At 35.1% G+C, this 70,150-nt stretch overlaps 10 protein-coding genes across 15 annotated transcripts in view; 6 read left to right on the top strand and 4 right to left on the bottom strand.

The window, feature by feature from the left end:
- Positions 1-4,983, bottom strand: part of LOC128888349 (keratin-associated protein 19-2-like) — a 5,996-nt gene extending 1,013 nt beyond the window's left edge. Inside the window, exons 1-3 of the mRNA XM_054145099.1 lie at positions 4,897-4,983; positions 3,816-3,966; positions 397-592 (exon numbers count right to left, since the gene is read on the bottom strand). Coding sequence (XP_054001074.1) covers positions 397-592; positions 3,816-3,966; positions 4,897-4,938 — 389 coding nt within the window. The 5' untranslated portion in view covers positions 4,939-4,983. The remainder of the gene's footprint in view (positions 1-396; positions 593-3,815; positions 3,967-4,896) is intronic.
- A 5,048-nt stretch (positions 4,984-10,031) lies between these two features.
- LOC128889083 (RYamide receptor-like) lies at positions 10,032-27,893 on the top strand. Of its 3 annotated transcripts, XR_008460366.1 has the most exons (11): positions 10,032-11,189; positions 22,195-22,246; positions 22,594-22,796; positions 24,086-24,234; positions 24,457-24,575; positions 25,291-25,517; positions 25,740-25,840; positions 26,175-26,265; positions 26,347-26,465; positions 26,762-27,115; positions 27,299-27,893. XR_008460366.1 is itself a non-coding variant. In XM_054146404.1 (10 exons), exons 1-10 carry the CDS (start codon positions 11,163-11,165, stop codon positions 27,012-27,014), a joined length of 1,341 nt encoding a protein of 446 aa, XP_054002379.1. In that variant the 5' UTR covers positions 10,032-11,162; the 3' UTR covers positions 27,015-27,893. The 3 variants fall into 3 exon arrangements, 2 of the variants coding, with proteins under 2 accessions (XP_054002379.1, XP_054002380.1); XM_054146404.1 differs by having other exon boundaries at positions 26,762-27,893; XM_054146405.1 differs by lacking the exon at positions 22,195-22,246 and having other exon boundaries at positions 26,762-27,893.
- A 1,558-nt stretch (positions 27,894-29,451) lies between these two features.
- On the bottom strand, positions 29,452-30,539 carry LOC128889082 (protein aveugle). Its single transcript, XM_054146403.1, has 3 exons — positions 30,178-30,539; positions 29,904-30,017; positions 29,452-29,830 (listed from the first exon to the last, which is right to left on the bottom strand). Exons 1-3 carry the CDS (start codon positions 30,214-30,216, stop codon positions 29,654-29,656), a joined length of 330 nt encoding a protein of 109 aa, XP_054002378.1. The 5' UTR covers positions 30,217-30,539; the 3' UTR covers positions 29,452-29,653.
- Positions 30,540-31,186: 647 nt separating this feature from the next.
- LOC128889081 (40S ribosomal protein S26) lies at positions 31,187-32,378 on the top strand. The gene is made up of 3 exons (XM_054146402.1): positions 31,187-31,322; positions 31,860-32,168; positions 32,301-32,378. The coding sequence occupies exons 1-3, from the start codon at positions 31,320-31,322 to the stop codon at positions 32,331-32,333; spliced, it is 345 nt and encodes a 114-aa protein (XP_054002377.1). The 5' UTR covers positions 31,187-31,319; the 3' UTR covers positions 32,334-32,378.
- On the bottom strand, positions 32,375-34,020 carry LOC128889080 (PEST proteolytic signal-containing nuclear protein-like). The gene is made up of 3 exons (XM_054146401.1): positions 33,894-34,020; positions 33,119-33,318; positions 32,375-33,046 (listed from the first exon to the last, which is right to left on the bottom strand). The coding sequence occupies exons 1-3, from the start codon at positions 33,928-33,930 to the stop codon at positions 32,804-32,806; spliced, it is 480 nt and encodes a 159-aa protein (XP_054002376.1). The 5' UTR covers positions 33,931-34,020; the 3' UTR covers positions 32,375-32,803.
- Positions 34,021-34,646: 626 nt separating this feature from the next.
- Positions 34,647-38,781, top strand: LOC128889079 (protein spaetzle). The gene is made up of 6 exons (XM_054146400.1): positions 34,647-35,226; positions 35,954-36,035; positions 36,211-36,338; positions 36,807-36,866; positions 37,024-37,127; positions 37,643-38,781. The coding sequence occupies exons 1-6, from the start codon at positions 35,194-35,196 to the stop codon at positions 37,842-37,844; spliced, it is 609 nt and encodes a 202-aa protein (XP_054002375.1). The 5' UTR covers positions 34,647-35,193; the 3' UTR covers positions 37,845-38,781.
- Positions 38,782-39,871: 1,090 nt separating this feature from the next.
- Positions 39,872-53,015, top strand: LOC128888319 (uncharacterized). 2 transcript variants are annotated; one of them, XM_054145050.1, is made up of 6 exons: positions 39,872-40,231; positions 45,777-46,490; positions 48,591-48,858; positions 49,393-49,494; positions 51,191-52,024; positions 52,535-53,015. In XM_054145050.1, the coding sequence occupies exons 2-5, from the start codon at positions 45,999-46,001 to the stop codon at positions 52,003-52,005; spliced, it is 1,677 nt and encodes a 558-aa protein (XP_054001025.1). In that variant the 5' UTR covers positions 39,872-40,231; positions 45,777-45,998; the 3' UTR covers positions 52,006-52,024; positions 52,535-53,015. The 2 variants fall into 2 exon arrangements, with proteins under 2 accessions (XP_054001025.1, XP_054001027.1); XM_054145052.1 differs by having other exon boundaries at positions 39,876-40,231; positions 51,206-52,024.
- Positions 53,016-56,662: 3,647 nt separating this feature from the next.
- On the top strand, positions 56,663-63,304 carry LOC128888841 (putative uncharacterized protein DDB_G0271606). The gene is made up of 5 exons (XM_054146006.1): positions 56,663-56,668; positions 59,245-59,495; positions 59,881-60,224; positions 60,440-60,931; positions 61,214-63,304. The coding sequence occupies exons 1-5, from the start codon at positions 56,663-56,665 to the stop codon at positions 62,209-62,211; spliced, it is 2,091 nt and encodes a 696-aa protein (XP_054001981.1). The 3' UTR covers positions 62,212-63,304.
- LOC128889078 (methionine aminopeptidase 1) lies at positions 63,023-66,041 on the bottom strand. Of its 2 annotated transcripts, XM_054146397.1 has the most exons (6): positions 65,791-66,041; positions 65,171-65,222; positions 64,424-64,668; positions 64,039-64,261; positions 63,685-63,960; positions 63,023-63,619 (listed from the first exon to the last, which is right to left on the bottom strand). In XM_054146397.1, the coding sequence occupies exons 1-6, from the start codon at positions 65,899-65,901 to the stop codon at positions 63,387-63,389; spliced, it is 1,140 nt and encodes a 379-aa protein (XP_054002372.1). In that variant the 5' UTR covers positions 65,902-66,041; the 3' UTR covers positions 63,023-63,386. The 2 variants fall into 2 exon arrangements, with proteins under 2 accessions (XP_054002372.1, XP_054002373.1); XM_054146398.1 differs by lacking the exons at positions 65,171-65,222; positions 65,791-66,041 and adding an exon at positions 65,040-65,156.
- LOC128889076 (nucleolar pre-ribosomal-associated protein 1) overlaps positions 65,911-70,150 on the top strand; it is an 8,508-nt gene continuing 4,268 nt past the window's right edge. The window contains exons 1-9 of one of the 2 annotated variants that reach the window (XM_054146396.1): positions 65,911-66,031; positions 66,713-66,870; positions 67,115-67,339; positions 67,524-67,800; positions 67,904-68,495; positions 68,636-68,929; positions 69,103-69,393; positions 69,514-69,834; positions 69,918-70,150. The exon at positions 69,918-70,150 is cut by the window's right edge and continues 86 nt beyond it. In XM_054146396.1, the coding sequence (XP_054002371.1) occupies positions 66,780-66,870; positions 67,115-67,339; positions 67,524-67,800; positions 67,904-68,495; positions 68,636-68,929; positions 69,103-69,393; positions 69,514-69,834; positions 69,918-70,150 (2,324 nt within the window). In that variant the 5' untranslated portion in view covers positions 65,911-66,031; positions 66,713-66,779. Of the gene's footprint in view, positions 66,032-66,234; positions 66,621-66,712; positions 66,871-67,114; positions 67,340-67,523; positions 67,801-67,903; positions 68,496-68,635; positions 68,930-69,102; positions 69,394-69,513; positions 69,835-69,917 lie in introns of those variants that run through there. The other variant, XM_054146395.1, reaches the window with a different exon arrangement.

Raw genomic sequence — 70,150 nt, 5'->3', positions numbered from 1 at the left:
GACAACCACAACAACAGCCGACCGTCATTGTAAACTTTATGACGGTGACCCATACAGCCGCTTTCGTTGCGGGAGTCACCGTCATTAAGTCTACAATGTACGGTCGGCTATATTATCGTGGTTGTCCATTGTGTCTAATAGCAAACGGATCACCCAGTAATAAGGTTTACATTTGGCCCGAACAATACACCACTGGCCAAGCTCATGATAATCAGTTTTGGCCCGAATATCCGACCACGAGTGCCACACGTGGTCGTAGCTGATCCCTGTCGTTCTAGGGATCACTTACCCGTGCCAATAAAGCAATAACTGCTGTTTCGGTTTACGACCTCACAAGATCCTTACCAGCGACTATGTATATTTAAATATCAAAATTTCATTTTGCGTAATACTAACCCTATATGACCGCCACCGGTAATTCCACCAGGCCCAGTTATCGAGTAACCTCTATAGCCCGAAATAGGGTATCCTGAGCTTAAACCTGAACCTCGGTAGCCTGTATTAGGACCATAAAGCGAACCGTAGTAAGATCCGTACGGCACGCCTCCGCCGTAGCCTCCGAGCTGGCCATAGTCTTTGTTAAGATGAAACGCTGAAAGCAAAGCAACTTTTAAGAAAATAAAGGGTCTCGGAGGATTTTCAAATGTCAGCAACGTGTTTCTGTGAATGATATAAAAAAAATCGAGAATCATATTCTTTAATCCTGTTGCATTCTTGACGTTCAACCTGACACTTCAAGTTCAAGACTTACTATTACAATTGCGATACATATTTTTCTAATCTTATTGTATGATAGTTCCGTGTGTCTAAAAAATTATAGATGGCTTTTAGTCTTGTCCTGTGCTGTCTCCACTTCATGCCGATATATATCTAGATCGCATACGTATATCCGTTATTATACCAAGCATTGACAAAAAGCGTGTTGCATCACGTTCTACCTTCGTCCATGTTTTTTTTATTAAGTAACCCAAAAACAAAAGACACGTAAGCTACATTGTTGTATGACAACAATGTTCATATTCAATCAGAATACGTGATTATATGATAGCGAATAGCAAATTATCGGTCACAGCAGTATCACTGTGGATTGTGTATTTTTTTAATACAAATGATTGTTGGAAGAGATGGCGCCTATGACAAAATATCGTAAGGCGGCGTACAAGTATAATCAATAACGTTTGACGAAAGATGAAACACTCGACACCATTTTTCCATATATTCGCGAACTGTTTGCAGATACCATTGGTTAAAATTAATAATTCTTCCACGCATCTTAACACGAGTTTGCCAACGCAAGAGATGCTATGTTCAAGTAAATTTTCTGTCGCTGCTCACTGTGTACAGAAGAATAGGTAATCAGTTAAACCTTGGCAAGTGCTAGTGAGAATGGTAGTTCGCTTTTTCGCACATGCACGTCCTCCAACCACTCGTTTCATGGTGGCGGAAATGACGGCGTGTGTTGAAAGGTGCGTTCATGAATCATCGGTTAGTGTACCGCACTGTTCGCGGGAGAAAATCCGCAGAGTAAGGCGAATTTATCTTCAACGAACAGTAATTGTTGGAGATGCTAGTATTCGTGGATAGAACGACGTAGGGTGATTTATGAATGTAAACAATAACGATAGCATGGATTCAAATTGTGATTAACAGAATTGAAAGTGTTTGAAATGGCAAGATACGTTTATCATTTTTGGAGAATGTTCCTATAATGTGGTATGAAGAATTGTTTCAAGTATTATAACGATTCTTTCTTCCCGTTCAACTCAATAGTTTGTACGTCTCGTATCGACTGTTCTATTATATTTACACAATACACTATTAACAAGAATGTTTTCTTGAAAATGAATATCATAGAAAGGTCACGTGAAAGAAAGAGGTTTTAGTACCTATAATAATTAGGGAAGCCAATTATACCGTAGATATCCAATACAGATTGGATTTAATTATTCTCCTACTCGATCACAGCACAATTGGATAAAATACTTAAAATAGCGTTACGATGAAAAAGTTAGATAAACGGCGTTAATTGGTGCATTCAGAGGATATTCATAACTGATTGAATACGCGAATGCGTGATTTCATTGTACAAGCAGAATTGCGACTATTTTTAAGTATAATTGATTGTTATCTAACCTTTTCGCTGGCGAGTATATTAAATAAGTGTGTCACTACCGTTCCCACGATCAAACGCTTCAAACGTAAAAACGTGACATTCGATATAATAACATGCTAATGCAGCGAGACTCCTGAAGGTCCTTCGACTTCCGCCGGCGTCTTTCTAGTGCGACTTGTGATCACTGTTCTGCATTAGATCATTGGTATAATGATTCGCGTAACGGGAAAAATAGAATTTCCATACGTGATTCATCTGTTATCACATTGGTCGATAAATCTTTGCTGATTTAGCACTAAATAATTTATTACTTTGACCTACATTTTACTTATATCCATTGTATAATATATATATATATATATATATGTTATATATATTTATATATATATATATAATAATGTATTTTTAACAAGAAAATTGTTCGGTTTGTATACCTAGAGATGTATGGTAACGATGTTTATGTACAGTTGGCGAAAGGTAAAAACTTGGTAAAAACTGTTGAAAGAATTTGTAACGTGAAAGAAAAGATTGTGTAAATGATTTTGACACTGTATAAAATAGATCATTTAATAGTTGTTTAAAAACTTTGGCGTTCGAGATTTCAATCTAGATTAGTGTTTTTCAAATAATTTTTTGTCACGGAACACATTGTGTCTCACAGTATGTTTACGACATCCTTATATTCTTTTGTAACTAGATATCTAGTTTTAAGAATGAGAAACGTACAATTAATATTTAAATGATTCGTATTTTTGAGAACGAAACAGAAGTGAAACAACAAACTTATAAAATCCATATTGGCCTCATCCGTAAAACTCCTTTCTAATTCTAACAAGAATTTTTGGAAAAGTAGAACCATGCGTTTATCCACTAGAGAGAGAGTGAAAAGTTAGTTGATAAAAAGGTACCCAATATGTCTTTTTTTAATGCCAGAAAATATTATCCTCGATTACACGTAAACATCCGTAAAGACTTATTGATCTTAGATAAGATAAAGAAAATCCAATACTTGTTTTGAAATTCTAATACTGAAACATTATGGAGACAATTCTCAATTTTAATTACTTTGTATGTAATTAAAGCAGCGAATCAGTTTTTGACGAAAATATTATGAAAAGAGTTAATTAATATTTATTTCAACATCAACCTGGTAACCCAAACGGATATTGATCTCATGGTATACATTTATAATGTCAAATCAGTTTGTTACAAATATGTGCGTTGTTCTACTTAAAAATTATGGTGTACTTAATACTCTACCTTTATCAAAATATTTTACTTTAACTATTATCAGCAAGTATACTATTCTTAAATTAATTTTAATTTAATGTTTAATTTGCAACGACGAGAAACGAAATGCTTTGTATTTCCTATGGCATAGATTCGTTCGCGTGCAGACTAATGAGATATTTACCAAAAAATTTTTATTTAAAATTTAAACCGGCCGTAACGCCACTGCAAAATATTTCAGTAATTAAAACTTTACGCTTTGTTTCAATATTAACAAGCATCTTCCAGATTCAAGAAATGAGACGTCATTTTAATGAGTACGTACTATGGTGTACCTTTTACGTTTTACGCGGATAAAGGATTGTCAGACAAGATATATTTAATATATGTTCTTTGTGAATTCTAGAATGCTGGATTTCATGAAAATTAACAGTAACGTAACTGAAAGTTGGAAATGAAACGTTGAACTCACTTCGATCACTGGCGGATGCTGTTAAATCTTTGACGTTGTCCTTAACTGTTGCACTATTTGCCGGCCCAAGTTGAGCTGCTAACGTTGACTCAACTGATTCAATAGCGCTGCTGCCGGATGCAAATAAGCAAACGAAAATTAATATCTGAAACTGAGAATATAAAATACATTACAAATAAATTGGAAAATCCAAACAGATGCAAGGATTGACCGCACACGATAAAAATATTATATTATATTAAATTCATAATAAATACAAGTTTCAAATTTATTAAATCAATGCAGGAATATTTTAAAATTAATGGAAATAAATGACAATACTCCGAGAGCGTAATCGATAAAATTGTTAACGGGGAAGTATATTTGTTGGACATTCGTAACACTGTATGAATATAATTACATTGGTAACATTTTTCAAAGGTAAGTCCAAAAAATATAATTTTCATTTCCATCAAACGATTTTCTTGAATTATTTTGCTGTAGTACAAAACGAGTTTTATGTCCACTTTGTTTTAACTATTTGAAAAAGATATCACAAAAATCAAACAAAGAGTGCGAATTATATCGTGTCTCTAAGAGACGACAATTTTTACGTTTATATAAAACATCTTGGAACTCTAAAATTTGACAGTTTCATTCTGTGAGTAATGTAAAATATATGCATTTTGTGTTTTAAAAAATAGACGACTTAATTGCACTTAATTGCACTATATTGCACCCAAGAACAATGTTGTTTTTTTTTTTTTAATATTAGATATACCTATATTAGAAAGCAACTATATTAGAAAAGCACTTAGACTTCGCTAATCACAGAATAAAACCAAATCAAAAACTTGTTCATTCGTATCACGAGATCATCAAAAGCACAGTAAGATTATGCATCATAGTTTTCTCGATTATCTGGTCAATGTGTCCTTTAATTGTTCACTCAATAAGAAAATTGATAGTGATCACATGGCAGTATTTCACAGCAATAAGATTCACGGAAAAAGAGTTTAACTGAGGTTCTACCCTAACGCAATTCTGGAGACATGTCCGTTATCCGAGGAAGGAAACAGAAAACTGCGCGCAGTCTACTTACGAGGAGGAGCGGTTGCATTTTTCTCGGCTGGAGGGAAGACATATTGCTCGAAAACACCTTAACCGAACGAGACAGAGGTGTTCTACTCGAGTAACATGGTTCGAAACCCTCTATATAGGCGTTTCGCGTGCCCCTCCTCATCTTCCTGACCAGGCTAAGTTTGTTTAAGCTTAAGCCATACTCAGATGATGACGTTGACAAGGTTGTCGAAGAGAATCGGCCGACATTCTGCATGACACGCCTGTAACCAGTCGCGTTCATGCTCATGGGAAACCGCGTTTCCTCTCTTCCAAACACGCGTTCGCATACAGCGCGATTCTCATGCTAGTTGTCCTGAAAGGCGTGCTGTGTTCTCAATGATAATCGAATGTTTGTATTATGCATGATTTGTCGATAGGTCTCTACCGTGACATAAAAGACCACCAGGTCATTGGTGGCTTCTGCAACGGGACACGACTGTGAACTTAACCAAGAGATAAGAAGAGTAAATCTTAAAATATAAAGAAAAAACTATACCGCGCAGGTGACTACACTTCCGCAATTGAATACAAAATAGGAACACCCACATAAACTTCGACAAACATTATCTACATATAACTTGATGCTAGGTTTACGGAAGTTCGAAGTATCTTCGCTGCATTGTTTGTTTCTTTGCTTTCCCTTTTACTTTCCTTTTTACTTTACAAGAACTTTTTAATTACTTTCACACCACCGCGATACGTATTCTTGGAATTTTAATACAAAATTTAATAACGCTATCTAATGAGAACTATTAAATAGCACTGCTTATAAAGAGCTATATTGTCTTCAGACTTGGAAACTGCATAAATTGACATAAATGTAAACGCGAGTTAACTGGTGATCAATGGACGACGTTAGATCATGAAACGCGAATATGAAAAATCAGCAACGTGCAGAAAAACGCTAGATATCGGGGGAAAAAAGCACTTCGAACGTGTACTGTAGGAAGGACGTTAATGGATGCAAACTTTTGCATATAATTTTCCTGTTGAAAATCAAAAGGATGACGTGTTGACTCGCACGAGCGATTATACACAAAAAGGAATATGTTTAACGAGAATAAATTAATGTTAATTAATGTTTTAAATAGTCGCAGTCGAATCGTCTGTTTATCCTTTTCTTTTGAATAATAAAACGAACTCGTCACATTCGATCCTTAATCAGAACCAGTTCAAACAGCTCGTAACTAAAGTCTATGATACATTGTTTATGAAATCAACAAACATATAGTTGCTCTCACATATTACCGAGGAAGGAAGAGCCTTTGAGGGAAACTAGCAAACAGTAACACTGTCTGTATATGTTTTTTAGCGTGACATCCTTCGGTTAGGGCTACATCGTTCCACGAGGACGTGAAATTGACTTCAAGTAGTTCAAGATCGATGGATGTAGGCGAGCTTCGGAAGACTTCTTCCGCGAGGATCACGATGATCGGTGATTTGTTAATGATACCATTTTGCTTTTAATATCGGGTCGAGGTTGCAGCAATCTGTACGATCGCTCGGACAACGCGCGTGACAATAGAGAAACATTCTCACGCATCGTGCTAGTCAGGTAAAAATAAAGCGAAGCGTCGGTCTGCAGAGTAATCTGGAATTCTGAATCGACAGTTATTGGAAAACTCTCTTTTGTTACGGCGTAGGCCAGCGTTTCACGAACCCTTGTACAATTACCATTTTTTACAGCAGAACTGAAATCCTATCCGCGCACGGATTGATCGAGGCTGATGGGGTGCCAAATAAATCGCGGAACTTTTAAAAGGGTACACGCAGTTGCGATAGCCAAACTTTCATAATTTTTTTTTCAACATTTAAAATACAAATTTTTATTCCAAACGAAGCATAATTTCGCAGTAAAAGTATTAAACTTAACGTATGCCAACGTTTCTTTGTTAAGATATATTTAAAAATGGACAAGATACCGTAAGTTTTTGGGAACGATTCTTTTTCCTTTCGGTTTATAATACATGATAACTTGCGAACGTCTCATCTGAAACATGCCAAACGAATTATTCAGTGGTGGGGATCATTGTAGTTTATTCACGAAGAAGAACCTATTCTGGTTGCCCTACGAGGTCAGCAAAATTTACTATACAGTCTATTTAATATTTAATTTGAATCCTTAACGATAAATAAACGTCGTTAAAATAGCCATACAGCGCGAAGTATGTCAAATTTCGAAATCGGTCACGTTCTACGGTAAAAAGCATTTAGTCGATAGCGGATAACTGACGAAACACTTACAATTGTCACGAAACAAGGATACGATGACAGTGTCTACAGAAATGGTATTGCATCACGAGGTTTAACGTTTCAGACACACCCTTCACACATACAACTTTTACGATACCATTCATACTACTATTCACGTATACAATATTCTAATTCTAAGCGTTTCGAAACAAATTATTGGTAATTTCAACATTTCTGTTAATTTGTCTTGAAATGTTATTTCCAGCTGCAAGAAAGTTTCTGTTAATATTTTGAATTACAAAGGAGTCCCGAGAATCAATTGTGTTGTTCAATCGATATAACTCTATCGTTTGAATGCAATACAACCTTTTCGGAGGAGGCGCGAAATAAAAAATGTTTAATTCAGGCTCGAGTTAGTTTTTGGTGGTGGCGATAATATTGTATGTTGTTAATTTATACATGTATTCGTATACTGTTTCCATGGAAATTATGTTTACGTTGGTTTGATGTATTTGCTTTGTCGAAGGGTCGGGGAATACTTTACCGACCAGTTGCCGATTAATCGACTTTTTGTCTCCAAAGCTCACCGACCCGGTAATTGCTATCGTAACTAGCAAGTACTTGTTACTTTGAATCGAGATATAAGTTGCTTTGGTCTGTAAGCTCTCGTATTTTTATACAATTCCCGGTGCCACGGAAGATCTGCTACCGAGCGACCGGTGAGAAGGACATAGGATCTTGAATTGCTACCGGTCGGTAAAGTGTTAATGTATGTATATTGTACTATTTACACGGAAATGTGGAAACCCGAGTAGGTTTGGTTTGGTTGTAGTTTTAATGTTTCTCGAAATCGGTTATATTTTGTTCTTCTTCAAAAATTGATTTATTACTACTGAATTTACTACTACGATTTATTAATACTAAAGCGACCGTTTCGCAATTAGACATTACTGCTACGTATACGGTGTAATATAATTTCTTTTGAAATCTCGTTTACTTTTTCATGAGTTTACCAAAGCGAGGGTGTCAGCCTACTTCAATTACGAATGAATGTTTTCGGCGTCATTTACCGTTAGCAGTAATCACATTTATTTCACATTCAATTCTTCCGAAACAATATTAAGTGTTGGCATTCATATTTTTAATGCGTAATAATATTAGTTACAATCATAAGAAAATGACACTGAAAGTTTACTTCGTGACATCGAAGAAAGTATATCCCTAAATTCTGCAACCAGCGTAGCAGGTTGGCTGGCGTCCGATCATCGTTCTCTATATCAAAGGGGCAAATGTACGATTGCCTCAGGGAACTTCTAGGCCGAAATTCGAAAAATTTACAGAACCATGGCTTATGATCGATTTGATCAAATTTAAGAAATTTATATCTTAAGAGTATTCATGACAAAAAAAGATGAAGTATGTCGTGTAACGACACCAGCAACGCTATTTTATTTATAAAATCTAAATGAAAATTATATATCTTTTTACTATTTCATATACATATAACGAATCCCAGCAAACAGATCTCTTATTGAGTCGATTGTTTCAAAAGAAAGAATTGTCGAATACAGGTGTAATATTGACGTGTCTAAGGTAAGTAACACCCAATGTATCAATCTTATATTTATTCGTTCCTTACATTCATTTTATTTTTGTTCTACATGACTTTGACTATGAATTCGCTTAGATACTTTCCTTCGTCGTTCTGGAAGTCCCATTAGGAATGCCGGTAGCCTGGTATCCACGTATAGCTCAGGTACCCCCATCCCTTAGCTGTAATTTAATATATTATTCAAAAACTTGACTTTTGAATTTTTGATAACCCAGCTCTGAGACAGAGTGGTCACCGCGGAATACATACTCGCCTAAACAATGACAACGTCGCAACTTCTGTAATTTAAGATATTTTAAAATACAAACATTGCGACACACGCAGGAAGGAACGTTCTTTCGTATACCTTTAAACTTATTATCGCAAGATTTTCCGTTTATCCAAAAAAAAAAAAATCTCAAATATTCCCCCTTAACAGAGGAAACGAATTTAGGACTACGGTTCTTTAGTGATTTGCGTGAATTTTTTTTAGCAAGAAAGGAACGTATATAAGTTAATGAAACTTTGAGAACATTTTATGGACGAAGATATTAGCTGTCACCATAAAATGTAGCTGTTTTGTGTGCATTCTAAATGCCACAGTTCTCATCTGAAATCAATAGCGATTTAAATTCATTTTAACGACACGTCGTTCTACTATATAAACCTAAATTCCCCCTAAAAAATTGAATATTGCATTTTTAGAGACGTTTAAACGAAAGTGCATCATTTTTTGCCATTTTTGTATAACGTTTTTTGCAATAAAATAGATACTTCAAACAATGATATTACTCCGAATGTAGGTTTCTATAGAAGAAAGACATGTCTTTAAAATAAATTTAAATCCCTATTGATTTCAGATGAAAATTATAGCCTCCAGAACGTACACAAAACAGCTACGTTTGGTGGTGACTTCCGATGGATGGCAGCCAATATCTTCCATATTTTCCGAGGAAACGCTTCCAAAAAACGACAATATTTACTCGAATATATGTATAAAATGTTCTCAAAGTTTCGTTAAATTATATACATTCCTTTCTTATTAAAAAAAAATGCATGAAATGAAACGATTGAGAATATTGATGAATATCGATTACTAGACTGATTCGTTCGATTAAAACACAAATGGGAATGAGAATTCTATTTTCGTGTACAATTCGCGTTGGCCATCGTTGCAACGTCACTCGGAGCAAACGAAACGATCGGTGTAACAGACCGACGGAGAGCGCAGGTTCGACAATGATCTCCTTCTACGAGGAAAGCCCGCTGAAGTTTCGCGTACCACGGTAGACATCGTGAAAATCGACGACATTGCGTCGCGAGTTCTCGGAAAGCGCGCACCGATTCGAACCGTCTCCAATCGCGACGTGTTCCGTCCGTTGGTGCGATTCGAAAAAATACAATTTACATGAAAGAACAGAAGAGCCATGAAACCAACGAGCAGTCACGTTTAAAATTTTAAACGAACGAGGCCCGAAGGAAACGTTCGACGCTTTTGACTCTTTAGCGATCGATAAATATGCGTTTAACCGATGTCTATGCAGCTTGATCGAAAAACTTTCGTCCACGGATTCTGACGAGAAAGAGGATAAGGAAGTTATCGGGGCAACGAAGAAGGATTAAAGCGAAAACCAATTTGCAACCCTAAGGGTCCAACGAAGAATCTGTCGAAGCCCTTTGATCCGATCACGTGACTCTGTTTCAGCGTTCCGTTGCCGTCAACGTTCAAACGTCGCGTGCAACTGACTTAACCGTGTTTGTTAACATAGAGCCGAACAGACTCGCACGAGACACGACTGTGCGTGGCAATATCGATCATTAATAACGCGAACACGTACTGTTTTGCATCCGCGGCCGAGACTACGTGGGCGCGTGCAATATTGGATCACCCGCTGGGCTAAGTGACGCGGTAACTTTTCGAAAGTTCAAACAGTGTACAAACTACGAGGTATCCAGGATATATGCGTTACTACCGTGTTGTAAAAGCCATAGAAACTACGGGCCAACTATGTTATGTGGAGTGATAACAATGTAGCCTGAGGCTACCACGCGAGAGGGAATATTCGAAATTGTTGCACGTTTCGGAGATTAAGTTGCTGACGTTATCCGCGTGATTGGAGATTCCCCATTCTGTTTCTCGCGATCGGGCAGTTCTCGATTGGCAAATAAACGTGAAACGGGCCGTGTCGCGCTCGTCTTATTCACACGAAACATGTTCCCTCGAACCATGGCATCTTAGATTGAACGTAACGGCTTCGGAAGCTGGAAGAGGCTGACAAAGATGACGGTTTAGTCGCTGCCGATTATGAAAACTGCAATTGATTGCGCTGTAATCGATAGATTTTCGCTCGACGAAGAACGAATGTCGAGCACGTAACGAACGAGATTCGCGAACGATCAATTCCACTTGTCGTCCGGAAGCACACTGGCAAGCGAAGGGACACCTATCAAACGCTTCCACGATGGACTTTTCAATAGAAACCACGCTTGTGAGTAGTAATTATATATACTTTTCTTTTGTGGTTTTTAGCAAACAAGTTCCAAGCCGGTTACTCGTTAGTAGACAGCTGATATTTATGCAAAATAAAATCTTAGCAAACGTACATACAAAAACTGAACCTAAATGAATATTTTACTCTGCGATTATTATAGGAACTTCGCTTCCAATATTTTTTATATTACTGCGCATTGTGTGCTGTTCGTAGTTTCTTACGCAATTAAATTTTGTCTAAATGCACAAAAATCTGCAGTCTACTTATTAGGTAGGATATTACGATCGGGAAGCGATTAGGTAGAGAAAAATTATTTTGTCCGTCTTCCAGCTCTGTGTTTTTGCGCCAGCTGTCAAAATTTGTATCCAGGTCACTTCTTTCTATCCATTACGTGTACTATTATATACAGCGAATATAAGTAGAATTATTATTAATCTTTATCATAACTCTGCTTTTGAGCCCATAAGAAAATTTTTAATTCAGATTCATTCTACGTGTAAAAGTCGGTATTCGGTGGGGTGGATATTAATCTCACCAAACAATGGAAGAGAATTATTATTTTCGGCCCCGTTGTTGCTCCATCCCCGGAACTTTTATCTGTACCTTCGTATATAAATTTATATTGAATAGAACACGATGGATTTTGTATTAGTTATTTGAAAATTGCATTTAGATAAAAATTTTGTTCGTTTCTAATCAGTATTTGGCAGTTTCCACAAAAAATATTGTCAAGGTAAATTGCAATTTATAATAGTCCCTTCCATTTATTATGAATTAAGATTTCTATGAAAGCAACTAACATGAAGGTTTCCTTAAAAACATCTAATTGTTTATACGATGCCTTCTTGTTTTCAAATTACTAGTCTTCTTTACAGCTGTATCTATCAACACCTAATATTATTCCCCTACTATTATCATCCTTGCAAAAGTTAGAAATCCCACCTGCTGTAGAAGAAATGTCGTTGAAGCCGTTGAAATCTGGGACAAGTAAGTGACAGTTCAATTTACAGTGGAAATATAACGAAAAGCCATTCGCAAAAATTCAAGTACGTGCACGCTTGCGTTTCTATTATCCACCTGTCCGATGCGCAATCAGAAATAAATATATATATATATATATCTTAGAATCGAAAATATATGCAACTTCTATATTATGCTTGAGTTTTTAAAGTAAACACGGACTGGAATAAAAAAGGAACGGTATCTGATGCACGGTAAAAGGTTACCTAGATGGCCAAGTGAGCATCATTGTTAAAATACCATGTTTCCACTCGATAGATTATTTCAGGATCAACAATGCTGTTTGCTGAGTTTTCAACCAGAATAACGCAACAATGTATGTAAAGTAACTTCGATTCGCTATTGATACAACGTACTTGTCAGTAAAAAAAAAATATCGCACTCGAATATTTAATAGCGTTCAATATTTTAGTAAAGTATCAGGTCATGCCATAAGGGCAGACATTTCATAGCAACGGTATAATTACTTTGTCAGAGAGGTGGGAAATATCGTAGAAAGAAAGGGTTATTACTAGACTGCGGATCTTTGTGCATTTATAGAAAATTTGAATGTGCAAGAAACTACGAAACGCAAATAATATGCAAGAATATAAGAAAGATTGAAAGTAGAGTTCGTGTTATGATATTTGCAGAATAAAACAAATTCTTATTTAGGTTCAATTTTAGTAGGCACATTCGCGAAGATTTTATTTTGCATAAAGATCCGCAGTCTAGTTATTACATTTAGTCATAACCTGACCTATAATAATATAATACACGGTTTACCTTCAATGTTTCCGGCGATGAATGAAAACAATCCTTTTTCGTGGCATAATTAGTCATTAGTTATTGAAAATATGTCTCCATCGAAGAAACGCACTTTTGATAACATCTATAGAAACTCTTCAACTACATATCTCTGATATACATACCTCCCAAATGGAGTACAACAAATATTTCAAAGCGTTTAAATTTTTGTCGAACTATCGTTTTATTGACAGTGGAAATGAAAGATAGCTACAGAATTGGATATCCAACACACACAAATATTACGGATTACTTAGTACTATGGTTTTTTGAAGTCAAAGCCAGCACTGATGGATTTAGCTTTTATCATTCAGTTTTTTATTTCATCGTGATTGTATTTTGGCTCGAGCATTTCAAAATTGTGAAAAAATCAGAACACTACCGCTGACTGGTTTCCATGCGAAGAGGAGGTGCACTTTCAAACACCACAAGAGGATAATTCTATTGATTCTGATAGGCAAACTAAAGTATACTCAAAGACGGAGGAACATTCATTGTGTTCCTGAACGAAATAAAAATTGTATAGGCAAAAATTAATCGACACATTTCGTTAAAAATACATACAGGGAATTATAAAACGTTGTTCCGATTAAAATAATAAACAGAAATAATAAGCGGTCCAGACAAGGCGCTAGAACTAGTTCTTCGTATCGGTACAACTTAGTATTACAAATCTCTGTCGATTCGACTTTATCATCTCACTTCATTGGACTTGTATGGATGTGATCTGCTCTCGAAGATCTTGGTGTTACATTTCACACGTCTTGGAACTTCAAAGACTCTCTATGCCGTTCTGAATTTTCTTGATTATAGTTTATGATACTCGCATTTCTACTCGAGCATTCTCATTTATTCAGCCTGTCTAAAATACGTATCCTCGTTATTCTTACTGTTCTCGTACATTCGACCACATTACTCCTGCACACTGTTCCACTGTTCTGACTGAATATTCAACATAGAAGGATTCGTCGTGTCTGACGTGTTATTTACAAGCGTCTTACCTCGATGTCTCCTATTTACTCGCTTCATTTATCCCTCTCCAATCCGTTCTCGCTAGATTTTATGCATTTATAGCGTACGCAACAAATGCGAAAAGCTCATGCTGAAAGCTATTCGTAGATAATTCAACAAGGAATTTGTCCTTGTTATTTATTTTGAACCATTTAAATTTACGCAAATTCAACAAATCTGCATTCCATTGCGTTTCGTCCACAATTTTTCGAACGCACTCTGAGAGAGAAAATATGCATCAAATAATTTGCGAAAAGAATTGCGTACCGATAAAGAAAACAAATAAACAGACAATCATAATTTTTAGAATAAAATTATTGAATTGTGCTAATTTCATTCATAATGCAATCTGTTAATTGAATTATGCAGCGCGATTTATTTTTGGCTGGTGCGTACATTGACACAATTTGCTTTTGACTGTTTGACACAGTTTGACACAATTCGCAAACGTCACAATGGCAGAAAAACGCAATAGCAGAAAAACGTGACGTATAAATCGCACGTTGAAACATTATTGATCGTGCAAAAAGGACCCAATATAGTTTCTGCATTATCAGTGATAATAATGCTAACATTGCATTACGCGAGCGACGACCCACCAATGTTTTACCGCAGCACGAAATTTTCTAATATAAACACGAGTTGTACTTGTTAAGTATTCCTAATGAAAAGTTTCTCACGTGGTCAGACTTACCCGTGAATACCCCCATTAGAGAAAAAACGTTAACCAAAATCCACGGTAAAGATAATCTTTCAATGAACTCCCTAAAATGGAATTGAATTTTTATTTATATATTCATATTTCCATCGGGATTTTATTTACACTATAAATACATTTTTTTGTATACATTGTATACATATATTATAATACATGTATATTAATGCTCTTAACCATTTAAGCCTCGGATATTTTAATCGAGTAGGACACGAAACGGTGGAGGAATAAGCTACTTACGTAAATTAATTTTTAGACTTGTATAATGAAAATAATCTAAACTATAAACTCAATTCTGGTTTACAGGATTTTCTACTTATATTTCACGGAAAAGTTTGGGAAATGCTGGCTGAAAGTATAAAATCACGCATACGTGATAGCACTCGATACGTGTCACCCGATAAAGTCACGTATACCTACAGGTAGCCTACTGTGAATTATCAAATCTGAATCTTTGCGAAATATGAAAGATTAAGAATGCAGTTCCACAATAAATTTCACTGATTTGGTAAATCGAAATATTTTCATTCGAAATTTTATGACAAATTACAGTGGAACATCTCATTGATTGTTTCACACTTGGATTCATATTATAGGGTCTATTTTTCTGCTTGCGTATCGTAGACACAAATGTATATTTCATTTTGTAATTTACAAAGTTTTAGATCCGATTCATTCTCAAACTAATTAAAATTTATAATGAACAGTAGTAGAACTAATTATTCCAACTTGAAAGTCATTACATTATGAACTTTTTCGTCAGAGTTAAAACGAAACGTGCAAAATAAAAGATTCGCTATACGTATATTACTTTAATCCACGTGCATCGACTGACCTTCACGCGTTATCTTTTAAACTGGTGAATGTTTACAAATTGAAAATACAATGCACTCAAACACGGTCAAGTTTTCCGTTTACAAAACACTCGACGTTCTATACGATTTGAGACCACGGGTGGGCAACATTTTATTTGAATAATGAATTACGAACACATCCAACAATTTATTAAGATATAACAATTAATTCGTGAAATTTATTTGATTAAATAGCTAAATATTTATTTATTCATATTATCATTAATATTTACTTCATTTCAAACTATCAGTCGTTCTTCCTAACACAAAATCAATTGAAATGCAAATCCTCTTTCCATCGATTGTTTGCATAATAATGTTAAATAATATTAAATTTTTACACGCAAAATTTCTAACAGATTTTGTTCAGAAAATTCAGAAATACCATTAATGCACGTGTTGTTGTCTGTTTATAGGGCATCGTTAAAGGTAACGTTCTCTTCATGGCCAACAATCCAGTAAACTGGTTTAGCATTTCCTCAAGAGAATGTTCTTTATCAATTTTCATCATTTCCCGTTGCCCTCAAAGAACTTTAATAACAATTTGTTGGAAACCAAGTACAAAAGACTAATCGCATTACTGTTCCAATTCTTCGTCTATATTCTAATTTGATTGCTTCCTCAGCTGCGTGTACATCGCAGGTAAAACTATACCAGCGTCCAAAGAATTAAAGTGACTCTTGGAGAAAAGGAACCCCATCGTAAGGACGTAAAGCTGTTTGACATACACTCAGCCTCTAATTAGATTTGGGGAGAAAAATATCAATTTTTGTTTCCTCGAACTCTGCGCGATCGTAAAGTTGTTGTATCAGGATGGCTAATTAGGTCGTGGACGTGTACCTCGTGTTCAGATAGCAGAGCGGTCGAATTAGTCTAATTTCAGCGATAGTAAATATAAATTGCCTGTTAAATTTTACTCTACAAACGCTCATTTCGTAAAGTAGGGTCACTGTTGAAATTATAGTGTGCGATATTTTACTGGACTTCTCTATGGGTTTGTTTGTCTTGGCAATGATTAGAGAGAGAGAGAGAGAGAGAGAGAGAGAGAGAGAGAGACCTGCTGTTAATTAGCTTTCTTTTTCCATTTTCATATTTGCAATGAAAAACGCTTACGTAAATTCACGCTCTGTACATGCCATGAGATTAAAAACGAACATATTTCGTTTTACTAGAAACAAATTTCTCATAAACTAAATACGTTTCGTATAATCGATATTTAGAAATAAATGTTAGCCAATTTGTTACATATTTAAATAATGTAAAACTAAAACTTTTCAAAGTACTTGATAATGGATTATAATTAGCTTCACAGTCTGTGACATCATTTCACATGATTTGAATATTCGTTCTAAAACCTAAATACGATGAGTACGAAGTAAAATTACTGTACCGAACACGTGCATTCCTCGTGCCATTTTCTGGCGGGAAAACATCACCTGTTCGTCCACCCAAGACTAATGAACCGTGACACGATAACGACCTTTGATTCGGTGCGCCAAGCGGCTTCCGTTTTCGAAACGATAACAAACCTAGTTCAGTTTACTAGTCACGTGTTTTATGAACGGATCGCTGGACCGTTACCGCGTTTCATTACGCTTTAAGTAACGTCATTATATTCCGATGTTTCTGTGACTATAGTATTCCATTCTTGTATTCTTTTTGAAAGAAATTATTCATCAAAGTACCACTTCTTTACTTTAAAGACAAGAGTCTTCAATTAAACTACACAAGTTTTATAATGTCTCTTTATACTGCCTTTTACACCCTAAAAATCTAATAGTAGAAAGTTGACCATTTCACTATTCGTTTCAAAAGAAATTATTAATCAAAGTAGCACCCATTTAATTTAAGGGGAGTAATTTTCAAATTAAATTCCAAAAGTTTTGCAATATCTTTTTCGTGCTACCTTTGTATCCTGCATTACAGTAGTTCAAAGTTGATAGTTTCATTGGTCAATTTGAATAGAGTACCTAATTACATCATTCAGCCTAAACTACGAGTCCAGCTCGTAGTGATCTCATAAGGGAAATTCTGCGGCTCAGAAATTCCGATTTTTGTTTAAATTGTCCATATCCGTTAGGGATCCTAAAAGAATCTCTGAGCTATTTATATTATCGGTCACAATAAAATTCGTTTCTTCAGGGTGAAAACACCTTATATATGTATGTGTTTCCCTATTGAAACTAGAATAGGCGTAACAATATTTGTATGATTCGAATAAAAAGTTACTATTTTTTAATGCTTTTTGAAGATAATTAAGCTTGAATCTTTCGATCTCCTTTCTTGTAACGTTGCTCGTTCAGACAAGACATCGCATATTAAAGTGGCCCTCGAACGATCGTGTTACGTTGCCCAAATGGCATAATCGCATTATCAAGCGCGAAGTGCATATTGTTCCGAGGAAGCATGGCAGTAACAAGGTATTATCAAAACGTCCCTCGTGACCGGGGCATATACTAGACGCATAACGCCGTGAACCAACGCGAAGATTATGTCGCGTTTAACACAACGTCCTTACATTTTTCGTACATTTTCCTCGATACATTCGTCATAGAATTAGTTCTCGATACAAATAAATTAATGCCTTACGATATTAAATATCACATATTCACAATTAATCTCTGCGTAAGACAACCGACAACGATTTACGTTTCGTCACATTTTTTCAAAGTAACTCGGACACGCGATAACAACTACTACGATTTTAGGCATGATTTACAACCGAAATCAGAAACATTGTTCGATACATTTCTCACGTAGACAGTTTTTTCGAAGCTTCGCTGAAGTATTATTTTAAAATAATGAAAATTTGGAAATTTCCACGAAATATCCACGAAAGAGGAACCACCGTGGTTCAGCGAAGGTGTGAGGTTGTTGTGCAGTGCTAACGGAATCGATCCACTGATCCTCAGTAACATTTGCCGATAGTTTGCGCATATCTCTCGCAGCTAGAGCGAATATGTGAACATGTACTTGGAGATGGATGTTCCAGCGAAACAGTAATCAAATTAGGATAAATGAAGTACCTCAACAAGAAGAGTCAAGAAGATAACATTTTTTTTTTTTGTTAAGGATTAAGAAAAAAACACGATGAACGTGTCCTAATGTAGTTTTTGTAGAGCTGATCAAGGGCACTGCAACTGACAACGAACTTTTTAGATTAAAGCCAAGAAAATTACAGTATTAAAATATCGAAAGTGGCGAAAATAGTAAAAACACTAAAAACCACCTCAGAGCGAACGAAAGGAACCGAAACAGAATTCGTAACATTTCGCTCCGTAACTGTTTCAATTTCGCTACTTTCTCCAGCTAGTAGATCTTTTTTTAACCGAAACCGAACATTTATTGTACCACTTCTTTTAAAACAATTCAGCTCCAGAAACGAAACTATAATATATAAAATTGATTCGCTCCTGGAGTGAAACGTTTCCGGAGCGAAATAATTTCACTCCGAACCGGTTCCCTGGTACTTACAGAATAAATGAAATTTTAATATTACGAAGAGCCCTAAGTAGAAGATAATATCGACATGTTCGTAATGGTACTCTATGTTTGCGAAGTCTGGGACTAATTTCCATGGAATACAATTACATTGGATAAAGTGGAATAAAGTTGTGAACAAGGCAGCAGCGAATGCGGCAGGAGGCACATACTCGAGATACGCGACATTCCGTGGAAAATGAATCAATATCGAACAATTAACTATCGACCCTTAATTAAAAGTAGACGAAATTGAATCACTATTGCCGCTCGGATTCGCTTCATCTAGTAAATACATCGGTGTCAAGTGTTGGAAACACCGGAACGGCAATTGCATACTCTTTAAACTCACGTAAAACCTAATTAGTAGTGGAAGTACTTGAATTTATGATTCAAACGTTTCAGTGATTACAGTGATTCAATTATTCGACGAATGGAATTATGATACTAACTGAACGTTACTGAAATACTCGAACAATACCATTTTCAAACAATACGATACAGCCAGAGCCAATTAACAAATTATCTGCGCTTAAATTTGTTTTTTTTTTTTTCATGTTGTAATATGTTCGTTGAAAATGCACATACTTTGACGTTCCATCGCGACCTTTAACGTTGAAACATTAACGTTTCAAGTATATAAAAACCATAGATTAGAACGAAAAAGTCAGAGAATAGTTCGATTACAAAACGTTGCAAGCAAAATGAAAACATACTACGTTCAGTTGAATTACGGGCAGTATTATATTCCGTATTTCATATTTCTCAAAGAAAACGATGTAGAACATCTGAAGTGACATTTAATTCTAAAGAACTCGAAAATCTCTCCGTAAAGTCAAAGTCTCCAACCTTTGGAGTCTATTTCTACAACGAGTCTGATCCAGGTATATCCGAATGAAACATACTTTATTCGGAATCTATAGATGTTCGAGATAAAATTCAAGAAAAACCTCACGTGTCGAATGGTTGTGGAATTTGACGCTGTTCGCGGTAAATTTTATACGATAATCGTCAACGAACTTCTAATAAAAAATAACCAATACGTGGGTTTCATACAGAGTGAATCACATAAATAAAATCACTTGGACATCTCTACCAATTCGAATGATACCACAAATATTTCATATCCAATTTTCCTACGTCTCACTCTATACGTCTTCCACCCTTTACAATGGAAATCTCTCGTTCCAATCGAACGGCAATGTCCATTTAAATGATATTTATATAGATATAAAACGTACAATTTTCATCAACGTATCATGAATTTAAAGAGGAACATTCAAGAGGATCCCCAGCACAGTTTGATTTGTTACTATTTCAATCGCAAGCTTGATTATTAATTCTGTTTACGACCGTTGTTCATAAAGAGAGAAGAACAATAAACGCTTGACATTAATTAAAATCGATCAGACGATGATATGTTTTCATCTAAAACGATTTGTTTACCAAAGAACTAAAACGTAAATATTGTATACTGTAATGGCAACAGTATTATTAAAGCATAATACCTCTTGCAATTGACAAAGTTTCTAAATTTGTTAAGTATTCACGTTTTTGGAGATATTTCATCCCGAAAATTTCAAATGAAGTGTGAAAACTTTATTTATTTGAAAGCCCTTACGAAACGGAGTTGCACATTCGTGAAATGAATCCAATTACGGTTTTATTTCATACAAGGACATGTCGCAGTACAGTATTTCGCGGTCCATTTCTCGTTAATTACAAAGGAGCTTTCATCGAACTTTCCACACAATGAGACTGTATGCTGTATTTGCGAAGTAATAAAAATCTCTCGTTCCCTTCAAATCAATTTTCTGTACCGAGCACCAATTACTGTGCACGGGGGTATTTCAGAATATGGTACGCCGTCTCTTTGAAAGCTTTACGTATTTATTTCAAACGACGCTATTCACACTTCTGTTACTTCTATGCAATCGGAACGCTTCGACATAACTAGAATTTACTTGATATGTTTAAAAATTTTTTTAAAATTCTTACTTGGACGTTACTATTCGCAATATGAATTGATCGCGTGACTAAACAATTGAGGAGTGTGCTACAATAACGAAGCAGCTCTGTTTTTTGTATGGTTTTGAGATTAGAACGTAATGACGGATTTAAAAAATTCCTCTTTCTCGTGGTGCAATTAGGAGACAACTTCGGTCACTAGAAAAACCAACGATGTCGATTCGACGGAAACAGAGCAGAAAGAAAAATAAATTTTGCACCAATTCTACGATTTTTTGGTTGTATTGTTAAATGTTTTAAGAATAAAACAAACATGTGTTTGTAAAAAAATTTTGTTCTCTTCGTTCGAAAAATCAATCAATTTAGATTTGCAGAACAGCTGCAATCTGTTACGTCAACGAGAGAAAAAAACAGTTGTTCAGCCTCTTCGATCAGTTGTAATTAATACATTTTTCATTCATGTTTGTTCGGAATAAAAATGAAGTGCGAAGTGGAAGATCTCAATGCTTTCAATAAATACTTTGGTAACCTTTGCGTGCCAATTAAATATGCAATTTATGACTTGGTGGGATTTTTTAATAACGTAATAACGCAATATAAAGCAGTTAAAAACATGTACAACGCGTTTAAGCTTTTACTAAAGATAAACTGCTAGAACTTTGTTATCAGGAAATTAAATTTTACGAAGCAAACTACGTATGAATAAATCATGCCTTCGACGCATTCTACCTCCCGTGTTAACTCGTTGCCTCTTTTTTGTGCTTATTATCGATAATTTCAGTTGACAAGACCAATCAATGTTTACGCAAATTTATATTTCTACAGATACAGAGTAAGCATTGAAACTTGAATGAAAGTATGCCTCATCTTCTGAACGGTGTAACGTGTATATTTTTGTTGACATTTCATATATTTTTGCATTTTTACTTATTCTCGTATACATATATGTATATACGCAACAGATAAATGAATAAACATCCACAGTGTAGGGATGACATTAGATGAAGATTTTTAATAGATATTACGGTAATACATGCAGCCTATTTTAATGTGACATCTGATAAAAATACCTGTTCAAGTACATCGTACCCTTATTCGTTAAGTATGTTGGGTAATTATTAATAGAAATTGTAATAATAAAATAGAAGTTATTTTGGCCTTGTTTCAGATGGACCTCGCCGTGAACGCTTCATCGAATATTTCCACGGAAAACAATTTTGGTACGAATTTCATTATTTGCGACTACAGTTATTGTTAAATCATTAATGATTGGTTTCTACGTGTATCTCTTGTCTGTGGATGATTGCAATTCAAGCTGTCCTTTGTTAACAAAAGCATAAATTTGAACAAAAACGAACATCATGGCTGGCAATAACAGAACTAACACCTATACAAAAGTGTGTCTTCTACTTTTTCTCAATAAAATTAGTATCGTAGCAATTTTCGTAAATTATTGTGGAACAAATTCGTTTTTTAAATAAATGTGTTCCTTTTCTCTTTAAAAACAAATCGGGTGTGAAGGGATTGATGTCGATGTTTTATTGATTTTGGATTTTGGATTTTTCAGAGAACAAGCACGAAGTCTCGCCTTTACCTCTCGTCATTCTCAGCATACTGTACGGAAGTATATCTATTTTTGCGGTAGTAGGGAACTCCCTTGTCATATGGATAATCGGGACGTCCAAGCGAATGCAGAATGTAACAAACATATTTATAGGAAACCTAGCATTAGCGGACATCGTCATTGGTTTATTCTCGATTCCTTTTCGGGTAAGATGTTCATTTGCACGTATATTTATATCAGACCCTCACAGAAATTAAAAAAGTTTAGGGACCCTCTATACATTACTACCACATAATTACTGCAAATAGATTATTCAGCCAATTAATTGTTACATCTACTGAATAAGCATTATTAAATTAATCTATCTATCAAGGCTTATAAGAAACGTAGTAACATTAGCCTTTGTTTATTTTACAATAGAAAAGTGGCCGATTGACGACACAAAAGTATTAGCACTTTCTCGTATACAATGCCGAAGAAATGCAACGTTGGAGATCCGTGTTAAGTAAACGAATGTTTTCGATTGTTTCAAAAATGTGATTCTAACGAATTTAAATTTGAAACTACATGATCTATTCGTTTGTAAAAAGCAACGTACGCCTAATTGAATTCGCTACGGGATATATTACCATATAATTGACTCATTAATCATCCATTAAGAAAAGTAAAGAGTTATCGAACGTCACGTAAATACAGCTTAATAGAATCGATTATCTTGGTTTATTAATTACTAACTCGGCTTGTAATTTAAAATTGAAAATATGAGAATCGTGAAAATAGCTGTAACTCGTCAAGTTCGAATAAGACATATGCTTTTCATCGCTCTTGTATCCTCAATCGACCGATAAGATGGGCCTCCCATGTAGTCATTGTTGACATTTCATTAGAATCGAGACGAAATCAATTGATTTCTTAAGATTACTCAGAGCTACCGTTTTCCTCTCTTTTCTTATTATATTCAATAATTTATCAAGCACTCTTCGTTTACTTTGATAAGTACTACATGCTTGTAAAATAGACAATTATTTATTTGTGTACTTAGGTCAGTGTTTTTCAAACTCGGTAGTTGCCTTACAATCTAAAAAGAAAGTGGGGTATTTTTAATGTAGAGAAATGTGTAACGCATTTAGCGTTAAAATTTAAACACGATAGAAACATATTTTCCTATTTCTTTTTTATTATTTTAAATATTTTACTTATCACATTTAATGACTATGCCCAATATCTAATTTTACTTCAAAAACACGATGGAAAAATGTTTCGTGTCACATTATTCAACTCTCTTTTTTTTTTTTGAGAGGGGGACACCTCCCAAAGAGTTTGGAAACCATGGATATATATGTATAGTTATTATAAACGTGACCGCTATTCATTACAGTGGTAGTACCGCTTTGTTACAAAATACGTTTTGTACACAATCGTTGATCGACTTTGTGAATTTCCAAAATCGTGGAAAAAATGAAAGTTTAAACACTAACCATTGTTAATTTTCAAGTTTCAAGGGGCTCTACTGCAAAGATGGGACCTGCCCTATTTTATGTGCCCTTTCAGCCCGTTTGTCCAAATTCTCTCTGTGAACGTTTCGATTTTCACACTGACGGCAATCGCACTTGACCGACACAGAGCGATTTTGAAACCTCTCAGGTATGTTGATTTGCATATCCTCTTACTAATCGTTAACTTAATATGACCTGATTATTAGCCGTTAAAGACTATTATTTAATTTTTTTTTTTTTTTAAATTTACTATCGTCTGATCGATATTAACATTAATTTCACTGACGTTCCGGTCAACGCGGTAAATTTGTTATCGAACTCTGTAATCATCGTTTTGTCATTCATTCGAACGCATTACTATTTTGAACAGCGTGAAACCGACCAAACGAACTGCTAAACTAGTCGTCGCTACAATTTGGATAATTTCGGGAATTTTGGCGACACCAGTGGCAATTGCACATCGTGTTATGGAACCGAAAAACAAAAACCGTAAGATCAAACATTAAATAAATCCCATAAATTGGTGTACCATATGCATCAGTTATTTATTTCACCAATTCATCTATCTAGTCTTGTCTAAAGAATGTAAACTTTGTCTGTCGTTGTGTATTTACTACAAAAAAAAAAAAAAACATTATCGTATGCTTCAAGTATACGTATAAGTATATAAGAGCGCGTAGCTCTGATTGGACGGGGTTTTCTCTTAATATCTCCTTAACGAAGCGCCATCCGACATTTTTGCAAAGGAAATTGTTGTTCAGAATCGTCTCAGCTACCCCCCCATTTCCGGCTCCTCCCCGACTTTTGGGACACCCTGTATATTTGTAGGCACGTATTTTTACGCGCTCATGAGATTGGAGTAAGTGCTTGAACTGACATGAAAACTATACATTTTTCGAGTAATCCAAGTTCTTCTATTACTTTCCATTCATTGTCATTTTAATTATCTTCTCGCGGCATATTAACCACAATTGTAGTAATAAGATAGCTATAGCGAGCTGCTTGTGACAGTGCTACGCAATTGTGCCTCATTGCTTGTCTACGAAGTATCGGCACTAGCAAAACAAATGAATGTCGCTGTTTTGCTTACGTGTAATTATCATCAACATTTCCATATTAACGTCATACTCGGTTTAGTCGCGCTTAATCTTCCTCGGAATTAAACCTGAAGCGTATTTAACGAATCTGTTTCCCAAACTTCTAGCGGATCCACGCAACCCTGATGATTTCAAGTCGATCTGCATGTACGTGAATCTTTCACAGAACGCGATGTTAATTTACGGAGCGGTGTTGGCATTTTTGCAATATCTAATGCCCCTTTCAATCATTTCTTGCGTCTATGCAAGAGTGGCATTGAAACTGTGGGGCAGCACAGCACCCGGAAACGCAGAAGATTCTCGGGATGCGAATATGATAAAGAATAAGATAAAGGTACGATAAGTTCACACTTCTGCATTAGAATTGATTTTGAATGAGAAAAGTCGAAGTGAATGTAAATAAGTAAGCTTGTAGGATAAGTGTCTTTTCTTCATTCTCTATTTCTCTGGCATTCCCATTAGGAATGTCAGTAATTGTACTGTAGTTACAATTAAACATAATCTATTTCTCCATTAATGAACTATTATTGAATCTAATTGTTTGTTCCTGTTTCAGGTCATCAAAATGCTAATTACTGTCGTGGTCCTTTTTGGGCTTTGTTGGCTGCCTTTCCATATTTATTTCGTATTTCAATTTCTGTATCCAGAAATAAACCAGTAAGTAATTTATGAATCAACTTTCACACGTAAATTAAGTGTTTAATAATAAACCAAAGTCTCTTCCCTCACCCTTTCAACGGTTCTCCCAATGACGTAAAAATACTCCAATTTCCGATTTTTCAATGGCCCCTTTGAAACTTCTATTCGAACAACATGCGAGTAATTCATTAAAAAGCGATGTAGAATATAAAGATTTTCGAAATCTTCAAAATATTAGAAAAATCGAAGATACCATTTTAGTGAATACATACACCTTAGACTAACATATTGAACAACTTATACATTATGCAAACTATTTAAAAGGAGAAATCGTGTACAACCATTTTTGCAGGTACGAACACATCCATTATATATTTTTTTGCATCGACTGGTTAGCCATGTCGAACAGTTGCGTAAATCCAGTTATCTACGGCATATATACAGTACGTATAAATAATAATGAAATCAATTTACTATTATCAGAATTTCATTTACACAGATGATTTTCACTAAATGATTTTCAGGACAATTTCAGAAGGGAATTCCGTCAAAGAAGTCCCTTCAAATGGCGTAAATCGACAACCAATCCACCGATAGATACTACAGAAATGAATAAAACGCAATGTTCGCGAACCTCCATTAGGTATGTCCTTCAGTACCTATCGTCTCAGTAAAATTAACTGACCGCTGAAAATCATCGATGAACAATTCTCTCTCTTCTCTCTCACGTAAACTCGAATAAGAATACTACTAACTATTCCGAGATAACGAAAAATTTCGGCGAGACGACAAAAATTCGTGAAACTCAAACACAAATAATTCATGAAACAAATGAAAAATGATAAAGTACGATATAAAAGGGATTCAATTGCAATTATAAACGATACATTTTTTTTTTTTTAATGAACCATATCATAACTGCCCTTTAATATTTTACAGATTCGAATGGAAACGCCCGAATTCCGGCAATTATCCGACAGTGACATCTTTTCAAAAAGGTGTACCGATTAAAGGATCGAATAATTCGTTCATCGACGACCATGAAGCATGTACACGAAGCAACAGAATCGGCCATTACGCGGATAACATTGAAGAAAATCATTGCACGTCGTCATCTAACAAAAGTGAAGAATTATACGTTTTTGTACCGGAACCGGAGCAAAATCCTCACGGGATAAAGTATAGCTTGTAATGCCAAAGATTCGATGAATCATATAATTAATTTATATAGCGCTGGTGACAAACGAGATTGAATTTTCATCCAAGTGTAAATACCGTGACATTGCATATATCGTAAGTACACAAATAAATGTATATGTGTGTATAAATGCAGTAGCGCAGAGGTGTTCAAATTAAGGGGTTTATGTATTCTTTTTCGTCTGGGTTAAAAAACAGACTCCTTTTGTTAATATTTAAATTGCTTGAGATCTTTAAAATATTTCTACCAAATTATATAGAAAAAATTCGGTTTCTTAGGAGTTTAACTCGCGCACTTTTGCTGTAATGGACCGATTGGGTGCTGACTACCTCTCGCGTATTTTTGTTACTTACTCTGATCGTTGCTCATACTCATCAGTGATAAAAATAACTAAATTTCTCATATCAACTTATGGAGTTACGCCATCTTGGCGGCGTCAAATTGAAATAAATTTTAAATATTTAAAGAATATTGGACGCGAGACTGTAAGAAATCTATAAGAAGTATGGTATTTAAAAGAAACCAAGCTGTTTACATCAGTCATGTTTTTATTATTGTTTGAACAGTAAATGTAAACAGAAATTGTACATCGTGATAGGCAATATGGTTGATTCGATTTGTGTTGGTCGCAAAGGTGGCTTAACTTCTTAAAGTCAATCATACTATATCTGTACATACATATATAAAGTTCATCCTAAACATCGATTGTTTAATTTTCTATTAATCTATTTAATAAGCTTATATATATGTTCCTCTTTATATTTAATACTAGTATTACCAAAAATCTAATGATAGATCGCGGATAATAGAACTCGTAGAAATAATTACGTAATCGCAGGAAAGATAAAATGAACACAATACGAAAATTCAGTATAAAAATAATTGAAAAAGTCGTATTGTTTTAAAGTTGTATTAAAATTCAGTTTTCTTTCTTGCTTCTACATTCATTGAGAACATAGTCACTCGAGTGAATGAAGAAATTCCTAAAGATGCGTAAGGCTGTGATATTTTTATTAAAATAATATTGTTCAAACTGCATAAAAATGTTGTACACGTTAAGCATTATAAATTTAGTTTCTTCTGAAAAGACTCTATTTTAGCATTGATGTCAAAGAGACAATAGTTTCTCAAAGATGTTCAAATATAATAATGTTAAAAATGTCTAAATGTGATTTCATAAATCTCAAACAAGATACCATAAAAGTTATCATGGGTATAATCCACCTTATATAAATACATAGTAAAATATGAAACATGACAAAATTAAAATGAATAATTTAAATAATGAATAATCCAATAGTTTTAAAAGTAAAATTAGAATGAGAACTAGATTGCTTATCCATTTATCTTGGAAACAGTTCAAAATCAAATTTTGCTAAAGTCTTAAACAAACTCTGATTGCAAAAACAAAAGTTAATGCCTGAATTGCTTTTCATGTTAATGTTAGCAGCTAGAAGAAACATTAAAAGATATTATTGATATATGTAAAATATTCTTCAAACTGCTTAACAATACAGTAAATAAAATTATACAATAGTAAAGCTATCATTGTAATTACAGAAAAGACAATTCTGTACAAAATGAAGAAAATACATGACAAACTTAAAAATGTATTTGAATAATGATTAAGAAATATGTAATATGTATTTTCAAATGTATTACTATCACCTGTATCTGTACACTTATATAAAATTAGAATGAACAGGGTAATGTGGATACTAATGTATCAACTTATTTTATTAAATAACCATAAATTAAAATAATAATTTAAAACAAATATTGATGTTACTATAATTAATAATGTTAATGCAATGAATAAATGTTCCTAGTCAAGTCAATTTCTGTTGAAATATAGTATTATATTAAGATATTGTAACATTAAAAACATTATTTCCTGTTAAACGAATTATTGATATTTTATTTTCGTAAATTTTATATGTATATATTCAAAATCTCATAATATTTTATGAAAATGAAACTGCACTATGTACAGTGTAGAAAAAAAGAGCAATGAATGTACAAAATTATGAAATGCTTCAAAAGTATGATATACATCTAATTTAATTAAATCGTTATTTTTTAATTCCCCAAAATTTGAATCTACAAGCTCTCCCACATAATCAACATTAAGGTGGAGGACTGTATTATTGCTGAATTTAATTATTTCTTAAGTTGTGTGTTTTACTATTTTCTTAATATCGCTTAAACTTGATCAACAAACTTCATCAAGAACAGTTATTCTCAATAAATAAAATTTTCATTAAGTTATTTATTTGAATCTTTTACTCTCTATCTATTGATAAATGAAAAAATAATTAATGACTTATTATGTTCATTATAGCGAAACTTCACTAATAGAACACATTTATACACTAAGATTTACAAATATTTTTTCGTGTTATAGTTTGTATGAGTAGAAACCAAACTATAATTGAGATACAAAATATACTTTATTATACTTATGTATTAAGGTACAGAACTCATTTATACAATTGTTATAATTTTCTAAATATAGGAAGCAGAATCATACTATCACTATAAGGTGTAAAATATCACATAATGTAAGATAATATGAAAAATAAAGCTGTTTTATCCACATTATTGACTTCATTTAGTTTATCAAAACAATTACTTTAATCAAAATTCATATTATTACGTCGTTCAATATCTTTGATTTCTAACATATCAGTCTTAAGATGCAATTTCATTATCTCTCTCCAAATATCCATTCTGTGTTGCTCATTATCAATTCCAAGTCTCAGTAAAATATTTTCATTTATTCTTAACAATACTCTTCCTGTGATATCATGCTTAAATAAACATATATATCATTGATCATACATTTGTATTAAACATATGCGTTCTTCTTCACAAAATACTTACATATAAAAATTTTTCATGATACAATTGGTAATAATCACTACAGTGCCTCCTTAACCATTTTTGTACATCTAACACATTCCACAGATAAACTGGTCGTGGTCGAGTAGTTTTATTCTACAATAGTTGGCATGTTTGCAAATAATAAGAAACAAATTTTTATTAGGAAAAGCAGAAGTGCTTTGAAATAAGTAAAGACAAATGGAATACATTAATTTCCAATGATAGTATTTGCAAAAGTTAGGAAGAATCTAATGTCACAAGAAAATTAACATACCTTTAACTTATTAGTAGAGTTAACTACTTCTTCCACCATTTTATTTAAAACACAAAATATAAAGTTATAACAATCAGAACTTGATTGTAAGAAATATAAACATTATTGAAAAAAATAAAGCCAGAAGGGACAATTTTAAGATATTGTCAGTAAGTACAGTGTGATGTCATTTTCTTCCAAAGACGTACTTCTAAGAAATGATATAAGATATAGACACCGTTTGGAATTATGCCACTGTATTATACCAGAACGTAAAATTAAAAAACATTTAAATGAATCTTAGAAAATTACAATTATTGTTATTCTTTTCTGTATGATCATCATGTAACTACACCATTTTATTACTATGCAGTGCATCCACCATAAATTAGAATACCATGTTACTAGCATCTAGAGAGTATGTAAATTTTACTAACTATTAGCAAATTGCAAGTAAAAAACATAAATAACCCAACAACCCTTATGTAGTAAAGGAAAATCACAAACTACAGCATCAAAAAAGACAACCAACCTTATAGAGTCTGGATGAAATCAGATTTGAACGATACTAGCGATAAGAATTCAGACGAAGTATGAACAAAATTACAGTAAAACATGGTAAAAATACACATAAATATGTAACACATTTGTTTAAACAAAGTACAAAATTATCAAACTTTGAGTTTCGTTTGAATTGAACGGCAACCATCATGGCGTCGATGCTGTAACTGGCGCTCGATTTCAACCAAGAACCTGTAAAAGAAAAAAATGGGAAATTTAAAACATATTTGTTGAAATAAATACATCTTCGTCGTAGTTGAATAACAATCGAGCTTGAAATAACCCATAACGAACTTTCTTACGGTATCAAAGTTACAAGAATACTTCTGAATACTTTTAGCCAGTTGAAACTGTAACTACGAAAGTCATATGCGAATAGTTTTAAATTGAAAGACATAATTGTTAGTAATATTTTACCAGTGACTATCTAAATAAACTATATGACTTGAAATATTTCAGAAATATATCTGTACATGTGTTAATACAATTTGAAATTGAATACTAACATCGTGCATAAACGGAAGTAAACTGATTTGATTCACCAACTTTGATGTACTGCCATTAAACGTATCCGATCCTTCTTCTGTAACTAACGAGACAAAATGGTATCTCTCTTATTTGTTGTTTAAAATTGCTTTACTTTATTGTATTATGCATAGTGCAGTTTTATAATAGATGGTTCTATTTGTAAAATAATTCGAAATCTTTATATTAAATTATGTTTCACGATAATTGTGACATTCGTGAAGTACAAAAATATCAAATGATTATGAGCCATGTGGTTGCCGCCGTGTATACATATAATATTTCTTTATTAATATGAATTTATAAATTGTGTAAAGATAACGTGTAAAGTGTACAGGGTTATAATATTGTACTATGTGCTGTTCGTATTTTTAACAAAATATTAAATGTTGAATTACTTATCTTAACCTCCACATGCAATGTCACTAAAAATTTGTAACAGACAAAGTAATAAATAGTGAATAACTTTCGCGAAGAAATTTTGTAAACATTGCGGGGATGTTCAAGAATAGAAGTATTTTTAATACTTGCACTGTTTCCAATAAATATTCAATAATGTATATTGTTTCACACATACACTCACACACAAACACTAATTTAATTTTTTCATTTTTCAGACCTGCAAACGCAGAAACGGTGGACGTGCCAAGCATGGCCGTGGCCATGTAAATCCTGTTCGTTGTACAAATTGTGCGCGTTGTGTACCGAAAGATAAAGCGATTAAGAAATTTGTTATTCGCAACATTGTGGAAGCAGCTGCTGTTAGAGACATAACAGAGGCAAGCTTTTATTCTGCCTATCAGCTTCCCAAATTATATGCGAAGTTGCATTATTGCGTTTCTTGCGCTATTCACTCTAAAGTGGTACGCAATAGATCTAAAGCAAATCGTCGCATTAGAACTCCACCAGTCCGCAATTTCCCAAGGGTAATTATTAAAAATTTCATAAATGTAGAAGTTACATTATTTTAACTATTTTATTCAATAGTTAAATATAATGCATTTCATTCTTTTCAATAGTTAATTTTTAATAAACTAATTCAATGTTTGTTTGTTTAGGATTTGCGTCAAGGACAGCAAAACAGAAAATAATTGTGCTATGTAAATTTTAAGTAAAAATAAAAAAATTAAAATCGACTTGGATTCTTTTTTATTTATATCGTATACTCTACATGTTACAAGATAAATTATTTTATTACTTTCCTATATCTAAAAAAAGTCATTTCATCGTTTTTATTATATGATTCAAAATTAACGCGACGGCAATGAACATTCGTAAAAATTACAAAGCATAATTTTATTACATATGTATACTTATTTATGATTTACACGGCAAAACAATACATTTCAAGTGCAGACATAATAAAAGCCATAGCACGTAGCTAGTATTCAATCGAATTCAAACGTGATGGAAATTGTATCTAGTTTTTGCCAATATGATGCATAAAATTCATAAAAATATTTTGCATATAATTGTAGCAAGAATCTTGCTATTAATTGTTGCATTTCATGTAAAATTAATATACAATTAACAATAATTGCAAGATAGACGAAGGAAGGAGTCATTTATTAGCTTCCTCCATTGCTTTTTTGAGCGTCTTTTCGAATATTTTTTTAGAGTCACAAAATCCTTGCTTTGTTTTACCAAATGAATTTGGCCCTGCCGATGTTGGTGTTTCTCGACCAATATTTCGCATCCTCATTCTAGCTTCTGCTGGCATTTCTTCGGGTTCATCTTCTTCGTCTGTATTGAATACTGATGCTACCGTTGGCCTTTGTACAGGTGCTGGTTTTACAGTAGGTTTCTAAAAACAATATTTCAATTGTTTTAGAAGGATATACGCACGAGAAAATTTATTTGTACATTATGTATTTACCGATGTTGAACCCAACTTTATTTGAATGCCCTTCTTTTGTTCCGCTCCACTTTTTTTCCCAAATGCAAATGCCAGCTTTTGCTTCTTTGCATCAGTCTGATTGTAGCTGGAAGTCTCACAACGGTCGTCCGATCTAATTGGAGAACGATCTCTTCCTCTGTCATCCCCCCTGGAGTCCTCTGCTCTGTAGACACTTGACCCTGACAACGTCAAACACTGGCAAAGTTCAGATCAAGTTAAACAACATTGTTTCTTTAACCGGAAATATATAAGCGGCATGCTTAGTACAAGATCCTTGTAATTCTAGCCATCTGAATTAAATTCAAAATAAATGGAGCAGACGAATGAACGAAAGTAAACTTGTATGATATACGTGTTCTAAAATTATTTAGAATAATACAGCATACAATGCATATTTACTTGATAATTTTATTAGATAAGACTAATATTCGTTCCGTTTTTACTAATATGATGCATCCTTTGGCACATGGTTGTAGGATGTGTGCACCCAAAAATGGTACATGAAAAGTAAGAAACGAGATTTAGGTAATGAAATACACTACGAAAACAGTTTTCTCTTACAATTGTCTTGCGTTGCTTGTGACTCTATAAATTATGTATTCAAAATTCGCCTTTTCCACGTTAAAGACTGTAGGTACGAAATCAATAGTGAAAACAAATCGTGAATAGAATACGGTACAGCTTTAACACAGTAGAAAGTAAATGTTATTTCACTTAATACAAGTGATACGATAATAAATAAAATGAATAAAACCTTTTCTATATTCGTCCCCTGGATTCCTCTTCGACATTTTTCTGATTTTCTTTGGACGCAATGCGAAATCGACCGACCTGAAGCAATTTAACGTTAGTAACTGCGGTTTACTTCACTCTGGTGATCCTATCCCACGTCAAATAGGGAAATTTGGAGAGGTAAGTATATGAATTTTACGCCGTTAATTTATCCCTATATAATATCGATTGCCTAGTTACCTTTATATTTTCAAAAACGCGTAAAATTTCATAATTCAATTCTTTCTCTATTGAACTGTCTCGAATATTACTTTTATGTGGAATAGGCACTTTAATTCTTATCCGTACTTGCTTTTTTTCATAGATGGAAGTAAAACGAATTAAAAAATTTCAAATTAAAATTTCACAGAACATATATTTACGGTTTGAAATTTGACCTAGACGTTGATACTAGACGTCACGTTAGAAGTCAGTCTTATCTGATGACTATATTCAATCGACATTAATGATGAGAAACGATAACATTGAATTCCAGTGAAGTACATTATTGTGTCCACCAAAAGAATTTTGTATTTCCACTGTGCCAAAAAATCCGCGGATTTTGTGCGTTTATGTGCAAATATCCGTTTATAGTTGCAACTATACATATATAATACATGTATTCGTCAATTTTGTTCTCTATCTTATTATATAGACTATTTCTTCGACATTACTTATTTAGTAAAAATTCGCCAATTCCTGATGCTTTAAATAGGAAATAAAAGATAAAACGTGGAATTTTAATCGTAAAATGAATTATTGTACAACGAACTTATTAGCCAGATAAACATGACGAATAAATGGCTACACGTTGGTCTTATACATCATTTATTGTTATAATGAAATTGTACCCATTTCTGAACAATATTACGTCACTTGAATCAATTAAGGAAACTCTGAAGAAATCGAATGAAGCGTATAAAGCGATAGTGGCAAACGAATATGTATCGGCGTAATCTCATTTTCCTTGTAAATGTTGATATAAAGCTACGGAGATGAGATCAGTCGTCGAAAAGCCATGAAAGTGTCCCAATAACTGTGTTCCTAGAAAATACGTAAATCATACTGACAAGTGCAAATCTCAGACAAGTAGTTTAATTGCTCGAGTAAACGAACTCGATCGTTGATAGCGACCGCACGCGAATATTTTAAAATAATCAAGAAACATAACTTATGCTTTTACAATACTTTTTAATGCCATTTCTGTTGGTGTTGTGAACGATTTTTTAAGTAAACGTGAGATTCGAATTCGTGGGTGTAACGATTCAAAGAAAAAAAAAAACATGCTAGCGTTACTGGAAGGAATGTTATTACTGGTGAGACATCCGTTATAATTAATTTAAATCTCAATTTGTTTCTCTTTCTTTCTATTCGGTGTTGTTACTTCGAAGTTGTCAATACCACGCGTTGAAGTTATGGAATTTTAAAGATTTGAAACGAATACAAATGTATAATTAAATAAATAAATAATCAAACAAAGACAGTTTTTAAGATGTATATAAACACTTATTAAACTAAGTATTTACGGGATTTATAGATAAGATTAGATGTCGGTGTCTATCGTTCCGATTTCTATCTAAATCACAAGTTAATATCATCTTCGATGACCTTATTACTAATTTAAAACGCGAACAACAATGCTAAACGATCGAGATGCGTAACATGACGGTTCCTTTATTCTGCAATCATCCCTCGAATAACTGCATTTACGTCATACCAATAGTTAATTAACAACACTTGTACAGCATTTTTCAAATTTAAATATTGATATTTTTAAAAATGAATAAATGTATTTTACGCGTTTCGCAGACAATGAAATTTTTAAATCGATCTTGTGTAATGTAAATATCAATTTTTCCTAACGTAGAAATAATTAAAAATTTTCTTTGTAAATTCCTACTACAAATGCATCAATGGAACGGTATTTCCTGTGCTTCAAAGACTAGAAACCTATATTAGAAATCCACTTCGACGAGGAAAGTTGAGTAATTTGTCAGTAATTTGAATTGAAAATGATTCTACAGCGAAAACGATTATTTACAGTTGGTATACGAAGCATATGGCCATCGTCAACAATTTAGTATTGCTATGACGAAACTGAATCCATCCGAGGGGGTAGATCGAGGTACTTTCTACTCAACAAATTACATTAGATATTATTTTACTATTAATATCAAAACAATTTGCTCACTGAAAACCACGAGTCTTGACATCTAATTCTTCTCAATATATTTGTTGCGCTTCGATGATTTTTCGTCAAATAAAACGGTGTACGAGTCGCTAACGTGGGTGTTTTTCAGATTCTGATAGATCTCCGATTTGCGAGCATCCAACTTTCTGCGAATTTATCCCGAATTATCCATCAGAACTAGTAAGAAGTGCGTTACAGAATAATCCTTACATTCGATTCTATACGAACGGCGACGAGGTTTGTAATTTGCTTAACTTTTATATCAAAGGAAACTTCATCAAAGAATATATTGATTAGATATTATCGCAGGACATTATTTTTAACTAACCTAATACAATGAAAAACAATCTGTATATTTTTTATGAAGCTACGAATTCTGCTTTCTTATTAATTACGTTCTTTTACGAAGAACGAAGAAGTTCTTTTTCTTTTGTTTTTTTTTTTTTTTAAGTTGATCGAAAAACTGAATGCTATTTTAAATTCACATAACAGTGATTTTACTGCTATTGTACAATGTTTCTACTCGTTATCTATTAATCGAAAACAATTTTTACTGCCGCTAATTAACAGATTTATGAATTAACCGAAATGATATACCGTAATGTTAAGTCAAATTAGCTGTAATTTGACACATCTAATATATACCTAAATTTTATAAGCAATCATTGATTTGTTCTCTATTGTATGAATGTATTTGACAAACAGCTAGATACACCTTCGCGCCCGGAAGACGAGCCAGAAGAACAACCGCTTTGCGTGTCTTCGGTAAGTTGTTACGTTATGTAGTGAAAAAAGTATATATTATTTATGATAGTTAGGAGTTTTAAAGCCTTCAATGTTTTCGAATAAAATCATATAACCATAAAGTTCTTATTTTCGAAGACAATTTTCCGCAGATGAATTACGTTCTTTATCGTTGCAGGAGCAAATTGTATTTCCTAAGATTGCTCTGACTAAAGACAAGGATTGGAAATATATTATAAACCACGAAAACTGGACGCAAAGTGTACGCGTCGAAACATGTATGTGAGTATCGCTATAATACAACCTATCGTAATTTTTAAATTCACAAAAATTTCTATGACTGACGTTTTCGAAATTTCGTATGTACCGTACTATCATGGGATATAATTAAAGAAGTAACTACTTTGTTTTCCATTACATTTCTTGACATTTTTCTATTACGAAATTGTTCAGAAAACTTCTAGATATAAATATACGCTTCCGAGCATTGACGTCGAAATTACGTTTGCAATCAAAGTGACGGTCTTCGTGAAAGTTTGCATAGTCTTCTCTGGCTGCGTCACGTGTGCGAAACTCGTCGACATGCTGCTTCCTGTATTATATACGTGTTAATGGCAGACGAGATATAAAAATTGTGATGTAAAACAATATCTATATGGTCAGCTGATTGTAGCCCATCATTATACAAATATTTATACTTATGGTCAATCGACGTAAAATTAAAAAGCTTGATCCGGCTATCATCTTGTCTATTGTTCCGTGTCAGTCAAGTTTAAGTGCAACTTGTAACTTTCCAGCGACGAAGACAAGCCATGCAGGATGATCGAGGGCTTCGCCGAAGGCTACGTTACGAAGTGCAGGCAAAAGTACCTTCACCGTCAACTTTGGGCAGTAGCCGAAAATGGTTCGATAAGTCGTGAAACCTTTCGATTTCCAGCCAGTTGTTGCTGTCACATCGAATTTCAAGGCGTCAAATTTTTGAAGGCGTACAGACATTAACCGAATCATTGAATAGCGTACTGTTAAATGTAAATAATTACGGATTGTTTAAATATCGAGTATAGATTTTAAGCTACATTCGGAAATGCGAACGCACTGGTATTTTGAAGGCGGAACAATGTGTCCTCAGAAATGAATTCATTGTAAGAAATTTGTTAACTTGTTTACTTTAGATCACGTGATCAGAACAATGTAATTGTCAAACAATTTTTTTCTTATTGTTTAAAATACATAAATAGATACGAGGTGTGTACGATTCTATTAAATTGAACACCTGACGTTCGCTTCAACCGTTATGATGCTTATAGAAATTTGTGTTTAATGAGCGTTTATCTTCTTATATCGACAATTACTTTTTATTGTATTCTACTTTCAACTTAGTGGTAGCTCACCGAGGTCGTTACAATTTTCACTGAAATATTTATTTGTATCTACAGTAGACATCGTGTTAATGCTGTGCCTTTCACATGCTGTGCCTTCTTATTCTTCTTCGATTCATGTTTTGATTTGTACTGCTTTATCGCTATATAACGATTTCTCTCGCTTCAAATCAATTCATCCTCTAATAATTTATGTATACACTTTCATTCAAAAATTTGGAGCATTCTTCTATTAGAAAATAAATGGATCAAACAACGTGGTTCATAAAAGAAATTTTCAGTAAAATTATTTTATTGAAAATTTAAATTGTAAGCATGTTTAATTTAATAAAATTCTTTTAGGATTGATTAGTATTGAACTAGCTAAAATTTGATCAATTTTGTTAGAAGAATAATTCCTCGTTATGTCTAAGTTGAAGCTAATGACGACAGAAATGACCATCGTAAGAGGATATAGTACAATAGGAAAATTATACATGGGGGTAGTCAGGAAACGATCAAATTCATGAGAACGTATTATACCTACAATACGTTGTACTGTTCGGTATAATCATCTCGCTACCTCACAGAACACAAACGTGACTTTCGCTCGGAATATACGTAAGGGTCTTCATCCATTAAGAACACTTTAAACTGAATTTAAATGACAATAGAATTCGTCTGATTTTCTCGCTTTCTATTCAGAATATTCGGGACACAACATTTTTACAATTCAACGAGTATATCGTATCAAAAAGAATTTTCTACCGTCGTGTCTTTGACATAATATTAATCATTTTTGTTTAACTTTTTGGCAGACCAGTTCCATGTTTTATAAGCCATCTCGAAAAATGCTGTTTGGAGAGAAATAGTATTAAGGTTACAAGTCCAGGTTACCAGGTACACGAAATGGGAATTTTAGAACTCGTAGCTGATTAACTATTCCAGAAGCATATAGTATAGTAAATCCTTTTCTTCCTCTAAAACCTCTTCCTGAGGTACTTTCTCGTTCCTACGAGCCGTTCTTACTTCCTTGGAAGATTGAGTCGGTTGGCTTGTTGTATTCGCTCATTTTCTCTGTCATCAGCCACCATTTGTTGAGAAAAACAGGAAAGCTTCGTCGAATAAAACAAAAGTTAGACACGCTGCGATTTAGATTACATTTACACAGGAAAAGAGTTTGTGGCACATCTAACAACTTCATCTATTGTTATTCGTCCATCCTTAACTTTTTACATTACAATGCTTTACATCATTTCTTCGCTTCTTACGTTAGATTCCTTTACATGTTTGTTGGGGCCCATTGGCCATCCTCTATAGCTCAGGTATCTTGGGATCGTTAATCCCGTCCTGTAGCTACAATTTAACATAACTACAGTCCCTGAGGGAATCTACTTGTCATAAATGCTTCAACTTTGACAATCTAGTGATGCAACGTGTGGATATACGAATACACGGTCGTGTAATAGTGCTGGATCGTAGAAATACGGTGTAAATACGAAACATGTGATATACATATGATCTCGAGTGAAAAGTTCGGATGTAATTAAAAATTCTACACATTTCGATCATTCAATAATCTGGTTTTTACGTGCGTCAACGGAAGTGTGGCTGGACTTCCCCGTTATATCACTTTCAGCGAATTGTCAATCACTCGATCCATCCACAACTGTACCAGAGAGGGGAAAATATGAAAACGACGGAGTCGCTCGATAAGAATCAAACGAAACCGGCTGTTCGCCATTCCGCGGTATATGTCTGCATTTCACTGGGTTGCTTTCATTAGCGTGCTCCGACTTAAGAGCTTCGATGGAAAGACGCGTCTCTTTGTTCTCTTCTCTTTTCTTCCCAGGGAAAAGTATTTTGGTATAATGCAAATAGCGCGTGAACGAGTTGCGTCGCGAAGTTTTGTCGCGTTGAGCCTACTTATGACTGAGAGTGCAATCGAAGAAAGCAAGCCGACGACACGATTGGCAATTTTTCAAGACGAGCATCGAACTGGAAAGAATTAGAGCAAATCAAGAACAGGTACTTATTATTAATGACTGTTAAATGCAACCTTAGTTGGAGAAATTAGACGATCAAGTGTTACCGTTAGGCTACAGATTTTATGCACTTTATGCACCTATATAAACAATAGAAACACATGCAAACGTGTGTAAACCTATACCTAGACCAAACCAAAATATTCGGAATTAATATTCATTCAATGCTTCGAACGCCAGAAATGCAAGAAATGTAAAATTGCATTACGCATGATGATTACAAAATAAATAATACATAAATGTAAAGCGAAAGTTGTACCCGGAAAGAAGTATGAAAGTAAACGAAGAAAAAACACTGAAAGAATGCGGTATATTGACATAGCATCTCTTTCGTTTCATACTCCCATGGACGAATCAGGATTGCACATATTAATTTTCAGTACACGATCGGCACTTATGTACCAGAGTCGAATTGAATATCTTTATTTTCTATGTTCCTTTCATTTTTATGAATAGAAATTTTCCAAAAGGATACCTGTAGGTAAACAACTCGTAGAAAGATCCAACTTTCACTAATAAACCATACACTGTTTCCGCTGTTTAACTTTTCGAAATTATTTTGTTAATTTCTGTAATTCCTACAAACTCTAGTAAAGAGAGGAAAGTTTTCCGTTGTTATTTTATTTAAATTCCAAATAATACCCGTCTGAATTTAACCTGTGAGCAATCTTCCCTTTACAGTAGCAATTAAACTTATGTTTGGAGATTGAGTTATATTTTTGGAAATGTTAAAATGTAATTTTACGAATAATATCGTATGCGTATCAATAACCGAGACCACCGTCATCGATACTACATCATTCAACTCCGATCAATCCTATCCTTCAGCAAGAGTCAATTGCTCGAAGTATGCCAGTATTGTAAGAAAACACGGACCTTTCGAAGTAAACGATTCTTTCCCATTTCGAACGCTTATATCAAAATTCTGAACGACTGGTTATCGATACGTGTCGCTGAAATTTTGTAGACTAGCGAACAGATGGAAAATTTGATTTTCGATCGGGTTTTTATGATTTCGGACCACCGTGTGACATTCACCTGCAACACTAAAAAGGTGGGAGTCGGTATAAAGAGAGGAAATACTCGTTGGCGATGGCCAGTGAGTTCAGTGAGAGTGCCGTGATCCTTTTACCGATCTACCGTGAAAGTCAACCATGAAGGTACGCGTTCCAAGATCATTGTGCTCAGAATTCCTCACGGTCCACGTGTGAAGTGTCAATATTCCATGTCGAAATTCTATCCCTCGGGTTCGGGCACGCCAGCTTTCAAATTTGCTTCGTAATTAAAGATTTTCGGCTATTTCCTTGTCTTACGAGGTCAATTTCATTCCATCGTGAGAATCGATAGGGGTCTAGCTGCCGTTTCATTCTGTGGTTCGTTTCCTGCGGTCTGATCGAGAGTTTATCATCCATGTGAAAGTGAAACACGTTTGTAACCCCTCGCGGGTATTTATACACACAACAATGGAGAAATCGTTACTCTGACTCCCCTTGATCTTCGCACGAAGGTAAAAGTGCAATGGAGGATGACTCACAAACGAGAATGCTCTTCCTTCGTATCTTCTTCGGAGTGTCCGAGTCTTTAATTATCAACATCTTCGTTAACGTCGTCTCTTCTATTTATGACTAATTTTTTGTCTGTTACATAATTTTAATAGTTATTTTTCTTTCGGAGAACAAAATGACACGAAAGGACGTATATCTTGTTTCATGTATTATTATTTTGAACACCGATCGAAGTATGCATTAACGATTGGCAAAATTTTAATGAAATAACAGATGAGAAATAAAAAATCACTTCAGGAATTTATTCGCACACTTAATACTTAAATAAACTGTCTCGCTGAAACTCTAACATCGAATGAAATATTAACAAATCGAACATCATTTGTATCTTTTATTCGTTATTCCGTAGTTATTATCTGGAATCTTGACCATTTCTGGTGTTCATGAGTAAATTACACGATCATCGAATCGCCTTATACGAAAGTCGATGTGCGGAGACGAGCAAGCCGCGTTCTCGCCTTTCCGTGGATTCGCCAATGAAACGGGCAGCGATTTTCGTGAAAGTCGGTATTAATTTGAATAAATTCATACGGAGTAGAATTTGAGAGGTCCAACGAACGCGTTAAAGCGCAAAGAAAGTTGAGCCAGCGATGAAAGTCATCAGCTTGGACCGTCTCGATAACCGGAAGCGATCTCTTCAATTTACCTCGTGGGATACCTTTCTTTCGAAAGGATCGCGCAGTTTCAGTTGGGGTGATGTTTCTGCTGTCTACCGGCTCGCTTGACGTTTTTTAGAAATCGTGACGAGCGTACAAGTCTGAACGCTTCGTGTAAGAGCGTATGGTAACTGGGTCGAACGTTGACTCTATCAAGTGCAAGACCAAGGACGCTTTGATCACTTTCCTCCGACCGTGGAAACTCCCTTTTCGCGAACCGATTATCCCAAAAATGCGGAAATAATTAAGCTCGACCCTCTGCACTAATAGTTTACTCGATTGACCGCGAGTATAAATTGAACTCGCAGTGGTGCATTACACCTCCAGGGAGTCCTAGATGAAATTTATGAAACCTCATCTAAAGAAAAAAGAACGAAGAACATTTTTAAAGTGATCGTAAGCTCGGTAGAAGTAAACGTATTTGTCTTGCAATCGAATAATGCTTTATTACGTCGATATATATATATGTTGATAATGATTTTAATCAACCAAAACCAATCACTGCAGTCTATACTGCAAACTAATTTAATTCACGAGATTTCAAGTATATGTATTGAGTCACCTTCAAAATCTATTAGAAGTAAAAATGTGTCAATATTAATCGTCAAAGAAATTTTATATCGCAAGTCGCTTAAAAAAGTATTATTCCATGTAAAAGTAATGTGCTGGGAAAAGAAAAAAAATTTACATAAACAAGAAGGGCAGATAAAATTAACGACGAAAGAACGTTGATGATGTACACAATGGCTCGAAATGATGTTTTTCTTCGTCTATTCTGTATATAGCGTATCAAGAATTGTTCTAAAAACCACACACCGTTGAATTTTGTTACTTCTTCTTCGCGTGCTTATTTCCACGCTGTCAGTTTGCGAAAAAGCAATTGAGAGTAACACGGTCGCAGACAATTTTCACTTTTATGAATAATAACAGTACAAAATGAGGGCAGTTGAGTGCGTAATGAATGAAAATTTCTTAGGATTCTAGATATATATTTTTCCCCTGCAATTAAACAGATTTCTCGCGAGGAAACTTAAATTCGAGATTTCTATTTAATCTGTGAAGTGATTGTATAGAGCAGTGGACCACGACCTTTCTCATTACTAGGCTAAGCAAAATAAAATAAAATTGTCAGCAGCCCGAGTTACATACCAGAACGAAGATAAAATAATATATTTAAATTTAGGTAATTGGCAAACTTATGTAAAAGGATTTTATTAAGGTAGTCGGTAGACTTCGATTGGCTTCTTGAGATAAAAAAACGTACATGAAACTGATTTTAGTTCTCAAAAACAAGATTTTTTTAGATTAGATAGAATTTGACCCGAATAAAATTGTAGAAAGTTGCATAATAGTATTCCGACTTTTATCGTTCAATTGATTATATTCTTATCCGTATTTCAGATTGAAAATCTTCCACACAAATTTAAGTTAAATTTGTTTAATTATACCAACAATTATGCCTTCATTCCTTTCGCATGGATATTTGAATTTGCTTAAAAAATACTTCACAAGCCGGACTTTGTGCGCCGCTGATATGGAGGAACGAGTTTAAATTAGTTGCACTTTCAGTGTACACACGAAGGAGAACCAGTTACTGAAATAATAAAAGTATACGAATGAGAAATTCTTCAAATAATCGGAATTTCTTAAAATCCGTAGTTCTATTCGTCGCAGTACGCTGACATTTAAACTACATTACATTGCGTAATAGAAACATTGTTATCACAATTACCAATTATTATTCTTTCTTGGATTTCATATTACTCTCTATATTTAAATATATTCAATTAATAACAAAATTAGCTTTACTTACTTAGAAGTTTTTTTATCGTATCATTAAATATAAATTGAAGCTTGTCGTCGATCACATTTTTCCATGCTAATCGCATTCGATATGTCTCAGGTTCTTTGAATTATCCTTACGTTTTCGTAGATATATCGCTATTCGTTTAGACGAAGATTAGAACGAACACGTTTATACAGTTTTTGTTTTCTTGCTAACGAACGGGTAGACTTGTTTGTTTGTCCGTCACTCATCGTTTTATTAAATATATGTGTCATCGACTTTCAATACGTGTAGATGTTTTTCATCGTTTTATGTGCCAGTCGTCGTCAATTTCTTCTTTTTCTTTTCCTTCGATACCACTCGTGAAACCAGCAATTTTCTGTCAAGATCACTGTTTGTTGCGGTCACACACACGGACATCTTCTAAAGCGGAACCCTGCACCGCGCTCGTCCTAGTGTTACTTTCACCAAGAACTGCTCCACTTGCTGGATTCACGTTCCTACGCTACATGCACGACTGACTTGCAAATTCACGGATACATTACAACATTTCGTCGTAGCTAATTTGTCATGGGCAAGTACCATCGATCGTCGTACAGTTAGGACGCATGAAATTCACTTCGGAACTGAAATTACCGTGGGGACATCAATAAACCATCGAGCTTGTTTCGATAATAACTTAACGAGCACAGACATGACGAGCGGTTCTCGGTCGGAATTATCTCTGAGAAATACTACGAAATGCGACAAATAGATTCCGAGCGATGTTTGTTAGGATTTTCGAGTTACTATTTCATTCTCCTTCGATTTAATCGGAGATTATTCCGATTTCCTATATTCAAGTTTAATGTTCTGCAAAGTTCTGTTCGAAAGTTTTCGTTTGATGCCTGGCTTGTGGAGAGATTTTTTAAGGGAAATTGTTGGAAAATACCGAAAGAAAACAAAGCTGATGCTATCAAATACAGTCGATATATTAGACAAAATGAAAGGTTTGGAAATACAAAAGGTAAAACACAAAAGACGTGGCTTTTAGCTAATTGTAAGACGCGCACACAGAAGGAAGGAACAAAAGATAATCACACGTACATAATACACCGACTCCTAGTCTAGGTGGTATTAGTTGATTTACTTTAACAGCAACGATAAACAAAAGGATTCGTGCAATTCGTTCTCGACCTTTAAAAGCAGATGGTGCAAAGTAAACCCGTTCATAATGTTTTCAATGCGAAAACGACTTTACGATTTAACTACTTTAGTTCAAAAGGCCAATCCTTGATGAGAATAGAAACAAGACAACTCGATACGGTCGGTAGTTTTGATGACAAAACTTTATTTCTACACCTCTCTCCCACTGCCCCGTACTTCCTCAACAAATCAAACCGCAGCATAACTTAAACTCCTCCCAATTACGCGTCACGCGGACTGCGTCATATTTAAATTCCATCAAAATTCCTACTTCCGATTGCAAATAGTGATCGGCTGAACGCGAAATTACCCTGACGGCGTATCGATGGGTTTCAGTTGGCGCAACTGTTTGCACTGGCCTGCTATTCGATTGTCGTCGTCACGTCGGAGAGCACGGAATCAGGTGAGAAAGATCTGTTGGCACGCGCGTCAGCGCAATTGGAACGCTTGGCGCCGTACCGCAGGAGGTCTTCGTCGGACCAAGGCGCGTCCGACGAGCAATGGCAGTTCCTCGAGACCGGGGCGAAGGATCCCAAGACGGAGCTCCGAGAGCGGCAGATGGCCTTCGAGATCTATCAGATCCTGCCCGAGAACTTACAGAAGGACATCGCGAAACGAATGGGCGGAAGCGAAGCGGTGATCGAACTGCTGGCGAACCCCAAGTACATGGCGCTGATGCAGGAGAGGAGAAAGAGGTCCAAGGGTGGTTACGGGACGAAACGTGACGGATACGAGGGGTACGGATACGAGGGACCACCTGGTGGAGGACAACCGCCGGAGGAATACGGAGGATACGGGCCAGAGCACACCGACGGACAGTACGGGCCACCCCAGTCGTCTGGATCCGATTCCGGATCGATTATAAAGGGATCGGGGAGCTTGATTGGCGGTATAGCCAAAGGTATAATTGGCGGTATCGTCAGTGCATCGAGCAGTGCATCGAAAGGTTCGTCCTCGATCTCAGCTTCGAGTGCGTCGGACGCGAGTTCCTCATCGAGCTCGTCTTCTTCGGGTAACCAGAACAAGCCAGAATATGGACAAGTTTATTCGGTAACTATGTAATTATTCGCAAAACTTGAGGCTACTTTACGTGCGACGACAACGGGCTCGAGCAGAGCACATTCGGTTCGATTAGGTTTCTGATCAGTGTTTCTCAAACTGTGATCCGCAAAGAAGGCGCTCGTAAAGGATATCTTTGCAGGTTTGTAAGAAGAGTCGAATGGGATATGTATTTATTTCGAAATGTTCTTTATAGAGTTTCGATAGGAATGAAATGAATAAATTGCTACAGACAATCTTGCGCTGCTTATGCTTTCATAAGTTTTTAAGGAAATTCCTTTTAAGGAAAGGATACACCTTGAGGAATTTTTAGTTTAAATTTACAATTAGCTGAAGATTACCACTATGAATTGCATGGTAAACAATAGATAATGTTAATTTTGTATACGTAACAAGAATGACTATTTTCCGCCAAAAACGATACGGAATTTATTTAGAAATAAAAAGAAAGAAATATCTGACATTATTTTTCGCCAAACTACAAACCTGCAAAGTTTTATCAAAATCAGAGAGTGTCCCTGATCGTGGCTATACACCGTGAAAAAAAGATTTAAACGTATTGTAACGAAATAGGAAAGATTTTCATATAGTTTTCTTTACTAGAAGACACGGGCAAACTAAATGTCATGATTGAATAATGTACAATAACAATCGTATTGTTAAGTACACTTGTAAACAAATTCTAAATAGCCACATACAAGACAGCTAAATTCGTATATCGCCTTAATAGATAACGTAAAAGAAATTTAAATGAGGAATAATTTTCCGTGCATATATACAAGTTTCCATAAAACAGCTTAAAAACATATTAAAGAATAATAATTTACTTCTACTTTAATAATTCTACGTCTGCGTATTCTCTTAGTCTACGGATAGACGAAGTTTGAGAAACACTGTAACGAGTAGCAAAAGGTTCTCGATATTTTTTTGGCGAGACGAAAGGCGGTGATCTATACGGGGAACTTCTTGTTGCACAGCAACAGACAAAAGCGCAGCTTGTGCTTTGTTGTCGAGATTACAGAATGTATTAATTTTACCTGTCGACGGAAGTCTGAACGCGCGAAAACGAGCAATGATTGGGAACGCTGATATCGATAAGATTTCATCCATAGAAAATGTTAATGCAACCTTCTGCGAATGAAAGTCAATTCGTGGACGCGAAGAGTTTGATATTTTAACTCGTGTAATACGAATCGATCTTAATATTTATATAACTTCTTCGAAATGTCAGAAGTTCCCGCGATTAATGTATAGACGCAGTTTTGGAATTATCTGAACGAACTAACGAATTAAAATTCGATAACTATTTACCTTTAGCGAAGGAAGAATCCTAGAATAGTGTAGTTCACGTAGGATCGTAGTACAAACGATATATCAATATTAACCGCACGAAAGAAAACTATTATGTGGGTCGTCGTGGTTGCAATTAAGGAGGGAAATCTAAGCTGGTTTTCGTCACGGAGCGCCTCTTATTTAAACGTTGGTGGAGCAAGGTTTTCACAACAAATAAGAAAAGGTATAAAAAAAGAAAACAACAATGACGTGTCATTCAATGCGACAGTAACGTTTTACGCGATCGCAATGAAAACGGTACTTTTACACCTGTCGTAAGATCCAGTCGAATTAGTTCAGTGGTAAGGATTATCTGAATGAACATAACTCGATGTCACGATCGTTAATGTTTACAACGATTAATCGTCGAGTGAAACAGGTTAATCGTTATATATCCTGCCATCCTAGTTCAAACCTGGACGGAATCTGGATCTTATGAAACGTCGATACGGCGACGAAAGAAAATAATACCGAATAAGAAAACTGAAATTACCATTTATATCGCACTTTCGATAGGAATCAATTGAAACTTTTGCATTGGCGCCGTTATGTATGAATCAAATGCCAGCTACGCAAAGAATGGGGACAGATGACGCACAATTACTTCTAAGACATAAATATATATTAGAATAAAGCCTCTTTATAATAATCAATGCTGTATGGAGCAATTCACAATATTCAATAAAGTGTAGATTAAAATCGCAATTTCTATTGATTTGCACACGCGTGGTATTGGTTAATCGAATTTTTCTATAATAGTACGGCGATAAGGCGTTCGACGTTTGGGACTTCAAAAAGGCGATCATTAGCACATTAATGCAAGCGGTAAAAGCCATAAGTGGCGGTGTGATTGCTTTGAAAGGTCAGCTTATCAAGGGAAGTGGTTACCTTATTTCGTCGAAAAGCAAAATGATTATTACGACGGGGGATGCGATCACATCTTTGGGGCGGACTATCGCGAAGAATGCCGCATACCCTCCGCATCCGCCTCACCATGGTTATGCTTACGATCATCCGCCGGAAATTGGTAAGTATTCAAAAACACGAACGCAAGAAATATTCTTTCATTTCGACAATCTGTACAACTGTATATTTTTTCATCGACCGTATTCCCTTTTTGTTACAAATCTTTCCAGTACGATTACTATGAATTATTGTGAAAAAACTCAGTGTTTTCTCCGCTAGTCTTGCTTGCTCCGAGTATCGAAATGCACAAAAGTGGTTGATAACTCGATATAAATGCAAGTGTATTTGGTGTCAGAGCAACGCTCTTGTCTGTTATTACTGGAGATGTTCGAGATCAGGAGAGAAAGATCAAGTTCTTTAACCATTTCAATCTATTTTCTTTTTTTTTTTTTTTTTTACCTGAAGAATCACTGTACAACATACACTTTGAATAAATAGGAGTAAATTGAAGATTGAAAGGTAAGAGAATTGCTCTAATGCCAAATAAACCAGGCTGCCATTCGGTTACCAATCACGCGCCCTCGTATGTTTACATTGTATATTGCTGTACGTACTTTATAGGCATTCCGAAACTAATTTCGCAATGAAACGATAGGTCACCACGAATCCTACGACGGACCACCGCCTGGCGTCGAGGAATATAGCGAGCCAAGCGAAGAGTACCATGGAAACGCGAATTACGAATCGCCCTCGAACGGTAAGACTTTCTATAATTACGAGGCGTGTTTATTGCCACGCACTGCTGCTAATACATCCAACCTGCACACACCTAAAAGCTTAATTCGTAGGAATTACATTCACAGTGGTCAATTACGTCGTTAGCGTGGCATGCATGCGAGAATAAATAACAGCCCCTGATTCGAACGTGTGACGGCATCGATTGGCGTTTGCTTGAAAAAAAAAAAAAAAAAAAAAAATTCGGTGAGAAGGGCGGAATCTTGGAGGAGTCTGTCGCACGTTTTGAAATAAAGAAAGTAAGAACCGCCTTCGCTTTCAAACCAGATTCTAATCTCCGGAACTTTCCTCTGTATAAAGCGATCGAGTGGGATCTGGTAGCCGACTCGTGTATTCCGTAATGGCATCTTGAATTCTGGTAGCGATTATTCTATTTCGGTTCTTTGAACTTCGGTTCCGCTTTAGTCGCGCGAGGCTCTTCTCGAATGATTATTCGAACGATTAGATCTCTGAATTGCACGTCTTTGCGATGAATGGCTTATTCTTCTTTGCGCGCGTCGAATCACTTCCGTGAGAGTCTCTCATTATTCTTGAAATTCGGGCTACGTTTTAATCCACTTTCGCTCTTGTGTGATCTATTCCGTGGATTGCAAACGTTTGTGCAACGTATTGTATTCGATAAATATTTTAATAGTCTTCACAGGGCGATTAAAACTTTACTTTCTTGTGGGTCCTCTACGGAAATAAATAACTCGGAATATAGACCTAAAGGTAATTACTTAAAAATTTTCAGTTGCTTATTTCTGAAGAGAACCTAAATGTTCGTAACGACTATAAAGATATCTCTCGTTTATACAAGACGAGCATAACATTTTGATCTCTGTGTGCAATAAACAATCTATTCTTTCTTCTACTAATGGAAATGTGTAAGCGTGCTTAAATGTGTGTGGAATGGTATGTTGCAATTGATACATTATTAAATGTATCAGTGTGTGTAATGTGGTAATCAGTGATTGTCTCTCTCTGTAAACAATGCAAGAAAGTAATTGAACCTTAGAAACTGGAACTTATTCCCGTCTTTTGTCCCATGCTCGTCCTAATGCGTTCGCTTTCTAAGGCAGGCAAACGATACAATACTAAACATACTAATCTTTCATTTCACGATTTTTGGTTAATATCTATACTTTGGTAAGGTCTAACAAGGTGATTGCAGTATTGTACTTTACAACAATGGTCGTCCAAGATAATCTCAGTTCGTTGCAATTTACATAATTTCATGCTTCAGAAGTTAGTTCTAACGTTTTATCCAAGTGGACATTTCGACTTAAATTATAGACGTTCATTAGGGTAGATATGTTTACAACATTTAATACGACAGACAGAAATATGGAAGCTGCATTATGCCTGTATTATGCCTGCCGCGCAGATCGTTGAATTTTAAATGAACTCAGACAATAAACAAAATTAAACCACATAGGACGAAATCGATACATTGTTTCAAATAATTATGAATGCAATAACATGAAAATATTAATGTAACCTACAACGATTATTATTAACTTTCTAAAATAAGACACAAAATTACCCTAAACAATCGCCTTGGATAAAACGTTAGATATTTTCCGAATTCGTGTACACCGATCACCAATATCACTAATTCATAGACTAGATAGCAATCCCAAGAAACGAAGGGTTTAACATTGAGACCCGACTGACAGACGTCACGTTTACAGACGACGACCAAGCGGGCCTGCTGATCGTGAAACAGATGAAACCGGTCGATCACAAGAAACACAACGATCACTCGGACGTGGACCCTCGAAAACCTCATGGGACGAACGCGGAGAACGATTACCACAGACCACCGCCAGAAGTGAACAAAGACATCAAACACACCCTGAAGGGGAGTATAGACATCTATCAGAAGCCTAATTACGAGGCGGCGACCCATAACCATCCTCCCGATCATCCGCCATCGAGCTACGACGCCCCCATCCATCATCAGACGTTGGACGATGACAAAACAATACCGGATTATCCAGCGTATCCTCCTCTGGCTTCTGGTCCTCCTCTAGGTCACCATGGCCCGTTCACGATTCAACAGAGCCTCGAATATCCACCGATACACATTCGGTACAAGCTTCCCACCAAAGGCAGTTTCGATTTACCAGGCGGGGACAACTCCATGAACGATCTATCCGTGTATTCGAGCTTCTCGATCGGGATGGATCCCGCGTTAGAAGCGTTCAAAATATCGACGGCAAATCACGGAGTCGACTACGATCTTCCAAAACTCCAATCGCACCCGAACTTTCACGATTCATCTTTGAACGCTTATCCTGGCGCTGCGTTGCAAGGACCTTTGAAGATACCCTTGCTGAGTCCGTACTCGGCGCCTCACTGGCCAACTCCAGGACTGCTTCAGCCCGTAGCTGGTTTCAATACGCACGGCGTCTATCGGAGAAGAAATACCGCCAGCAAGAGGAGATCCATTGTCGATGTTGCGCACCGTATGCAACTGCATCGGGTGTAATTTAAATGACTGACCGCAGGTAATTGGATTAGTTGACCTTTGTCGTCAAGGTTATTTCTCAAGTATCACGCCCTAGTTCGTGTAAAATCTTTTAAATCATCATTCCGCTGGATTCGTACGCATTTTTTTGCGATTCTTGGCAAAGTAAACAAAAATATTGTATATACGTCACTTTTTGCACTGTTCTCTCTTTCTGCTTTTCGTCGCTTTGCAAGAGTTCTCTACGAATGAGACCGTCTCAATGTCTTCTTTGACGTACCTGGTGCCACGGTACCGCACTACTAGTCTCTCTAAAGCTCAAGTATGCTACTCTTTGCAGGACTTGTGTATATTATAGCTCATTACGTAAGTTGGACAAATCAGTCATAGTATGTATGATCCCTATCGAATTTATCACTTGCAGTTAAATGTAATATAAATATAAATTGTTAGAGTTTATGGCAGTAATAGAAAGATATCTTTTTGATAATAATAAAGAAAGTATTTTTTTCATCTTCTGTTTTTTGATCGAAAGTATTGTCTGTTGCAGTGGTCTATTCAAACCCGATCTACTCCTCTGTGTGTGGATTCAGAGAGCACAAGCGACTCTGAATTTGTATCAGAAACGGAGATTCCAGGTAACTGCGAGAAACGCGAGGAAAGTGTCGTTTTCCTGCGCTAAGTTAGCAGAATTTTACGCGGGGACTACCAATAAGGAGCTCATGTACGACACCAATGTTACATTTACTGAACGTCTAAGAAGAATGTCCCGGAATGGAATGTAGATTCAGTGATCGGTATTCTTGAAAAAGGTCACTTCACTGTCAATCTAAATGTTGTATCACGTTAACTGTATAAATGGCGGTACATATTTGGTCCGTCGAGCTAGAGGCTAGATTTTAGAATCTTCGTTCGATAGAACTGTACATTTGTTTGAATACTTTTACACTGGGTAAAAGTACAATTCATAAACATATTGAAAGAATAATTAACTAACCAGTAGTGCCGTCGATGGTTGTAATTATTTTTCAATACTTTTTCATAATGCTTTTCCATTTAACTTCTTTATGAACTGTTCTTTTCAACAGTGTAAAAGAATGTTTGAAAAATTAGTGATTCGATGAAGAGAAACTCATAAACTCGAGTCTACTACTCGACTGTCCAACTGTGTACCTCTTGATAGTATCACTATCACGAAAATGCATTATCTGGCTGAAAGCCTGGATTTCTCCAACATGGTGAACATCACTCAGGGGCAACTTTTATAGTCTTGTGCGGTACGTGTGCGTGTTCGAATTGTGTTTTCGGCGTTTACCTAGTCGACGAAAGAAGACCGCAAGATTTCACAGATGAATCCGTTATTCACGGATGTATCTTCACGGAGTTATTCGCGAAAAGAAAGCGGTTCGAAATGCAAACGAGCGACGAACGTTGGACAATTACGAGTCGATCCGCAAGTCAAGATAGAGTAGAAAATATGTAACGTGTTTGTGTTTCCGTTGTGATAAATATTGTATTGAAAATATGCTTGTATAGTATTTTTGCGTAATTTTTGATTGTAAGTTATTATTGTTGTGCCTGGGTTGCAACCAACGATTGAAAAGGGAACGGGATATCAATTGCTGATCGTCATCGTCTACCACAAACGTAACGCATGGAAATTGTTAAATGTTTATCTTGTACATAAAAGCAAACGAGTTTTTTTTTTGGCGATGTCGATGTCGATCATTACGCAACGAAAAAGGCCATAAAAATACGAATAATTACTTTATTCTCTCCTCTCTTTTCTAATGTTTATTCGAATTCGTTATTATTGTAGATTTTATAATATTTGTACTATCTTTTGCGATTTAAGGATACGGTATCATTAAAATCGAATTAACATTAGCAAGCGAATTTCATACTATTATTCGTTATCAAGCTTATAAATAAAATTTTTTGATTATTATTACCGTGACTTCTTATTTATTGCCGTTATGTTCAATGGACTCGCTTGATAAATCACTTAGCGTACCTTTCGCTTAGCTATGTCCCGTTTTATATTAAATTTTGCTCATAAATCATTTTCCTTTATTTCAAACTTTCTATTTCCGTGCTTGTAGTCCAGTATATTGTCCACTTTCGAATCAAATTACACATGAAACGTAAAATGTATATCACGATTATGCAGAAAGAAATTGAAGATCGATGTCGCGGTGATTATAGGAAGTATACTTTGTTGCTGTTTCTGCCGAGATAAACTACGATCATTAAGCGACTTCAAAGTACGATAAAAGACATCCACGAAATAAATCGTTCGGAGCAACGTCCTGCCTCGATCTCCTTCCATCAAGTATCACGGAGGGTACAATGAACTTTAAAACCTAAATGATACCTGTTCTGTCCACGTACGCGCCCGAAAGGTAACCGCAATCCTTCTCGAGAGGACGAATGTTGAGCAACAAAGTAATTGTTTGTCATCCGTGATTACAATTTTTACTCTACGTGCGAGAAAAAATTGTAACGAAGAGTACTAGGAAAATTAATTACGAATTTTCTCGTAAAATACTAGAATTTCCTGCATTAAAAGAACAAAATTGACATCTCGATGCTTCCACCCACGAAGGAACTATCGCCACTATACTGTGTGTCCATTGAAACCATACACCTTCCACAAGCAACACCTCTTCCGATTGCAATTGGTGTATGAACTCGTTGGTTTATGGTAAATATCTCCGAAAAATTTAATATATAACGTGTTTGATATTTAATTGTTAATCCTCTTCAGTATATATAGACACTTCCGCATGCGTTTTTGGTCATCTCTAGCAAATTTAATAGAAATCGTTTGGTATTTATTTTTAGCTCCTCTTCGACATGCATTGATATCATTCAGAATTCCATAAATGGAAAATATTTCTTTGGTGTTATTTAAAATATCCGAGGTATTAAGATGGCTTGTTTGTAGTGGGACACCCTGTAGTGGGTCACTGGATCACACACGCTGCTTCGCACATATCGACGCACACAGGTGTATCCTCACGAGGGAATCCAGTAGCAGGATATGGAGAGAAACGGCGTTTGACCGGTCTCCGATCGTTCTGTCCATCTGTCAACTCACGGAGACTCCATGATACAGTCACAAATCGACTTTACTGTCATCCTGATTCTTTTTTTTTTCTATCTCGTCGTAACGCGTTTACGAAAATAATTGAATTTCACGCGCGGTAATGGTTTCTTTTTTCGAAACAGTCGGAAAGAAGAGTCGAACATCGTTTTTTAAAGTTTGATTCCACGTGTGAAGATCGCTTTAGAAAATTTTTGAAATATTAACAAATATTTGTGTACTGTTTCGAAAAATTCTTGTTTCTACAATTCAAGTATTCCGTGTTTTCACAAAATTCATGGAATGATTCGTTTTTAATTCTTCTGAAGTTTAAAAAATACTTCAAACAAAAATAATTAGTTAAATGACGACTATAAGGATATAAATTTAATGATACAAATAATGCAGAAATAATACAGAACAAATTTAACGAATAATTTGTTTCTTTTAAAGTATTTCATGAACTTGATTATTTGTTGTTTTGGATTTCATGAAAAGATAATTCGGATACTCCTGTGGCGATAATTCTTAATTAAAATTCTTACACTGTAAATGGGAGTGACAGATTGAAGCGAAACGATACCACTGGTTACAGATTTTTTGCCAGAGATTAATAGCAACAGAATCCAGTTCCATCGGAATGTGTTAACCAACTAGAGTATCGTGAAAATTTCTCACGAGCGTCAATTAAGTTTGACGAAGTGGACCAACAGCAGAAATATAACTGTAAACAGATTTAAACAAGCATATATCTCTGTATTGCTTAGAAAATATGAAAATCAAATAAACATTTGGCAAGAAAATCCTTAGATGAAGATAAAACGGACTCATGTTTTTAGCCAATTCACGAAGAAACATTTTCAATCTAGTTACAAATCCTCTTCGAAGAAAATATGTAAATAACATAGATTAACTAAATCATCATTTTGACTTTATACATGTTTTCCATCTGTAAACTAAGACTCACATCCAAGTACCATTCAAATATAAAATGTATTTCTGTTACATTACAAAATCTTTCGCTAAAAAGAACCTACAACTGTATCGAAAACATTACCGAAATTAAAAAAAGAAAATAACCATTAATCAGAGACATTGGTATAAAAATTGAATACAATGAAAAACTGAATAGTGTGTACAAATATGTTTCAAAAATTTAATCAACTTCCTTGCACGATTGAATCAATGGCGATTCCGTCGTACTCGCGGCACGAACAATGAAAAATTGGGAATTCCGGTAAATTTCATGGAACCAATGACTTTTCCCAAGTACGTTCCGCATTTCGAAGCAGCTGTTATCCGTCAGATCAAGGTAGGAGGCAACGTTTCGGCCTTCGATGATACGTTCGCCGGGTTGCGAGTATAAATGAAGGACAATGACCTAATTGCGTGCAGAACACGCAGTGCTTCCTCAACGTCCAGCCATCGCGCGTGTTAACTTGCACTTCGTTATTCGTGATCGTGACCCGATTTCCGGTATATTTATTCTTGGCTCAAGCTTTCATTCTTGGTGGTTAAAAAGTTACGAGTGATCGATCGAAAAATATAAATATTGTTACTCTATCAAGACTCTGCTCGTTGAAGAACAAAACGATGAAGGTGAGTAACACTTAAATTCACGTGATCAGGTCGTCATTTTCATCGACGAAGAATTAATTCGAGTAAACTGTTCGGTTCGTGTATCCTTCGATGATTCGCTGCGCTCAGATTTTACCTAATTCGATGATTTTACCGATCATTTCAACGAAGCGTTCGCGTGGTCCCTCGCTCGGAATTAACTCGATTTATTAGAGGATTCATTTAAATGCGTCCTGATTCAACCGGAATTACTTGTATCGATCCTACTTCCTACAAATTAGGTGACTTCGTTCAAGTTTACCTGACAACGAAGGAAACAAAAATATCCCCTTGCATTTAATTTACATCGATAACACAACGATTGGCGTAACTCTTACGTATAGCTCGGATTTTTATCTTCACTTCTTAATTGTGTTGTTCGAACGTACATATTTTTCTCGAATCAACTAGAATTCTCTTTCTTATCTTGTTGTATGGGAAACATAACACACGTGTATGGTTACGATTGAAAGATCGCGTTAATAGTACCGTCCGTCCAATATAGAAACTTGTTCCGTTACATGACAAAAAAAAAAAAGGAATAGTCGGTCGATGCTTGAATGTTATCATTAACGGGAAATAGGTATTTCTACGGTCATCCTAAGGAAACGCCTCTCCCATTCGAAACAGGATTAATAAGAAATGTAGAACGCTTATTTGTGCGTGATTGTCATAAATAATAAATCGCATTACTAATATGCTACCAGTACGTGTTAATAAAACAGTACATAACGGTCATCTAAATGAAGATATACATCAGTTATCATTTCTTTTAGATTGTTTTTCTAGTCACTGAAGGTAACCGAAATAATGGAGTAAATAAAGATAAAGTATCAGAGTGAGTTAGCGGGAATTATTGGCCATTTTAAATGCTTTTTTCATTTCTTAGAAATAATAGAATCGATAAGTTAATGGTAGATAAGAAGGTACTAGAAGTTAGATTATAAAAATATAAATATGGTTAAGTTACGTACAGTTTGAGGAACCCAACAGGTTGCATCCAACGTTGATCATTTCTAATCTATACGTGCTAGACGATCGTTTCCTCGCTCGACTATTTTCTTTTCGACCTCGCTCCTCTCTGGCTTCTTACCCTCGCTTTTCCTACACCTATGTGGCACACCGTCCCACTTTGTTCGCTAACAACTTGAAGCACTTCTCTCTTCGGTTTCATTGCGTGTGCCAGCGTTTCTCAAACTACAACACAATTGGTCAGCAACATAATGGACACCCATTGCCGAGGCCATTGTCGTGGCCGTTGATATCGCCATTCGATGTAACACGATGAAACCGGATGAATACGAAAACACCTTTTTTTTCAGACTTCTTTATCATTCTGCGCACGACTATCGAAGTTTCGATATCGTCAATTGTGGCATTATAATTGGAACACTCAATTGTCCTTTTTGCTTGATTAAAATCAAAATAAGTACATATAAGAAATTCTAAAGTGTTACAGACTCGGTTAATAAATCAACGAGAAGTTTAACAGATCTCTATAAATTAAGTTGTACGACACGTTTTATCTAGAAGATATACTCGCTTCATTTAACAAGATCAATTTGACACGTTACTCCGCCAATGGAAGCAATTTAATTAAATCAATGTAAGATGCTTCAATTTCAATATTAATATTCGAGTAATAGGATGCGATAGGTGATAAAACATGTTACCGGTCTAAAAGATAGCGTTGCTTTCGAAATCTTCGTCGTTCAGGAAAATTTGAGGATCACTGAATTATATTATATATACATCGTAGACATTGGATTTGTACCACATCCACAAAGAATGATAGAAGGTGCACGTGTTGATATGTGAATACCGTAAGACTCGCGGTGATAGGTCTGGATTTCCGGTTTCGGTGCGCCAGCTTTTCCGATCGTTATGAATTCTTCGCATATTCTACGTATATCAGTGTATATCAGTTCCGCAAAACATTATCAAAATTAAATTGTATCAAATATTCAGGAGAATTAAGAATAATTTAGGCTGATATTCTACAGTTGGATGACAATCAAGTAGTGGTTGTACGTAATTATTTTACTTACTTTATTGTTCGAATGAACGGGAATACCTAGAAAAAGTAACAACGAAGTTATTTTACGTGTATGCATTACGAATGGATGTAAGGATGGAGTTAAAAAAAAGCATAAAATCATCGTTCTTTCATATTTAAAAGAAAAAAAGAAAAAAAAAGGAAGTTATCCTAAACGTTCACGTTGAAGTAAACAATAGTATAACAAGTTTAAGAGTACAACTTAAAAAATGTAAACATTACGAGGAAGAGATAAGTAGCGAATGTATTAAAATGTAATAACTCAAAAACGAACAGCAAAAAGGGGAACATTGATGCTCGAGTACAAACTTTCCACAGTGGAATTTTAGATAGATTTACCATCTTCACAAAACCTACAGAAAATTACGCATTTCCAAAGAATTCCTGTTAAGAGACACAAATGGTTAAGAAGCGTAGGTGCTAAAAGGCCAACAAACCGTTCACAGCTGTGTGCTGGGCGCTGACCCAAGTCACAATTTCACCTTTTCACGAAGGATAGTAGACCAACCGACACGCTCTCTTTACCAAATTTCAGACAACAAATTGGGTCTGTTGCCTGTTGGTTGCGTACATATGCCTCGTCGAGGCCAGATACAAGATGAGAAGACCTCCGCTTCCACCGCCGCAACCGCTGAAATTGATGTACAAGAAGTCCTGGCCGATCGCCGCCCACAGGATCTCGGTGGGGAACACGATGTACATCAATGGTAACTTCCCGCCAAAACGGATGGCTCATAAGCCTCCTAATTACAGGTGAATCTCGTGTGAGGTAGCAACAAAATTTACTCCGAGCAAACGACGAAAAATCATCCCTATCGCCGTTCCTGCTTAAATCTCCCCCACCATTTTACTAAATTTTGCAAAAAGATTGCATACTCCATTGAATTTGCTATTTCGAATCGAATAACTTTTGTAGAAACATCTTTTTTGTTAGTTTCATCTCCTTATAAGATATCAACCACCATTTAAGTAAAACATCTTGTATAATAAGAGACATGCTCGTCATGTATATAGTTCACTCTTCCACGAAAAATCGATTCCTGGATTCGCAACCAATCTCGACTAATCGAGAATTTCTAGTCCTGATATTTTTTATGCGCCCGGGAACTACTATACTATACCTCGTAAATTCTTTTAGAATTCGTCGGCCACCGATGTTCAACGTACCCCATGCCATTTGGAAGAATCAAATGCCAATTCGAGCTTCTATGAACAACATCGCTGTTCTTCCGCAGCGTCCACCCGTTAAAGAGTTTCACACAGTGAACAAAATGCCGGAATTTAGCCCAGAGTACAGACCGGAAGCCGCGGTTCTACCGCCAACTCACAGAGGCGGTGTCGACGACGACAAAGGACCAATTCATACTATTCCAGCACCTAATCTCAGCCCCATGGACAAGCCTTTCAATAACGAGGCGAACGTACAGATGGCTCCTCAACGCCAGCTTACCACCGACTCTACTTACAAAGTTAATCCTCACGGTTAGTCGTTAACTATGATGTGTTATTATAACGGTTTCTTCCGTTTCACTTCGCTTCCTAGTCGAATGGTAAGATAAATTTCTCTGGTCCAAACAAATCGAATACATCACCTGTTCTTAGTAATACGAGTAAATTTAATATCGATTCACTTCGAATCAGATAATTAGTATCCACATAAAATATAAACGCAGTAACGTTTTTACTTTTTTCCACAGGATCGTTGGTACAAAATTTCGATATCGCTACGATAAGCACAAGTTTGGCACCGCAAAGAACAGTGACCAGTCCTACGCCGACTCATCATCAGTACGAAGTCACCGAAAGTAACGATATTAATCAGAAAGAATATCAAACTATTCTACCGACGTTCCTGCCCCCGGAATACGCAACAGGGCTCTCGACTATAGTGAATCCTGATCTGCAATCGAACGACGTCTATTTGAATAATCATCCAGCGTCGAACATAGGCCTGATCGGAACCAACATTCCGCTTGGACAACAGAACCTACCGATGCAAACGAATCTTCACAGTTCTCTTCACGTTGGTTTCCCAGGCACGGCTGGCCAAACGCCGTACATCATAAATCAACAAATACCTGATTTACACGTTGGCCATCCAGCTCCAGCTGGTCCGCCGCTCTCGGCAACGCAACTTTACGATCTATTGAACAGTTTCCCTCAAAAAATACCAGAACAGTACCAGATGGGTAGGTCTCACATGGATGACTTCGCTTTTTCGATACAATAGCTTTATGTGTCGTAAATACTTGAAACGCGTTAATAAATTGTGCATATATCATCGACGTAAATCAAACCAGATCGAACTGAGAAGATGTAAGCGTTGATCGATCATTTTTAGATCGCGAGATGAGAACGTTCACTAAAATATACGTGTCAGAATAGAAATAAACCTTATCGATGTAGGGCATCCATACGACTAACGACGTCAGTAAAGTAACGAGATATAAATCGAAGCACTTTGATTCCAGGTCAACAGCCGCAACTTCAACAACACATACTTCAGCAGCAACTCGGTCAATTCTTCCAACCTACCGGCGTAACAGGTTTCTCTCAGCCTCAGATGCAATCCTTCAATTACGACGAGCAAGATAACAAGGAGCAGCAGCAACAGCAGGTTTTGTTCAATCAGGATTACGTAGCTGAAAGAGTTAACACCAACTACAATGTGGGATCAGAGGCTTCCGTAGACGATCAGGAAGCCAACAATCTGCGCCAGAACGAGGATCTCGCGTATATCGCCGACGGGCCAGAACAATTGGAGAACAATATCGAATACGACGAAACGAACGAGCAGAACAGTCAGACAACGTACTACAACAAAGTCGCTAACGATGATGGCATATCCACGCAATTCTACACGACGCTACCGAATCGCGAGGCAGCCGAAAAGCTGGCAGCGTTAGCAGCAGCTGGAAACGTCAATAGTCAACTGATAGGACAACTTCGAAAACAACAACAACAACAGCAGCAGCAGCAACAACAGCAACAGCAACAGCAACAACAGCAACAGCAACAGCAACAAGAAACTACACTTAACGAGGAACCCATACCTCCCAATCACAAACACGAGGAGTACGAAACGGATCAAGAAACTAACGACGACGATCGCTACGATCACAAGTCTCACCAAGATCGAGCGCAGAATCGACAGAAGCAACGACATAATCAGCAAGAGCAGGAGTACGAGGAAGAACGAAAAGAGTACGACAGGCATCGTCAACGCCAAAGCAGCGTGTATAGTATTAAACGACCACTGAGAATTATGGTGCCGGATGAAAACGAGTATAGCAACGGGGAGTTGCAAAATGAAGAGACAAAGCAAAACACAGAGGTCGAGTACGAATATGAGAACGAGGAAGCTGACGTTACAAACTCGGGATCCGACGGTTCTTTCGATGGGAGAACAACTTACGATCAGTCGAACGGTGAATTTGGATCACGTTTGAATCCGAAGAGTGCGATATAACACCGCTGTTGAACAGTATTGTGTATGCAAAGTGGTATCAAACAATTCCTGTACTGATTCCATAAAGGATGACAGACTAATTACTCAAATTATTTCTCTTGAAAATTAATGCAACGAACACACCGATTCCGTCATCGATGGAACTTCTAATAGTCGTCTTTCTTAATATTGCTCGAGATAATCCTCCTCTTCCGGGATTCTCTTCAACTGTGCGAAATCACCTTAGAGCTGCGTCTGGATTTTAGAAGCAATGAAAAAGCTGCAGATAGTAAAATTAGAAAAATCAAAAAGGTTTTGTTCTTTCTTAGAATTTGCCAAAGTTGAGGACATTCAGGAAGAAATAATTATGGTGAATCGTATGAAGACTTTTATGAGATGAAGCTCCCCAATAGGAACAGAATCAGCGAAACTGTTGCATTAACTGCCGAAGGAACTATTTTGAGATGGATGCTGGCCATTAAAATCACACGTTAATCTGTCTCTTTTTATACTGTCAGGAAATTGTTTAATACCAGTTAGCATATCATAAATATTTATTACAATCCTATTAATCGGTTAGCTTTGTTCAGGGTTTTTGTTCAATCGACTTGACAACGATAAAGTTTCTCTAAAATGGAAAATTAGGGGCTGTTTTAGCAAGGTACGTCGATAGAACTTGCTTCCGTCGACGATACGTTGAAAACAGTCACGCGGAGAATATAGTAATTTATTTAAGATTATTTATTGTTAGATAATTCGTTATTGTTACTCGCTCTTGGTTGTAAAAGAAGGGACAGATGCTGCCATTGATTTACAGAATTCATTTTTTATTTAAATCATTGCGCTTCATCAACTTGAGCTACACTTATATGTATATGTATATACATATGTATCAATGAGATAATCTATATGGTACAAGAGCCATTTCGGGTACAAACAAAAATCTAACGAGATTTTATTTTTCAAGGATCCTGTTCCTTGTTCTTTATCTCATTTTATAAAATTAGCCAAAAAAACAACCGCTTCGTAAAAAATATCTTACTGGATACAATTTGAATTGTTAATTTTGAAGTTGAGTCCTGAAAAAACAAATCTCGCTCGAAGAAAAACAAAAGTACTTAAGCAGTACAGCACTTACACATTCACGAAATTTTAAATGACGTCACACATTGACAATGATTCAGAAAGAAATGCTACTACGATCGGTCCATAAACCATGGTTTGCCATCATGTGTCAATCGTTTTGTAAGAATATCGCACCCCGTTTCTGTAACTAACAGCGTTTGCTCGAACTGCGCTGACCATTGACCATCTGCAGTCACTGCTGTCCAATTATCAGGCCACATTTCGTCTCTCCATGTACCCTGTGATATCATTGGTTCTATAGTAAAGCAATGACCTGGCTTCATGACGCCCACAGCTTTGTTTTCTACATAAAGAAAAATTACATTAGAATGCTCAATTTAATATATCGGTTGCGAACGAGATTCTTACTAGCATAGTGAGGTACACTTGGCGCAGTGTGAAATAAACGATGAATTCCATGTCCGCAATAACTGCGCACTACGCTAAATCCATGTGCCTGTGCGTGTTTTTGAATTACATTTCCAATCTCCCTGTATTTTTCACCGGGTCGTACAATGTCAATAGCTTTTGATAAACATTCATACGTAACTTCCACTAACTTTCTTACTTCGGGTTTCACATTACCGACTAGAAATGTTTCATTTAAGTCACCGTGAAAACCATTATGGTACACAGTTACATCAACTGGAAACGAAAATAAATAATGAAATTACTGTACCTACATTAACATTAAATTTACAATAATAATGTAACACGTAATACCATTGCAAACATCTCCATCTTGAAGGGGTCTAGTATCAGGGATACCATGGCAAATCACTTCGTTTACAGAAGTGCAGCAACTAGCTGGAAACTGATAATAATTGAGTGGAGATGGATAACAGTCTCTTTCGATACAAGCCTCGTGAACTGCTTTATCGATTTCGGCTGTTGTAACGCCTACATCACAGGTACGTGCAGCTTCATCCAGAACTTCACGCCCAAGCTATGTGTACAATACTGATTTATATATCTCTTTTTTGTTAAAATAAAAATAATGTATGCCAAAAGAAAAAGAAATTTATACTAGAATACTGTACAAGACAGCTTTATATGAATACAAACTACAAAATCATTATTAAATTTTCAATAACTATACTTATCATACCTTACAAGCTACTCGCATGCCCTCAATTTCCTCATCGTCAAGCACTTTTATTTGGGCAGAACCTCTTACTGCTTGTTCGCTTACAGGAACTCCAGTAGGGTGTGTAGCATAATCTGGACGTTTGATATGCTCGGGTACTTCTCGGCGAGGTTCCTTTTTGTAAGGTCGTAATTTACCAGTGTAATGAAAAGAAGGCCACGGATTATATTCATTAGAAGATTTGTCTCCACCTGTTCCTTCTAGTTCTGATTCAGACGGAGATCGAGTTCGTGAGGTTCAATGGCATGACAAGGCAGATAATAAATGAAAGAAAGAAAAACAGACAGAAAAATAGAAATATGATCCGCCTCCTTGTGGCTAGGAATGGGAATGAGGCCAAAGGGCTCAAGGTAAGAGATCTTATAAGAAGCACGGCAAAAGACACATAGATCATTAAAAGTATATATAGTCTGATTGGACCAGAACAAAATAGAATAAAAAATAAAGGTGGAAGAAAAGAGATCCAATGCAGGTATGAGCAAAAGCTCGACACTGCATTACAAAAGAGACTATATATATACGTATGTTCCTTCTAGTTAAGAACACAATCTTTACAAGTTACTTGATGTTGAATTACCTAAGTATATTTTCAATAAAATCAGCATTAATAATTGCTATTATGAATTACTAACAGCATGTATTATTCCTCAAATTTTCGTATTTATTGCTATAGACACGTATCACATAAGTGCTGATTATTAAACTCACTCGCAAACTGATGAATAATTTTATGTAATTTCCAGCTCCGTTTGAAACAATCCTGAAATATAGCAATAAAATGTCAATATACTTAAGAATAATAAATTAAAACTTGGAACAATATCTGTCTATAACAAGTATATTCAAAAATGAACAAAATGATTCAAAGAATCTGAATTAACAAGTTGAGTATCATAACAAACATCAATGTTCACTGTCAATATGTTATTAAACAAATCCTAATACTTATGAAATTCTGAATAATGTTAATATCATTGATAATACTATAAACCAATAAGTATGAGAAAATGTTAAAAATAACCCAGAACACCTCATAGTGAGAAAGGCATACAAAAATTCGTTCGGCAAGTAACGTGTTAATTTATTTACAAATGAGAAGTACTGTAACTCTACTTCTTATAGCTATAAAAAAACGTGTAACATTAGTAAATTAGCAACAGCCTTGAGTGACGACCCTACATTACGATCACTGCAAAAATAACGCGACTATAACAAAAAATTTGAATTCGAACTCTTACTAGTCACTGTCACGCGATACGTATATGAAATCCAAATATTAAGCACGAAAATTCTCCAGACCTAACCTATAAACGCATCGTAATTCTTACCTGGGTGCAGAAATACGAGCCTTGTATTCCAATTTTCAAACATGTTGGACATTGAAGGCTGGCCATAGTTTTGCAGCCAGGAGTTTCGCACATACCAAAAGAGAGTGCCATATTCGATGAACTTTTCTTACAGACTTCTGTGATGTGACTTGGCGAACGAGGTACGAACGAGAAGAAGTAATTCGAGAATACCCTGTACTGTTTTACCAATAGATTTGGCCGGTACTATATCATCAAAGAGGTACAGCAGAACTCCGTATAACGCGGTATCGTATTTACGTTTGTGTTGTATGAGACCGTGTTATACAATCATTTTCCTCGTACAGTATGAATAAATTATCTAGCGTGTGAACGAAAGTCGCAATATTTTTAACGCGTTGCAGGAACTAGCGTTATGCGGAAGTTTACTGGACAAAATTCAGAGATGGCTAGTTAGATTATTTATGAAAAAAAAAGTGAAAATATTCATAAGAATAATGTAATTGTAGCAATTTAACAATATTAATTCAACGTTCTATTAACAATAGAAGCGTTTGTCATTATACATACGAATTAGAAACAAAGAGTACGTCGTGAATAAATAAAAATATGATTTTATGTACACACGTACTTAATAAATTAAAGATATTTTTATTACTCTGATCAATTTTCGTATTTAAAAATGCTACTGGTGAAGATTATGTGTAATAAATGTTCTATACGTCCTATTCTAAACGAGAAAGAGTCCTGATTGGTCTGAATCTGAAACATGGATAGGAAAAGTGGGGATAGAATTGTGCGGGTGCAAGAATTGATGGCTACGATTGTATACAATTGAAAGAACGCACGTGGTTACGTATCAGATAGGTTATGTTAATTGTTTAAGGGAGAAATTGTGTTTCCTTTATGTCGAGAAATTGAAAATTAAATTTCTTGTTATCAGACTGCGAGACAAATCTATTCGAACGTATAGTTCCTAATGTTTATATACAATCAAACTTTTGGAAACCATGAAAAACAAGATAACAGACGACAAATCACACAATACGCAAACTAATATTAAGGAAAAAAGAAAAAGGAAAGTTGAAATAGAGGAGAAAAGTAAGTTCATTCTATTTTATGTTGAAAATATAATAATTGTTTCGTGAATAGAAATTTTGTATCTTTTTAAAAAGTACTTGCCTTTATGTCAAAATGTGTTTTTGGAAAGTATACTTTGAAGAGAAATTTCGTGATATTAATGACATAAAAGTATATTGAAACATTCTTTAATTTTGAATCATTATGTATTAAATTTGACTTACAACTTGAAGAAAGATGTTAATTCAAGGCATTAATTATGTAGGTAATGTTAATGCCAATGGTGATGTTAAACTAAACGATATAGACATGCTTGAAAAGAGTTTATCATGCAAAGAAAATGGTGTGATAAAAAAACGAAAAAAAAAGCACGAAACTGATTCATTTATGCGTGATGTAAATAGTAGTGAATGTGCTGAAGAATTTACTGAAGAAGTATCTACAAAATTTGAAGAAAGTATAGAAATGGAGAATACAAAATCATTAAAAAGTATTATATATATTTTATTATATTACAAGTGTATCCCACTTTATGACAATTCATTGTATGGCATGAGATTTACATTTATAACATTTATAACAGTGGCATCGAATTGAATTTCTCATATGTTTGGGATACACCTGTATATATCAAATTATTATTTTAAGAATTATGTACAAGTAGTCAATTACAGATGTAGAAGGTAATAACAAAGATGAGATGACTGTACAAGTAAAAGAATTAGATGGAAAATCATTAAGGGCTAGTTTCAATTCTGCTAGTGCTTTAGAAACATTAAAGAAATTTGTAAAAATTTGTAATAACAGTAATGAAAAGGATTTAGCTGCAGAATATTTAGATGCAGGTGGCAATATCATTGAGGTACTAAAGTTATTGGATACCTCAGATAATAAGAAAAATATTGGTGCTGTGACAACTGTTTTCTCTGCAATAAGGATATTATTAATAAAGTATGTCTTTGATATATATCTTTATACTTGCACATGTTACATTTTTAAGAAAGAATAATTTACTAAGTAAACTTCTGTCAACTTATATCTTCTTTTTTCGTAGGATCTTAGCACAATATCCACAACAACAATCTAGTGCAGAAGCAGCATGTAGACATTTAATTAATTCACACTTATCAATGGTACATTCTATGCTTTCTGTACAAAGTAATGCAAAACAGCGAAAAGTAGTTTTACAATTACTTGCTGTAATTGTTTCCTTAGGTGGTAATCTCCCACGTGAATTACTTACTCATCTGTCTCTATTACCAGAAATCATTAAATCTCTTGTACGACAAACAAAGCCTACAGATGAGCACAATATAAGGAATTGTTTTATTCATTTCATTCTTTCGTTTTTAATAGAAGGAAATGTATCAACTATTAGAACTCTCTTAGACAAACACAATTTACTTTCTAGTATATTTCATGATATGATATATGATTCTAAAGATATTATTGCTTTAATTATAACTACATTGAAAACTTACATTCTTCAAAATTCAAAAATTAGCAAAAGTATGAAGTTACATATATTCTCAACATCAGTTATCCGAAATTTTGTATGTCTATATAATTGGAAAGGTCCAAACAACTGGCCAAAGAATAAAATTCAAAACTTCAAAGCAAATCCACAATATCTTGAAGAAAAAGAGGTATTATTACTAATTATGTATACCTTAAGCAAAAGTAATTAAATTTTAGTTTTTGAGTTTAATAGTTGATTATAAATAATATAGGAAAAATGATATTTTATTTTTATTTTGTTAACTTACAAGAATTTTTTAAAATTTAGATCGTTACCGACACTGTGCACAGTTTCTTAATTATATTATTTACATCTCATCGACATGGTATTGTTTTCTATGACCGTACCCTTGGTACGTCGCATGCGAAGCATAATCAATTAGTTAGCACAATACTTCAAAGTTTAGATCGACCTTGGGAACATGAAAAACCATCAGATCTAGTAATTAAAATTATGACAGCATGTCCAGACTTAATTAAATCCCAATTTAGTCTTTTGGAACCACACATTGAACCTAGAGTATCAACAAAATGGATTGCAACAATAAGATTTGTGAGAAAGGTAATTAAGATAAATATATGGAAACTAAATATCAGAAGCCAATTTGATCAACTTCTTGGAATAAAGAAATAGAAAAAATTAATATTATAAATATTGTTCTAATATTGTTTCTTAAAATTTTGCTAAAATTGAAAAACTTGTAGAAATTGGAGAATAATTAAATTTTATTGCAGATTATTAAATCAGTGGACATAGGAACTTGTTTGAAAACTTGCTCAATGGAATTAAGTGTATCTCAATTAGCTAATGCAATAATGTCTTTAACTCTACCACAAGTAATAGTGAAAAATGCAGTTATACCCTCTTTAAGTCATTCTAATATAGTAGTAAGACATGAGGCAGTACTTACACTTACAACTATGTTTGATCAAATGCAAAAATATTTAATAGTTGCAAGAGAAAATTACAATGAGGACAGTGATTTTAATACATTTAAAAATACAGTATTAGAACTTATGATAAAGGTATATATTTATTACTTAAATATGTAAGTAGCATAAGAGAATAATATGTATTAGTGCATACATTTTTAGACACTATAATGATACTTTAACTATATCGAATAAAAATTGTTGATATTGTAGAATGTTCCCAATTTAAATATGATATTGAAACTATGGAGTTTGGCCTTTGTATTGAGTCCAATTCAAGATAGCAATGTTAATACAGAACATATTCCAGAACCGAAAAAATATGAACATTTGACAGCCATTTTAAATTTATTACACAAGTATGAAGATATAAGTCCAAAATTATTGCATACATTATCGGATTTGCAACCTAGTGTATTTTTAAATACACTGAACGAATTACACGATGTTGACCTTACTGAATTTAATACTATAAAAGTAAAAACTATACAATTCTTAGTTATGTCAAATCCTACTGAATTTTCACCACAACAGGTATATAAACTATTACAACTTAAACAAATGATTACTTCGACTTGTTTAAATTACATTTTTACTAAGAATTAACTGTGTTTCAGGACATATTTAGCGATGTACTGTCATTTTTAATATCTCTTTTAAATAGAGAAGTATTCCCAATTTCAACTTCTATAAAGACAACAATTAAAATTTTATTAAATACTACTGGAATGTTTGAAGGATGTAGTGATCAAATAGATATCTGGATTAATGGGTTCGTGAATATAGATGAAAAGGAAGAAATAATAAATTGGTTTATAAATATTCTAAAGAAAGCTGCTAAAGATGTTGA

The sequence above is a fragment of the Hylaeus anthracinus genome, unplaced genomic scaffold, assembly GCF_026225885.1.
Source record: "Hylaeus anthracinus isolate JK02 unplaced genomic scaffold, UHH_iyHylAnth1.0_haploid 11994, whole genome shotgun sequence".
Taxonomy (NCBI): domain Eukaryota; kingdom Metazoa; phylum Arthropoda; class Insecta; order Hymenoptera; family Colletidae; genus Hylaeus; species Hylaeus anthracinus.
The sequence above is the reverse complement of the archived record's forward strand: the minus strand, read 5'-3'. Positions and strand labels throughout refer to the sequence as shown.

Coding starts and splice junctions, on each gene's coding strand:
- LOC128889083 (XM_054146404.1), top strand. CDS start 11,163: ATGGACTTTTCAATAGAAACCACGCTT. Junction 22,797..24,085: donor TATTCTCGATTCCTTTTCGG/GTAAGATGTTCA, acceptor TTAATTTTCAAG/TTTCAAGGGGCTCTACTGCA. Junction 25,518..25,739: donor TGATAAAGAATAAGATAAAG/GTACGATAAGTT, acceptor TTCCTGTTTCAG/GTCATCAAAATGCTAATTAC.
- LOC128889082 (XM_054146403.1), bottom strand. CDS start 30,216: ATGGTGGAAGAAGTAGTTAACTCTACTAATAAGTTAAAG. Junction 30,018..30,177: donor ACTCTACTAATAAGTTAAAG/GTATGTTAATTT, acceptor CAACTATTGTAG/AATAAAACTACTCGACCACG. Junction 29,831..29,903: donor ATCATGAAAAATTTTTATAT/GTAAGTATTTTG, acceptor TGTTTATTTAAG/CATGATATCACAGGAAGAGT.
- LOC128889081 (XM_054146402.1), top strand. Junction 32,169..32,300: donor CAGTCCGCAATTTCCCAAGG/GTAATTATTAAA, acceptor TTGTTTGTTTAG/GATTTGCGTCAAGGACAGCA.
- LOC128889080 (XM_054146401.1), bottom strand. CDS start 33,930: ATGTCGAAGAGGAATCCAGGGGACGAATATAGAAAAG. Junction 33,319..33,893: donor AGGGGACGAATATAGAAAAG/GTTTTATTCATT, acceptor TGACGTTGTCAG/GGTCAAGTGTCTACAGAGCA. Junction 33,047..33,118: donor TAAAGTTGGGTTCAACATCG/GTAAATACATAA, acceptor TATTGTTTTTAG/AAACCTACTGTAAAACCAGC.
- LOC128889079 (XM_054146400.1), top strand. CDS start 35,194: ATGCTAGCGTTACTGGAAGGAATGTTATTACTG. Junction 36,339..36,806: donor TCTATACGAACGGCGACGAG/GTTTGTAATTTG, acceptor TTTGACAAACAG/CTAGATACACCTTCGCGCCC. Junction 36,867..37,023: donor AACCGCTTTGCGTGTCTTCG/GTAAGTTGTTAC, acceptor TTATCGTTGCAG/GAGCAAATTGTATTTCCTAA.
- LOC128888319 (XM_054145050.1), top strand. CDS start 45,999: ATGGCCTTCGAGATCTATCAGATCCTGCCCGAGAACTTACAGAAGGAC. Junction 48,859..49,392: donor CGATCATCCGCCGGAAATTG/GTAAGTATTCAA, acceptor ATGAAACGATAG/GTCACCACGAATCCTACGAC. Junction 49,495..51,190: donor TTACGAATCGCCCTCGAACG/GTAAGACTTTCT, acceptor CCCGACTGACAG/ACGTCACGTTTACAGACGAC.
- LOC128888841 (XM_054146006.1), top strand. Junction 59,496..59,880: donor CATAAGCCTCCTAATTACAG/GTGAATCTCGTG, acceptor AAATTCTTTTAG/AATTCGTCGGCCACCGATGT. Junction 60,225..60,439: donor TTACAAAGTTAATCCTCACG/GTTAGTCGTTAA, acceptor TTTTTTCCACAG/GATCGTTGGTACAAAATTTC.
- LOC128889078 (XM_054146397.1), bottom strand. CDS start 65,901: ATGGCACTCTCTTTTGGTATGTGCGAAACTCCTGGCTGCAAAACTATG. Junction 65,223..65,790: donor GCTCGTATTTCTGCACCCAG/GTAAGAATTACG, acceptor GCTATATTTCAG/GATTGTTTCAAACGGAGCTG. Junction 64,262..64,423: donor GCATGCGAGTAGCTTGTAAG/GTATGATAAGTA, acceptor TTGTACACATAG/CTTGGGCGTGAAGTTCTGGA.